Here is a 72089-nt window from a genome sequence, read left to right on the forward strand (position 1 = left end):
TTATGTTGACTTGATTATACTATGACCCCTTAGACTCCTATATATAGAAGGGAGGTTTAGTCATTTGTATCATCGAAAAATTGTTCATTTGTGTAATGTAAAGGAGGTTGCCCGCTTGAAGAGACTGAATTTTAAGGCATTGATCTATCTTTTCTATGATCTTTTTGTGAGTTGGTTTCCTAACAGTGTGGGCATGTGATTGAAAACGAGGAAAAGTATAAGCAAAGTCATGTTGTTTCTTTCTGAACAGGCACCCTAAAACATACAAATTTGCAAGGCATAGAGGTTAATTCTGAGTTGCTTATGAGTGAATATGAAAAGGGAATTTTTAGTTCAAAACTATTAATAATCATGAATTGAATCCAAAACTAATGATTTAAAAACCTCTTTTTGAGTGCAAAACTTAAATAAAGGTTTGCAGCTCAAGAGATTTGATTCTCGTTTGGTAGATCCATAGTTAATATGGATCTATGCTGGTTTTATATCAGTTTACGCATGTGAATGTCTCCTTCAACAAAATTCGACACTAAGAATATTAAGATGTCAATTATTTTAATCAAAAACTTCACAATCTTATGTTTGGTTATGAGTCATCAAGAGCTTCAGTTATGCCCCAAGTTGAAGGCTCTAGTGTAGGTGAAGGGGGCTCTTCTTGTGACATAAATATAATGAAAAACAGGGTCTTTAAATTAATAATAATAACATAAATCTATAATGTGCAAACCAAGGAAGATGTAGAGGATGTAACTAGGGTGTATCATGTGGCTAATGGCATTGCTTCCAATGCCACCCATTCTTCTTCAGGCTTATTATATTAAGATGTTTAGAAAATTAATAATTGTTGACCCCATATTTGTACCCCCAAGTGACCACAAACTAAGGACCCTGATACTTGACGGAGAGGTGTCCAAGATGGGGAAGATGGTGCAAATTTTAGGCAAACTTAAATAAGGACAAAAGGCCTCATTATGATGTGATGGACTATGATGTATGGGGATCACTGAATTTACCTAGGAAGGGTGTTGAATCATCTAACCATTTCAGAATCACCATTTTGGGATTTTTTTTAATTTTGGAACTATTTCCTTCTACAAACGAATATTTTGGAACCATTTCTAGCAGATGAAAATGGTTTGGCATGTGATGGATTTGTTTCCAAGAAGATGAAATGAATATTTTGTCAAAAAATGCCAATAAGAATGTATAAAAACAAAGCCACATGGTAAAATGAGGGGCTATGATGAAAAATAGGATGGGTGAGGGGCTCACAACCACATGAAGTGAACCTAAACTCTATAAAACCAAAACCTCCACAACATGAGTTCCCACTTGCATTTGGGAACTCTAAGAGGTTGAAACCTAAGAGCACTAAGAGTAATAGGTGATTAGAGAGCATTAGCACAACCACAGAGACAACATAGAAACATTTGAAGAACAAATTTGGCACAACAACACTCTCATTTCGTGAGTTTGGAGTGCATCATCATAAAAATCTTCCCTTTTCAGGAAGAAAACCCTCCCTTGTATGATTATGATTATTATTTATGAACCTATGATGTAATTTCCCAGTGTTAATTTTGACATATCTGAAATGAAAAACTAAAATTATAATTTGAAAAAGAGAAAATTGTTTATATAGGGACTCTATATTTATGTTAATAGTTTTAAAATTTATTATTCAGAAACCAGAAATATTAAATCAGAATTTTGTTTATGTATTATTCTATGATTGTTTACCCAAATATCAAGACCTGATTTTGAAAACAATGAAGAGGATGATAAAATATCATAATTGATGATGGTTTTGGTTTCTTCTTGATAGTGGGGGCAACATTCACTTTCTTTATAAGACCAAAAACTTCTCTTGAAGTTTCATCATCTGTTGGACTTAGAAATACTTCTTTCTCCTCCTGATTCAAATGCATAAGAGAAAAATCTGCTTTTAGTAAAATCAGACATGGAATTTGAATCGTGGAATTCTTCATCATATGATGACTCATAAACATCATCCTCCTCTATAGTTGGTTTCATAGGTTGTGCTTCCATGTTAAAGTCATCATCACCATGTTCAGACTCCTGAGAAACAAGGCTATGGCAGTCTAGCTTATCATCACATTCAACAATGTCATCTTCATCATCATCAAAAGCAACATCATCTTCCTCACCATGGAGTGTTGGCTTCCTGGCCGCTTTTTGTCTCTAACCATATCCAAGCCTTTGCAAAATATCACTAGTTTCGGCAACATCTTGTTCTTCAAGCCATTTCTGATGAATTTTATCTTGTTTCCATTGATCTACTGGTTGTTCTTCTTCAGCAGTTGCCACAAAATCCTTTAAGTCTTCATTTTCATCTTCCTCATAGTTATCATCCTCATCATGCCTCACTAGAATATCCCCATCTTCATCTTCAGCTTCATCATCAACAAATGCCTTTACAAAAACACCTTTACTATATACAGATGTTAATTTTTAGAGTTTACTCCAAAAGTGTTTATACCATGTTTGGGGGTACTTCATTAGGTTTGGGGTGGTGTTGCATGATGACATACTAGACTTTTTGAGTTCTATACCTTGTATGGATGCTTGTATGACATTCTTCCTTGGAGTGTAGGAGACCTATGGAGCTTGGTCACTTCATGTAAGCAACACATGAAGGGAGATTGCTTTCCTTGGAGGACACCTTGCATTGGAGGACTATTAGGCATTCCAAAGGAGAGCATTGAGCCTTAAAAATCTTGGGGTTGCATGGTTGCTTGCGTGGAGGATTATGTTGAAAATACAACTAGTATCGGTCTTCATAATATAAAAATAATTATTTATGTATTTATTATTATTTTATCTTTTATCAATCATGTTCTTCATGCTCAATAAGAGTCACAGAAATTTGTATTCAAGACATGTCCTGTTTGGACATTTGTAAAAGAAAGAAAATCATTTTTCTTGTTGAAATCTTAGGTATACAAGAAATTGACCAAGACATCCTTTAAGTCGACCTCAATGACAGTTGTCCAACCTCCAGCCAGGTATATATATGAAGATGGTTCGACCTCCTTGAGATTCGATTCATCCATCAAATATAGTGATCTGAAACTAGTAAAAGGAGTTGAAAATTAAAAGAAGAACGAAGCAAGAAACTACAAGTATACTCCAAAAGGTTGAGTGAATTATATTTGAAGCAAAGCTTGCATTTTTCTATGTATAAGATCGTGTAATGTTCCAAATTAAATAAGCAGTGATATGCAAAGAAAAAATGATTTACAGCACATAAATTTTAAACAATCAGCAAATGCTCATAAAAACTCCAGAATTAATAACCAGCTAAGCCATTTTATTAATCAATGCAACAAGTGCAATAGTATGGAGGAATGAACCTGCGCTTGCCTCGATGGAAAGTGTGACAGAACCCAGGTGATTATACAATGATCTCAAATGTTGGAAATGACTGCTCCTCTAATGCTTTGCACTGCTCAGAAAACTACACTGCTAACTGAAAATGGACTGCAAGAAACTCCACCTTCGATGCTAAGAAAATGCTACAAATTTAACCTCAAGCTCCTTGACCAAAACCCACAAAAACCTAGAAATGGTTTGGCCTATCTCCAAACCAAAGTCAAACCCACAAAATGGTTCGAATTCCCAAGCTAATTAGCAATTCACCCTATTATAAGAATTAGGATTTCAGGCTGGAATAACATCTGGAAAATTCTGACACTTTAACCATGGACTCCTCTCAGAAAACCCAAAAAAACCCAAGGAATTTACTTGGTTTAGAGTTCTGAAATTCGACCCCCTTGGAGCCCAACTTCAGCTGCAACTACAAAACTCAGCCTGTTGGAATTTTCCTGTAAATCCTCCCGGAAATGGACCCAAAGTGCTGGGTTGACCTGTGTTATTAATCCCTTGACTTCCTGGATGGGATTCCGGCCTATGGAACCTTCTCCTTAGCTCCACGAAATTGCTATACTAACCCTTTGCATTGTCTCCAAGCCCAGTAATTCGAACTACTGAGATGTTGGCTCTGCTGGCTCCAAAACTCACAAGAAAGGTTGGCCCTTTGCTACTCTCCCAATCCTCTAACTCTCTCAGAAAATTCTTGATCACTGATAGCTCCAAACTCCCCCTGCATATTCTCTAGCTAGCAAGAAATACGCACTCCCTATTGTGGTTGAATGGTAGTGATGTAACACAGAACTCGTAAAATACTTATGGAACTACCTCTCTAGGGTGGGCATAGATGGTCCCCCGAAGTAGAGGTTGAATCTCCCTCTTGAGAGATTCATGGCTAAACAGTTGATTGACTCATATAAACAACAGAGAAAACAGTGAAGTAATTTTGATTACAAGGTGTAAGAATGAATCCAAATGAGAGCTCCCTCCTTTTATCTTTATGGATCTTCCTTGCCTCATGTGGTCCCCTACATCCATGGCTTCGAATTCCCTCCAATTCATTCGGATTGCCTAGTTTGAATTCCCACGTGGGTGGCCCCCACCTTCCACTCGCAACCAAATTAAGTCGAATTTCCCCCTAAGTCCCTAGGTCGAAAATGTTGGGTTCATTCTCTTAGCCAAAATTGTACAAAAATGTGTGCAAACACCCTATTACAAATGTGTTTGAGAAGGGACATGACAATCCTCCCCTCCCAAATTTTTCTTGCCCTCAAGCAACCTCAAAGTTGGGTGCTCCAAAATGTGCTCACCCTTTTAGGTGGAACCGTCATCCGGCAAGCTCCTCCAATGCACCAAAAATCACTTATCCTCAAGCAATCCTTGAGCAAGCATCCTCTCTAATTGTTTCTTCCCATTGTTACTGCAAAATGTGCCAAGGTCCTAGATGTTCCACTGGATCGTCCTTGACCTATGCACTCTCTTGATATGAAAGAATCCTTCAATAGTAGGATCTCAGGCAATATCGTCGAACATGAAGCTCCCCTCACTATCTTGCCTAGTGAAAGTAAGATAAGTCCCCTGTTCCATCAGTGACTCGCTAAAGCCCAATGGAATATTTGTACGATCTCCCTCTGCAGTAGCCAACACATCCCTAAAGGTTATTGAGTTGTGAAGAGCTGTGATGTCCCAGTTCCATGCTAGTCCCAGAGTAGTGCCACCATGCTGACGTTGCACTACTCTGACTATGTCATACTCCCCATTGTGCACAGTTAGTATCCTCCTCTCCTAGAACTCAATGGTCGAATACTAAAAGAGGCGAGACACATTCTGCCTGGGAATATCCATGGGACCAAGGCCTACCCATCCAAATCTAACTCTAAACCTGTGCAGCAACAAAAATTGTTTGCCTCCCCATATGATGAAAGCCTTTGTGAAGTTGTGAACCCCCATGTGTCATCCCAAGAGAGAACTATATCACTCTCTGCCCTGGCTCCACTCATCACGAGTGATATATCGATCAACTAAATCCATGCATCCCATAGCCAGACCTATTGCGGCATAGCCCTGTCAATCGATGGAATCCCTCTGGCCCTTGTCTTTAGTCCGTGCATGTGATCACTATATAAGCTCCATATATCGTGGGCTAATCTGATGCATGCTAATCTGCCATGTGCTTGCAGGGATGGTCCCCCGAAGTAGAGGTTGAAGCTTTTGCTTGAGAGATTCGTGGCTAAACAACTGGTTGACTCAGCTAAACAACAAAGCGAACAATCAAGTAATTTTGATTGCAAGGTGTAAGAATGAATCCAAATGAGAGCTCCCTCCTCTTTTTCTCTTTGTGGGTATTCCTGGCCTCATGTGGGCCCCTCCATCCAGTACTTTGAATTTCCTCCAAGCCATTCGAATGGCCTAGTTTGAATTCCCACGTGGGTGGCCCCCAACTTCCACTAGCAACCAAATTAAGTTGAATTTCCTCCTAAGTCCCTAAGTCAAAAATGTTGGGTTCTTTCCCTTAGCCAAAATTGTGCAAAAAAGTGTGGAAACACCCTATTACAAATGTGTTTGAGAAGGGACATGATAGATCGAACTTCTGAAGTGTTGACATACATGTTTTCGACCTCCTCATCACAGAACCAAAATTTCTAAAATTTGAACAGTTTGAAGACAAATTTGTTTAGCGCTGAATTTGACTTGAATGTGTTAATTTGGACTGCTTAAGATTACTTGAAGGAAAGTTTGACTTGGTCAATTGGTGTCAGACTTGTCTTGTCTCTGGTTTGGATATCTTATTTTGACTAGATTCAATAGGAGGACTGTTGGTTTTTCTCCTTTGATGGGTTTTGCCATGGCTTGGAAGCCTAAATTTTTGTGTCTCTTGTTTCTTTGTGATCTTGGAAGACTAATATTGTGTAATTGCTTGATGAATAAGAAATAATAAGTAAAAAGAAGAAATTTAACTTTCACAAGTAATTATCAAGCAAGAGAATCAATCATCATCTGCATTATATTTGATTTTCCAACATGGGATGAGAGCTAAGGTCAGAAAGAGGAAGGTCACTTCGTGCTGGCACGTCCCTACTGCAATGATGCAAGTTCCTTGAAACCATCTTCCTGAAGTAGATTTGAGTTTCTCTGAGATAGATGCCTTTAATAGTCCGAGTATGAAGATTTGATATAAAAATAAAAGAGATGTGAAGTTCTACTGAATGATGCATAACTTTTGACACTGACTGTTATCTCCTTCAGGCGAGTTTAAGGCTACCTCAACAATGGTAATTGATACAAGTAATACGAGCTCCTGGTGGCCTATACTAATCAGAGCTTTGAAAGAAGCTATATTGCTAAATTGATACCAGTCTCTTGAGAAACTAATCTGTAATCTGTTGTGAGGTGATGAGAGAGTATATTCCTCTGTGGATCAAATATAGCTGAGAATCCTTCTTGTTAGTGATTTGAAATTCTGATGCAAGACATACCAGTGAAGAATGATATGGATTCCTTCCTGATCGTAACCATGATGCAAGTCTTTCCTAAAGGATGATGCAAGTAATGCTCAAAAATTCAAAACAAGTCAAAAATTCTACAGCAAGCCTGGTGACAACAGTAAAAACAAGTCTCCTTTTTTAGATGTATATACATACCCTTGTACCATGGACAATAAAACATCAACATATGTCAACAACATAAATCATCTGAGCAAGAGAAGCACAAGAAGAAAGTTCCTACACTCTACACTCTCTATGGAAACATGTGCGTGAATCTAAGAGACACTATAGTGAAGTTAATGGTGAAACATAGAAGCATGTCATAAAGAACATTGTGACTACTACAAGAAAAAGTTGCAGACCCTCAAGAAGCCAAGTCAGCTGGGAGAGGAAGATACGTTTAGTTTCTTTGTCTTAGGTTCTGAATGGGCAAGTTTGTAGGTCTACTGGCGGAGTCTTTTGTGGTTCTGGGCATATGGCTGTGTGTAAATCTCCATGTACAAGGCTGAAAAAGTCTGAGCTATGAAGGTCGTCTGAGACATCCACTAATACCGTGTAGGTTGTGATGAAGGCTAGAATAAGGTCCACACTTCCTCAAGTAAATTTGCAGAAGTTGGAGATCTAAAAGAAGAGGTTTACACTATTTTGTAGAGGTTGTTAGGGCCGAGTTTAGGACACACCTGTAGCTGGTACAGGAGCCCTATAAGGGGCCAAAAATATCAAGGAAAGTGCACATAAAAGTTACCTTATGACAATGAAGCAGACATCTAAGATAAGGTATGTTGAATTGGTTCTCATGTTGATTGATTTCTAGGAGATGGATGTTTGTCCAAAGGTTTTGGATAGAGGGTGGATGCCCTAGTTTGGCACTGGTTCAGTACATAGACAGTCACCAAGATTTTTCCCTAGTTTGTCCAAAAGATAGAGAAACTCACCTTGATTTCTAAGAAGGTTGTGAAGAGACGTGATCCTAGGAAAGGTGATAAAAGGATTGTTTTGTCACTGTATTGAGGGCCACAAAAGCTCAGTATTGTGATAGTTGCTTCAAGAGTCTAGAATAAGGATGAAGTATGTCTTTTGGTGTGAACTGAGGCATGATCTAGAGTAGACGTATATGGTTGTCATTAAGTACTGAAAATGATGTAATGGGATTTTTTATAGGTGATGAACAACAGTGTGTTAGATGCCCTAGTTTAGTCATCTAAGTAGAGTTAGAGGACTTATAAGAGGGAAGATTTGTCAAGACCTAGATCAGTCAAGATTTGACTGTAGTTGGGTAGATCCAGAAGCCCTAAGAAGCAGTCTTTTAGTGAAGGATGTTTAGAGGTCTGGCTGTGCAAACCCTAGGTGCAACATTCTAGAATAGTCAGATTGTTGACAAGATGGGAAGATTTGTAAACCCTATGGAGAGTGACAAGAGCAGTTGATTTGTCACAGAGTTAGGGAAGTTTTGGTAGCCATAGGAACAAACTTGTAAAGTGACAGAAGAAGTCAAATATGCTTCCATTTACTGTCAGAAAAAAGCATATGGAGGCATGTTTCTGACAAGTTACTTTTATAGCGGATTGTTAACTTTCAGAGTTTACTAAAAAAGTGTTTATACCATGTGTGGGGGTACTTCATTAGATTTGGGGTGCATGTTCTGTGGTTGATCCTTGGTGTTGCATGATGTCATACTAGAATTTTTGAGTTCTAGACCTTGTATGGATGCTTGTACGACATTCTTCCTTGGAGTGTAGGAGACCTATGGAGCTTGGTCACTTTATGTAAGCAACACATGATTTTCTTTGGAAGACACCCAGCATTGGAGGACTGTTACGCATTACAAAGGAGAGCATTGAGCCTTAAAAAGCTTGGGGTTGCATGGTTGCTTGCATGGAGGCTTATGTTGAAAATGTAACTGGTATTGGTCTTCATAATATAAAAATAATTATTTATGTATTTATTATTATTTTACTTTTTATCATGCATGTTCTTCATGCTCAATAAGAGTCATAGAAATTTGTATTCAAGACATGTGCCAGCTGGACATTTGTAAAAGAAAGAAAATCATTTTTCTTGTTGAAGTCTTAAGTATACAATAAATTGACCAAGACAACCTTCAAGTCGGCCTCAATGATAGTTGTTCAACCTCCAGTCAGGAATATATATGTAGATGGTTCGACCTCCTTGAGATTCGATTCATCCATCAAATAGAGTGATCTGAAACTAGCAAAAGGAGTTGAAAATTAAAAGAAGAACGAAGAAAAAAACTACAAGTATACTCCAAAAGGTTGATTGAATCATATCTAAAGAAAATCTTACATTTTTCTGTGTATACAATCAAACTCCTGAAGTGTTGACAGACCTGTTTTCGGCCTCCTCATCACATACCCAAAATTTCTGAAATTTGAACAGTTTGAAGGCAGATTTGTTTAGCGTTGACTTTGACTTGAAGGCATTGATTTGGACTGCTTAAGATCACTTGAAGGAAAGTTTGACTTGGTCAATTGGTGGCAGACTTGTCTTGTCTCTAGTTTTGGATATCTCATTTTGACTAGATTCAATAACATGATTTTTGGGTTTTCTCCTTTGAGGGGTTTTTCCATGGCTTGGAAGCATAAAGTTTCGTGTTTCTTGTTTCTTTGTGATCTTGGAAGACTAATATTGTGTAATTTCTTGATGAAGAAGAAATAATAAGTAAAAAGAAGAGATTTAACTTTCACGGGTAATTACCAAGCAGGAGAATCGATCATCATCTGCATTATATTTGATTTTCCAACATGGGATCAGAACTAAGGTCAGAAAGAGGAAGGTTACTTCGTGTTGGAAAGTCTCTACTGCAGTGATGCAAGTTTCCTGAAACCATCGTCCTGAAGAATATTTGAGCTCCTCTGAGATAGATGCTTTTGACAGTCCGAGTATGAAGATTTGATATAAAAATAAAAGAAATGTGAACTTCTAATGAATGATGCATAACTTTTGACACTGATTGTTATCTCCTTCATGCAAGTTTAAGGCTACCTCAATAATGATACTTAACACAGTAAGACGAGCTCCTGGTGGCCTATACTGATCAGAGCTTTGAAAGAAGCTATATTGCTAAATTGGTATGAGTGTCTTGAGAAACTAATCTGTAATCTGTTGTGAGGCGATGGGAGATTAAATTGCTCCGTGGATCAAATATAGTTGAGAGTACTTCTTGACAGTGATTTGGAATTCTGATGCAAGGCCTATCAGTGAAGAATGATACAGATTCCCTTCCCAATCATAACTATGATGTAAGTATTTTACTATTTTCTAAAGGATGATGCAAGTAATTCTTAACAATTCAAAACAAGTTGGAAATTCTGGAGCAAGCCTGGTGACAACAGTAAAAACAAGCCTCCTTTTTGAGATGTATATACATACCCTTGTACCATGGAAAGTAAGACATCAAAGTATGTCAACAACACAAATTGACTGGGCAAGAGAAGAACAAAAAGCAAGTTCCTACACTCTACACTCTCTGTGGAAACATGTGCGTGAATCTAAGAGACACTACAATGAAGTTAATGGTGAAGGATAGAAGCATGTCTTAAAGATCATTGTGACTACTACAGGAAAACGTTGCATACCCTCAAGAAGCCGAGTCAGCTGGGAGAGGAAGATACATTTAGTTTCTTTATCTCAGGTTCTGAATGGGAAAGTTTGTAGGTCTACTGGTAGAATCTTTTTTGGTTCTGGGCATATGGCTATGTGTAAAATCTCCATTTACAGGGCTGAAAAAATCTAAGCTGTGAAGACGGGCCGAGACCCTAATTTTAATGGACAGTCATAACATGTAGGTTATGATGAAGGCTGGAATAAGGTCCACACTTCCTCAAGTAAATGTGTAGAAGTTGGAGATCCAAAAGAAGAGGTTTACACTATTTTGTCGAAGTTGTTAGAGCTGAGTTTAGGACACACCTGTAGCTGGTACAAGATCCCCATAAGGGGCCAAAAATCTCAAGGAAAGTGCACATAAAAGTTACCTTATGACAATGAAGCAAACATCTAATATAAGGTATGTTGACTTGGTTCTCATGTTAATTCATTGCTAGGAGATGGAGGTCTGTCCTAAGGTTTTGGACAGAGGGTTGATATCCTAGTTTAGCACTAGTTCAGTGCATAGACAGTCACCAAGATACTGCCCTAAAGTCTGTCCAAAAGATAGAGAAACTCACCTTGATTTCTGAGCAGGTTGTGAAGAGACGTGATCCTAAGAAAGGTGATAAAAGGATCATTTTGTCACTGTATTGAGGGCCACAAAATCTCAGTATTCTGCTAGCTGCTTCAGGAGTCTAGAATAAGGCTAAAGTATGTATTTTGGTGTGAACTGATGCATGATCTAGAGTAGACGTGAATGGCTTTCATTAAGTACTGAAAATGATTTAATGGGTTTTTTTATAAGAGATGAACAATAATGTGTTGGATGCCCTAGTTCAGTCATCTAAATAGAGTTAGAGGACTGATAATAGGGCATATTTGTTGAGCTCTAGATCAGTCAAGCTTTGAATGTAGTTGAGTAGATCCAGAAGCCCTGAGAAACAATCTTTTAGTGAAGGAGGTTTAGAGGTCTGGCTGTGCAAACCCTAGATGCAACATTCTGGAAGAGTCAGATTGTTGACAAGATGGGAAGATTTGTAAAACCTATGGAGAACGATAAGAGCAGTTGATTTGTCACAGAGTTAGGGAAGTTTTGGTAGCCTTAGGAACAGACTTCTAAAGTGACAAAAGAAGTCAAATATGCTCCCATTTACTGTCAGAGAAAAGCATATAGAAGCATGTTTCTTACAAGTTACTTTTTATAGAGGATTGCTAACTTTCAGAGTTTACTCCAAAAGTGTTTATACCATGTTTTGGGGTACTTCATTAGATGTGGGCTTCATGGTGTGTGGTTGATCCTTGGTGTTGCATGATGGCCTTGCACACTGGACTTTTTGAGTTCTAGACCTTGTATGGATGCTTGTATGACATGCTTGCTTGGAGTGTAGGATACCTATGGAGCTTGGTCACTTCATGTAAGCAACACATGAAGGGAGATTTCTTTCCTTGGAGGACACCTTGCATTGACTGTTAGGCATTTCAAAGGAGAGCATTGAGCCTTAAAAAACTTAGGGTTGTAAGGTTACTTGCATGGAGGCTTATGTTGAAAGTGTAACTAGTATCGGTCTTCATAATGTAAAATAATTATTTATGTATTTATTATTATTTTATTTTTTATCATGCATGTTCTTCATGCTCAATAAGAGTCATAGAAATTTGTATTCAAGACATGTCCTATTTGGACATTTGTAAAAGAAAGAAAATCAATTTTTTTGTTGAAGTCTTAAGTATACAAGAAATTGACCAAGACAACCTTCAAGTCGGCCTCAATGGCAGTTGTTCAACCTCCAGTCAGGTATATATATGAAGATGGTTTGACCTCCTTGAGATTCAATTCATCCATCGAATAGAGTGATCTGAAACTAGTAAAAGGAGTTGAAAATTAAAAGAAGAACGGAGCAAGAAACTACAAGTATACTCCAAAAGGTTGACTGAATTATATCTAAAGAAAAGCTCACATTTTTCTGTGTATAAGATCGAACTTCTGAAGTGTTGACATACCTGTTTTCGACCTCCTCATCACAGACCCGAAATTTCTGAAATTTGAATAGTTTGAAGACAGATTTGTTTAGCTTTGACTTTGACTTGAATGCGTTGATTTGGACTGCTTAAGATCACTTGAAGGAAAGTTTTACTTGGTCAATTGGTGGCATACTTGTCTTGTCTCTCATTTTGGATATCTCATTTTGACTAGATTCAATAAGAGGATTGTTGGTTTTTCTCCTTTGAGGGGTTTTGCCATGGCTTGGAAGCCTAAATTTTGTGTCTCTTGTTTCTTTGTGATCTTGGAAGACTAATATCGTGAAATTTCTTGATGAGGAAGAAATAAAAATAAAAATAAGAAATTTAACTCTCACAAGTAATTACCAAGCAGGAGAATCAATCATCATATGCATTATATTTGATTTTCCAACATAGCATCAGAGCTAAGGTCAGAAAGAGGAAGGTTACTTTGAGTTGGAAAGTCTCTACTGCAGTAATGCAAGTTTCCTGAAACCATCGTCCTGAAGTAGATTTGAGTTTCTCTGAGATAGATTCTTTTGACAGTATGAATATGAAGATTTGATATAAAAATCAAAAGAAATGTGAATTTCTAATGAATGATGAATAACTTTTGACACTGACCGTTATCTCCTTCACACAAGTTTAAGGCTACCTCAACACTGATACTTAACACACTAAGATGAGCTCCCGGTGACCTATACTAATCAGAGATTTGAAAGAAGCTAGATTGCTAAATTGATACGAGTCTCTTGAGAAACTAATCTGTAATATGTTGTGAGGCGATGGGAGATTATATTCCTCTATGGATCAAATATAATTGAGAGTCCTTCTTGATAGTGATTTGAAATTATGATGCAAGGCCTATCAGTGAAGAATGATATAGATTCCCTTCCTAATCATAACCATGATGCAAGTCTTTCCTAAAAGATGATGCAAGTAATGCTTAACAATTCAAAACAAGTCGGAAATTTTGGAGCAAGCCTGGTGACAATAGTAAAAACAAGTCTCCTTTTACCATGGACAGTAAGACATCAAAGTATGTCAACAACATAAAGGATTTGAGCAAGAGAAGAACAAGAAGCAAGTTCCTACACTCTACACTCTCTGTGGAAACATGTGCGTGAATCTAAGAGACACTACAGTGAAGTTAATGGTGAAAGATAGAAGCATGTCATAAAGATCATTGTGACTACTACAAGAAAACGTTGCAGACCCTCAAGAAGCCAAGTCAGCTGCGAGAGGAAGATACATTTAGTTTCTTTGTCTCAGGTTCTGAATGGGCGAGTTTGTAGGTCTACTAGGGGAGTCTTTTGTGGTTCTAGGCATATGGCTGTGTGTAAATCTCCATGTACAGGGCTGAAAAAGTATGAGATGTGAAGAAGGGCCAAGACCCTAATTTTAGTGGACAGTAATAACGTGTAGGTTGTGATGAAGGTTGGAATAAGGTCCACACTTCCTCAAGTAAACGTGCAGAAGTTGGAGATCTAAAAGAAGAGGTTTACACTGTTTTGTAGAGGTTGTTAGGGTCGAGTTTAGGACACACCTATAGCTGGTACAGGAACCCTATAAGGGCCAAAAATCTCAAGGAAATTGCACATAAAAGTTACCTTATGACAATGGAGCAGACATCTAAGATAAGGTACGTTGATTTGGTTCTCATGTTGATTGATTGCTAGGAGATGGAGGTCTGTCCAAAGGTTTTGGACAGAGGGTTGATGTCCTAGTTTAGCACTGGTTCAGTACATAGACAGTCACCAACACTTTGCCCTAAAGTCTGTCCAAAAAGATAGAGAAACTCACCTTGATTTATGAGCAGGTTGTGAAGAGACGTGATCCTAAGAAAGGTGACAAAAGGACTGTCTTGTCACTGTATTGAGGGCCACAAAATCTCAGTATTGTGCTAGCTGCTTCAGGAGTCTAGAAGGCTAAAGTATGTCTTTTGGTGTGAACTGAGGGATGATCTAGAGTAGACGTGAAATTCATTAAGTACTGGAAATGATGTAATGGGTTTGTTTATAGGTGATGAACAATAGTGTGTTGGATGCCCTAGTTCAGTCATCTAAGTAGAGTTAGAGGACTGATAAGAGGGCATATTTGTCAAGCCCTAGATCAGTCAATCTTTGACTGTAGTTGGGTAGATCTGGAAGCTCTAAGAAGCAAGAAAATAACAGATACATGCAAGATGCCTATTCAACATCATCTGGATGTGAATCAAGCTTCAAATTCACATTTGATAATGTTGGAACAAAAATCTCATTCTCTTGGGTGCTATCATCAAGATTTTCCTCTTGATCATCTCTAGAACTCAATTCAGAATTGCAAAAAAGATCCTACAGGCAGTGGCAACTATATCAATGGCTGAGTATTACAAACATTCACTAGTATAACATATAAATATATTCTTAAGAAAAATATATATAAATACATTCATTCAAACCTGAGTGTCCTCAATTGGTGCTCAAAATACACCATTGGTCTTGGCATTATCTTGCCTTGTACCCTACATAGGTAATAAATAGGATCCAATTTCCAAGTAAGCTAATTCTAGTGAAAATATTTCATTTTCCACTGATCAAGTAGGAAATTAGTTGTTCTTCTAGCATAAGAAAACACTTCCTTTTGCAGATTTCCTGATTAAATGCTCAAGAGACTAGAATACCCAGCACAAAAATCCAATATTTAAGTGAAAATTGACCTACAGATTATGCTTGCTTATTTTCCCAAAATTTAACACCACACATATCTTCTTAGAGAGTGTATAACATATCCAATCATGGATACAACAAACAAGGGAAAGATTTGGTGTGACATGTATAGATGTGAGATTATAGTCAATATTGGGTACCTCCCAGGAAGAAAAGGAAAGAAGCCCTATGAACTTGGCTTAAATTATCTAGATCAAGCACTTACCTCCTCACATAGGCTTGTTTCACCATGGTTTTTTGGGATTCGAGGAATGCCACTTTCATTGGCAAGGGAATCCCTAAAATTGACATCTTCTAAATCTCCTTCTTCATTCTGAAAGCAAAGTTAATTACCAAATGCAATCATTAGACCATCCTATCAAGGTATAACCAAAGAAAAAATATCAATGGATTTAATGTTCCATTTATTGTTTTATGTGTTTTGTCCACAAACTTCACCTCCATTTGAGGCATCTCCTTCAAAAGTTCATCTTCTTCCTCATCACCATCCGAAAGGCTTTTTATGATGACTTTCCTCTGAAAGTTCCTCAAAAGATATACCATCCTCAGAAATTTGCAACACTCCATTGGATCTCTTCCCAGCCCTGATGATTCTGCTATGATTTCATCTTTGCTAACTAGGTTCTTCTTTAGCTTCTTACTTTGTTTGTCTTCTTCATGAATGTTTTTCCTGGATTTGTTTTTGGCTTTGAGTGATTCCATTTCTGTGTAGTTATTAGAAACTTGATTATCTTATGTTGTTTCCCTTGTATGCTCATTTATAGAAGCATGGAATTTCAAGTTTTCATAATCTTTTCCGCTTTTAGAAGCAGAGTATTTCATGGATGTGTTTATGGTTTCAAGAATGTTAGTTCCAATGTGGACATTATCAACTTGATGATCTTTTTTATCATCCTCCTTGTCTGCTTCACCTAGGAGATTGCAAAAACTTGTTTTGGGAAATGCATTGTTCCTCTGCATGTTGTATTTGCTCCAAACTAGCAGTAAACGCTTGACCATTACTCACGAACTCACTAGCATTCACATAGTCCATGAGATCACTATCATCAACAATATTATTTTGATAAGTAAGAGGAAATTTCCTTCTATCATTACCAAGGGCTTTCCCTGCTCTCTTCAACATTTTCAGCTTTCCCTGTGGTATTGGAGAAGCCTCTTCGGAAACCAGGAGATCTTCATCGTCAATCTCCAAATGGGTCACTCACCTTTGGCTCATTTCCACTTCCATGATAAACCTTTCAGTTATAAAGGGACCTACATTTCACAAACACCATTCAATTTACCCAATCATTGTTCCCCTTAAACTTCACACATGTTTTTACTTCAGATAAAGAGCACAAATCAAACCTTCTATAGCGGTAGATATATGAAAACCTAAATGTCGATGATCAAAGCCAGAGTTGGCACAATGGAAATACATTTAAAATTTACAGGCTTCTCTTCAGCCTCACACAAATCTACTTCAACTCAAGAGTGTAAAACAAATCCTAGACATTGATGTAGAAGAAATATTATTCAGAAACCTATGAAATAAGCATGGCCAAGCCCTCTTTTTTGACAGTGCATGTGGTACATCATAAATGCAGACAAAAAAAACAACAACAACAACCAGAGATAGTTAAGCATGTTATATCAAACTGTAGGGTCGCCAAAACTTTTGCAGAATTGGTTGTTGCTGAGTATAGGACTTGTTCTGTTATTGTTCTTCGTAGAAAATGAGACCCATTTTAGGATAAAAGGCTAGACCAACAAGTACGAAAGAGTGTGTTAAATCAGGATGCAGCCATAATGATACATATCTCCTTATGAAAGAGATGGTGTGAAGCATCCTTTTATAATCTAACAAATCCATTCATTGTTTAAATATTATAATTTTTAGATCAGAGATGGCTCAGATCTCAGGCATGATGTATATTTTTCAAGAAAGATGTACATCCTCGTGAAATCGGAGACAAAGAATACTAGAAAATTGGCTAGTGCGACAATTGTAATTGAAAATATATTTTGTAGAAGATAATATAAATCCACTAGAGAAAGATAAGATAAGATAATTATATTTATGTCCAACTAATGACCACAAAGTAGGTCAAAGGGATTGTTGAGTACAATGATGTCCATAAAATGTGGGAGAACCAAACTGTTAAAATTGGCAACTAGGGCCAAAATCCATGTGGGTCATCTAATTTATGGCAACTAGTATTTTTCTTGGATTCCTCTCTTCGAGAAGTGTAGGATTGATCTAAATATCATCCGACTCTGACATGTATTTATGGAGATATGGATTTATTTATATTATTTGACAATTTGTCAAGGTCAGCCAGCAACCAAATAACCCCCAACTCAAAGAGAGTCCTAGCTGCAGTTCGGATGTGCCCTAGCCGCAGTCTTGAAGGAAGCCCTAGCCATAGTGAAAGGAGAGCCCTAGCCACAGATTGAAGGAAGATCTAGCCATAGTCAAGTGATGCCCTAATCCGCTGTCCAAGAGGCTCTTATACGCAGCAAAAGGAGCCCTTTATCTACTGTCCAAAGATTCCCTAAGATGCAGCAAAGAGGAGGCTCAATACATAGTCAATGAAATCCCTGAATGGAGGCCCTAATCCGCACCAAAAGAATACCTAAAGCCACAATCAATGGAGCCCTAATACATAGCTAAGAAGGAGCTTCAATACGCAGCAAAGGAAGCCCCTATCCACTGTCATGAGGAGGCCTAAATCCACAGTCAAGTAGCCCTAGCCACAGTAAGACAAGGAGAAACCTAGCTGCAACAAGAGGATTCCTAGCCACAGCAAAAGGAGCCCTATAACAACGTGAAGGAGTCTAGAAAAATCAGAGTGGTAATTCTGTGGTAAAGCCACATTGTTGTAGGTGACATCGTGGTCTATTTCAGGGTTGTTTGGGCATTATAGGGTTGTTCTTGAGCTCGGTTTGCAGGGCAAAAGAAGCCGCAGAAAAGAGGAGCAAGGGATTGTTGTTTAAGCACTAATTGGGGCACTGATTGAGGGGACCGAATTTACAATCAACTACTGAGCTAGGCCGCAGGCCATAGCCAGCAGTTGGAGGCCTTTAGGACATGCGTTCAGGGAGGATAGCATCCCTACAAGGCAATGTATGCATGGAGGGTTTCTTTTAGGTTAAACCACAGTATTTGGAGGTTGTCTTGTTGAGTTGTATGGAGGTTGAGGAAAACATGGTGTGGCCAAACCAATGGTACAATATTTCCGCAATGCAACAAGGTGTAAAAGATGTCTTTGAATTCAGGGCTGCATCTTAGAACATTTATCATTAGTAGAATGATGGACTTACTGCTTCTGTCATAAATATTCATTTTGTATATTTTTACTCTCTCTCTCCACTGAACTATTGAAGATTATAAGAAGAATTGATCAAGGGTTTCCCCACACTGGGGTTTGTCCCTGGCTGGTGCCACATCTTGTGTCCTCTGATCTTGGCTTGCCTTCTACTATTTATGTTTATGTTCTATCTGCATTTTACTATCGTGCTAATGTGATTGCTAAATTGGTCATTGATATTGGGCTGACAAGAAAATTGAAGTAAATTTCTCTTAAGCATAGAAAATACCTAAAATTAACACAAACGGTCTCCTATAAAAAATACAATGTATGAATATAAAAGGTACAATGCAAGAACATAAAAGATACAATGTATGTAATTCCCTAACGGAGAATATCCAAGGGCTAATGGGTCTGAGGGTTAGACCCATCTCTCCTAACATTTGAGGCTGGTTGAAGAACATGTAAAAAAATTCCACAAAGTTTGTTGGGCTGATGAAGGGTCAGTGGGAGGTGCAGACTTTCCACTATCTCGTTGTTTGGGGGAGTTTGCGCACTGTTGAGGTCTGGAGGACCTGGTCTGTCTCTTAGGGACGGATCTGAGATGGTTTCACTGATGAGGTCTCATGTGGCGGGGTGAGGTCCCATTGATCCTCATTGGTCTAGAGTCTAGATATGAAACGGTATCAATCATTCTCTGTTTGAAGATAGTACCTTGAAAAATGTCGTGATCCTCAGTGTGGGGTTTGGTCTGATGGGAGGTTGAAGAATATGCACTTGGAACCTCAGAGCCTCCTGCATATATATGGCCAAACATCTCTGATAAGGATACCTGAAAAAGTTTGCGAAGGTCTGAGAGTCTATGAACAAGCAATGGAACCTTCCTTTGATCTCGTAATAGATAGGGCATCTAAAAATGAAGTGCACCTCGACCTCTACTTCTTGTAAATGACATACCTAGCACATTATATCTGGTCTATTAATCTGGTGGTCCATCTTTACCCGAATTCTATGAGAACCTACTCTGAACTCGCCTAGAGGAATTCGAAGAGCATGCATCCAATGGTGAAACATATACTGGGGTCAAATAATGAGCCCATCTCTTAGCTCCAAGAAGTGCTTAGCGTAGAAGGCCATATTTGGGCGCAACCCTTCTGGAGGATTGAACCAGGTGACCTAGACGAACTGCCTATAGATTTCCTCCCTAATGATCTTGTTCAACTCTTGTCTAATAGGTAGAAGATGACCAGGAGCATCCAAGGAATATCGGAAAAGAGGGAGACGATACGACTGAATGCCCACTGACTCTAAGAGATATGAAAATCCTGTAAACCAACATCTAGCCTGACCTGAGGGAGTAGAACGAGCAATAGTCTCAGAAGAGAAATATGCCAAGTAAGAGTAACGGTCCCTACTCTTTATCGAGTCTAAAAATCCCCAGACATGATGCAAGAATGAGATCAAACTGAAGATTGTCTCAAGTCGAAAGGGTTGAGCTCCAAACTTTGCAAGAATGATGTGCTGAGGTATAGTTTGTTTGCATCTAATGATGCGGCGAAGAAGAAGAGTCTGGACTCTCTCAACTGAAGCCCAATCTGACTCAAGTAAAGATGGTCCCCAAACCTCTGATCCATATAGAATAGTGGGATGGATCAAGGTGAATAGTGGGATGGATCAAGGTGTCCATGAGGCTCATCTTAGACAAGATGTCCTAGAAGTGATGTCGAAATCATTGTCTCTCGAGAAGGGATAAGGATCCATATAATTTGTTGATCCAAGGCTGAAGTGCTAGTCGCAAACTGAAGCGAGGACCTAAGAATTGCACCCCCAAGTACGTATACGTGCTAGTGATCTCAACCTCCTTCCCTCTAAATAGGAAGTGAAGGTCTGAAGTTTTATTCACCCCATTGAAGAAAATAACCTTGGTTTTACCCAGGTTGACCATCAACTCTCAAAGATCACAAAACAGAGCTAAGGCATCCAGAATCCAGATGCCTCTATAATCCTTTTGGAGATGAGGAGAGGAGGACCACGCCATCAGCAAAGAGTAGAATAGATATCATGACCTAGTGAAGAAGGCAACCATCAGTGTCATGTATATGCTCGTGTAGAAAAGCATCCAACTCATCAATATAGATCCCAAACAAGGTAGGGGACAATGGACAACCCTGTTTAACCACAATAGTGCTTCGAATGAAATCAGACATCCCATGAGCCATGCGAAGATGACCAAGAACAGACTCATATATGCACATAATAGTTGTCAATAGGGTTGTCGAGATGCCAATATCTGCGAGTCTCTCGAGTAAGGCTTCCCTCGGAACAGAGTCAAAAGTTTTTCAAAAATCTACGAAACAACAGTAGACTTTCGTAGAGTGATGTCATGCCTCCTCAATCACAGCGCAGAGGGTGAAAATGTGGTCAATGGTCTAATGAGTTGGTTGAAAATCTGCACGTCCCCTAGCTCTGATTTGTCTCTGCACAAGGTCACTGGAGAGCTTCCTATGTATAACAGTAGCATACAACTTCGAGAATGTGTGGCCCACCATGATCGTACTGTAGTTATTGGGATTTGACCTGGGGCCTAATTTGTGGATTGGATGGATGATGTGGTGTGACCATGCCGATGGAAAACCTTCATGGACTACATGGTTGAAGAGATCAGCCAAATAACTAACCAAAGCACAGAAACCGTGTTTAAAGAACTCTTCTTGGTAGCCTTCCTCATTAGCCGCTTTGTTGTTGCTCATCACCCAAATGGCCTCTCTAGTATCTTTGTCTAAGAATAGGTAACAGGAAGGGGGTGGGGAGGTAACATGAATTTGGCTCTACCCTGGAATATCTTAAAGGTTGGAAGTGTGAGAAAACATGGATGTAGGGTCAAGGTCAGATGGAAGAGGGGAGCGTCGGGGAAGGATGGTATGCTATAATTGTTTAGGGAAGTGGGCAAGGAGAGCAAAAATTTCTCATCTTCTATGAGAGACAAAGAGTCATTTCTTGCAACGAAGGAGACGATGGTAAGAAGCTTTGATGTCAAGGTAGAAGGGTTGAGAGTGGGTGAAAGCATATCAAAGTTCTTGATGTAGAGTCTTGCATTCGTCATCGTACCATTTGTTCATGGGGCAAGATCCAAATTTTCAAGATGTGGAAGTGGAACAAGTGGAGTGAGGGAAGGATTTGAGTGCTGCTTCCCAAATGAAAAATGAAAGACAGGTGTATTTAGTGGAAGCAAAATCAAGAAAGGAGAATTGGGTCTCTGATGGGAGTATATTGCGTAAGGTAGAGGAGAAGATGTCAAGGTCACCTTCGTCAAATCGAAAGGTGGTTCAAGGTGGGCCCCGTGGGGGAAGGATGGGGTGGAAGGGGAGGCTCAAATCAGAGATAGAAGGAAAGAAGTGAATGATTAGCAAGGGGGAAGGGGGAGACCGAGAGATGGCGAATCAAAGGGAGGAAGTTCTGGCTAGCGAGGAAATAATCAACTACACTTGCACCCCCACCATATGGCCGACACGTGAAAAAGCGAGAGTCTGCAAAATAGGGAAGACCAGTTAGAATTAACAACTCCTCTGATTCCCTCAACAGCAATAGATGCTTACCATAAATTGTTGAGGGCCCCAAAGCATCATCTGACATCCGCTGAAGCCCAGCTAAATCTGGATCTATCACCTCGGTACAAAACACATCCTCTGATCAATCATGGAGAGGGATGTGGAGATATCTAGTATGATCATTGAAGTCACCTAGGAGGATGGCTTCCCCAACAACAGAGTATTGGGTGATTCCGGTGTAAAAGTCTATAAAGGGGTCCCCATTTGAGCCATTATGGATGTAAAATGGTGAAGAGGCTGAGGGAAAGTAACAGAAAGCAATGTAGATGTCCCTCGGATGAGAGACTTCGACACTAATCTGAATCCACATAAACTTGGCAAAATCGTCTTTGGCTACCACAGGTAACTTGTCCCGGAGTGAGTCACTAGCCAAACAAGCAACTCCATCCGATCCTCTGACCCCTCCCGAGCTCGTCGTCTCCTACCTGTAGCTGAGAACCAATGGTAACCTACGATATATGGGAAAGGTCGAATAGGGCTTGCATGAGCCTCGGTCACGAAGACGATGTCCATTGATTCAAGAGCGCCATGCAAAAGTCTCGGTAATGACCAGAAAGATCCATTTCATTCCAAGAATGGATAGAGATGTATGTACCCTGTCATCTCCCCAAGCGGGCCCATCATTTGGAAACTCTAGTTTAGGGTTCCCACCCAGGTGGGAAGGAGTCCTGAATGACTGCCCGAAGATTCCTGATAACTTCTCATTTCCCTTCCTGCCATGCTTCCATAACCTGTTCTCTGGATTGTTTAAGTTCTGCAACCTCTGCTCGAGTGAGGTCCTCATCCAAGAAAATCCTATTGGGGAGAGAAAACAACTTCCACTTAGTCCTGAGGGCGCAGAGTCGATTGGATGCAGTCTGAAACCTAAGAGAGTGGATTCATAACCCAACCAGGCTTTGTACAGAGCTATATTAGGGAGGCTAAGGGTATCTAAAGGAACCTAGCCCCCACTTCCATAGGATCCAGAGAGGAGTGAGGTAAGGGAAAACCTCTCACCTTGAGATTCAATTCTCTCACTCGTCTAGTGCATTCTTCCACAAGTTTTTATTGCACCACCTCCTTAACTGCTGCAAGAGGGGTAGGAATTTTATCCTTTGCTCAAACCACTTGTGCCCAAGAATTGATGTGTGTCTCAGTTTCTTGTTTGAAGGTGGCATGTTGGGATCAAATTTCTTCCTGTTTGCTTTTAAGGTCGAGAATTTCTGCATGCAACGTATCATTTGGAGGATGGAGATTTCCCTGCTCTTTTCTTCCATGTAACATCTTCTTAAGGGATAAATTATCCCCTTCCACCTTCGAAACTTTGGCAGAGAGGGTGTGTATTTCATAATGGAGCTTATTGTTTTCAGTTTCCAGAAATTCCATTTTCAGTAAAATTTGTTTTACTTGGGCTGTCCAAAATGAAAAATTTGACTCCATGGTTTTTTCATGGACGCTAGTTTCAAGTTGTACCCCTTGATCTTCAACCACAATTACTGCGGATTGAGGGTAAGTTGGAGGCTCTGACAAGATTTCAAAGAATTGGTTAACGTCCATGTGTAGGTCCATCAGAAGTCCTGTAAAAATAATGCTCAACCAGGGACTATAACTTCATTTGTTATACGTTGATTCATCAAAAACTTAGTGTGCATCCTCTCTTCCTTTCTTGGTTTGTGCCTCTGTTGTTGTTGTCTGCCATTGGTGCCTAGAACTGGGCGCAGGTCGGATGTCGAGAGCCCTGATGTTATCACATACGTTATTTCAAGTTGTACCCCTTGATCTTCAACCACAATTACTGCGGATTCAGCGTAAATTGGAGGCTCTGACAAGATTTCAAAGAATTGGTTAACGTCCATGTGTAGGTCCATCAGAAGTCCTGTAAAAATAATGCACAACCAGGGACTATAACTTCATTTGTTATACGTTGATTCATCAAAAACTTAGTGTGCATCCTCTCTTCCTTTCTTGGTTTGTGCCTCTGTTGTTGTTGTCTGCCATTGGTGCCTAGAACTGGGCGCAGGTCGGATGTCGAGAGCCCTGATGTTTTCACATACGTTATTTCAAGTTGTACCCCTTAATCTTCAACCACAATTACTGCGGATTCAGGGTAAGTTGGAAGCTCTGACAAGATTTCAAAGAATTGGTTAACGTCCATGTGTAGGTCCATCAGAAGTCCTGTAAAAATAATGCACAACCAGGGACTATAACTTCATTTTTATACGTTGATTCATCAAAAACTTAATGTGCATCCTCTCTTCCTTTCTTGGTTTGTGCCTCTGTTGTTGTTGTCTGCCATTGATGCCTAGAACTGGGCGCAGGTCGGATGTCGAGAGCCCTGATGTTATCACATACGCCTCTGATCGAGACCTTTTCCTGCTATAGGACTATCCATCGTACGAATATGACTTGGGAATGGATGTGCGTGCTGTTGTTGGATTTATTCTGCTCCAGTATCAACGGAGTGAATACAGTCAGTTGCTTGTGCCGAAGCGGTTGCCATTTGTGCTTCCTTGAGCTGCCTGATGAAAAAAAAATGGCGAAACCCGGAAACAAAAACCTATAACCCTGTGAAAGAGCACTGTTGGGTAGGAAATACCAAATCAACCACCGGAAAAATTACGAATTAAAACTCACAGCAGCAGCCTGTTATACACCATTCCTGCATACCACCAAAGAGAGAAAACTGGAACCGACTTCACCGCCCTCGCATACAACCGTAAAATCATTTTCTGGTAAAGGATTCGTGCTACCTTAAAGACATTGCCGAAAATAAGGTTGCTTCTAGAGATGAATGAGAGTTTTGCCTAGTTTACAGTACTGTTTGTAGAGATATCCTCAATGAGTGTGAGGGTTTGCACTGTCTCGGAATAGAGAACTCGGCATTGAAAAATTCAAAAAATGGATTGGGAATGTTGGAAAGGAAGATGAAGAAATGGAATCAGGCTATAAAAATTGTAGTACGGGATCTTCTTGGCAGTGAAAAACACCTGTGTTCAGATATTTGAGAAACTGTGTCTATTTAGGGCACTTATTTTGTTGAGACTGCAAAAGGTGCTATCATGCATCTGCTCAATTTTGTTGAGGTGATTGTGATAAGTTACTAGCCTCTGAAAAGGCTCTTTAGGATTATCAACATGTATGAGAGCCTCTTGAATCTTCTACTAGCCATTAAGTCAATATTTTCAGATGAGTCTTTTTCCAACATCAGAGCAGAGGAAATGGAATTTTGACACGATTAGGGGAGGCTGCAAAGAGAACAAGAGCCATGTAGAAGTGGAGAGTAATTGCAAGGTCTTCCTGACATACATCTAAGCTTAATCTAAAGGTAAAAGGAGAAAACCAACGAAAAAAATGCAAGACATTCACTGCCGAAAAGGGGAACGACATCGCAGATGCATTTAAAGAACGTTGTCAATAGGGAGTGAAATAAACGACCGCCATAAGGAAAGATGGTAAAAGAATCAGAGGCACGGTCTAAAAATTGCCATGAAATTGGGGCGAGAAATAGGCACCCGTTAGGGAAACTAATGTTATGTATATCAAGGTGATATCCCCGTCAGATTTAAATAAGTTTAGCTCGAATATTCTACACCAGGACATACAGAGCATTAAAAACCCTTATTGCTCCCATTTCATTGACAGTACCGAATCTTATTGGAAATGCGGAAACTGAATGGAAAAAGCATAAAAAAGACACTGGCACTAATTAACCAGTGTAAAGAGAAAAGAGAGAAACCTAGCTGCAATCAGAAAACACGGAAGAAAGCCATCGTTGGCCACTGGCACTAATTAACCAGAAAACACGGAAGAAACCTAGCTGCAACCAGAAAACACGGAAGAAAGCCATCGTCGGGGTGGATCTACATCCAAGCAGCAAGAGAAGTTCGGAAAATAAAGATATCGTGTAGAAAGAGATAAATACAAATTTGCTGTTACCAAAACATTTTCAGTAAGAGATGATTTGAAACAATGTATTTAATAAGAAAAAGAACAAATCAAATAGCTTTGCGCCCATCATCTATATCATTATAGTACAAAAATTTGAAAGAAATAATGGAATGAAATGTCCATACATTTACAAGTTATGGGTGGACTCTATGTCTCTAGAGATGATTGACCCTAGATGGGAGTGTTGAAGAACGAGAATGGTCTCGGAGTGTTGAAGAACGAGAATGGTGGGATACAGTGATCTATATAAATTGATTTTTAGGACTGAAAGTCTTGAATGTGTTGCAGGTCCAGTAGTAGCATCTTAATAGTAGAATCCCAAGCTGATGCTATGAGCATCCAAAGATGCCTCTTGGGAAATTGTGATGCCAAAATTTTGTCTAAAGACTTTGATTTGGATTAAATGTAGAGAATTTACCACAACATGGCCAATTAAGCGGTATGTGTGGGCTCCCGCCAAAGTCTCCTTAGATGTTGTAAATGAAATTACACGTCCCATTCCAATCCCATAACTTTGTAAAGTGAAAGTTAAATTAGGAAAAAAAAACATAGCTTTATAAAGTGAGAGTTAAAGTAGGTATAAAAAATTATGGGAATTTAGAACACGAAGAATGAGTGGTATCCCTCAAATAGCCTACATGTTATGTGAGCTTATCTCGGAGGATCCAACGGTTATTTGCCTGGTTATTTGCCTCATTAATGGTGTAGAAACCATTGAACTAACAAAATGTTTATATTCATGACTTTTTGGAAATGGCACTAGATGATTATGTTTATATTCATGGCCTTTTGGAAATCACATTAGATGATTAGGATGGTGATGGTGGTAATTCGTTTTAAATAAAAAGTATATTAATTATATGAATATAAGTGTTAATATAATTATTTGTTTGGTTTATTGAATATGTGATTTTTGCATTAAGGGTTGTTTCCCAATCTTGTAGGACAAAGATGTTGTAATGTAATGTTCTGTAAAGATTTTGGCTTAGTCAAATTACATAAAAATAAAATAATAAACATAAAATTTATAATTATAATTATTAATAAAACATTTTGACTATGTTAAATTACATAAAAATATGCAAAACCATTTTAGAGTGAAAAGAGATTCGATCCCTCTGTGTCCCAGGTAGATCCAGAGTTAAGATGGCTCTAGGTTGGTTATATAAGGTATGATATTTTTTATTTGAATAATTTAGTATGATTATGATAAGTTTATGTTTCAATTTGAATGTTGTGCACTTTTTAAAATAGTGGTATTGTGTTTTCTAACTCAAAACATGAAGAGGTAGTGAGCTTTCTTTTTTTCTCCTTCTTTTAAATGTGTTTCCATTCAACCTAGTGATCTATGACTTTTGGAGAAGACACTAGCTCTAGATGCCTTACTACTTCCTTGTTGAATGGAGACCTTAGATACTATTTTATGATATGTCTATTATTGATGTCAAAAATGTGGATCTGAGGGATGTCAGAACACAGTAGATAAACACAAAAATATATGAAGAAATGTAAAAATGCATGAAGATAGGAAATATATAAACCCAACTAACCTGCGATGTCAACTCCAAAGTTGCAGACTTCAACTAGGAATTAGTTGGTGCCTGCCTCTTCAAGCTTTGTCTCTAAATTTAACATTACAGATGAATTCATAGAATGTGGTCTTTGAATCCATCTATAGTGTTAAACTTAATTTAAAGACAAAAGGGTATTCATAATTTTAACACTATGGATGGATTCAAAGACCCTTTTGTCTCTAAATTTTAACACTACAGATGGATTCAAAGACCCCTGTAGTGAAATGTAACACTTCGGTATCAAAATTGCAATTTTTCATTTGTGGAGTGAGACAATTAAAAATTACTAACACAAATAACTAATTCATATACTTGTTGTACTTGTTATTTGATCATATTTTTATTCTTGGACTATAATAGTCATTTACATTAATCATTATTAATTTTGTCACTTGTTATCTAATCATATATTTTAATCCTTGACTAAATTAGTCATTTAAGTTAATAGCTTCTAGTTTAGTCACTCTTTATCTAGTCGTATATTTTATCCCTAGACTAAATTAGTCATTTAAGTTAGTCATTTTTAGTTCGGTCACTTAAAATTGCTCAAATTTAGTAGTAATTCACTTGAAATAATTGGGGTGACTAACGTTTTTAGTCACCTAGTCATTAATTTCATCATTTTGTACTAGTGTCATGGCTATTAGTAACTTTGTCTCTATATTTAGTACTTTAAAGTTTGATGATTTTGTTGGTGTTATCCTCTGTAAGGCAATGCGACGTAAATTCTCAGGTAAGACAACAGGTAACACTTTGGCTACATATAATAGAGGAAGAAAACTTGAAAGAGGAAAGAGCCTAGAACATCACACTAATTCAAGGAAAGGAAAATCCAAATCCATATTAGGGATAGTGTGCTAGAAATGTGGGAAGAAATGACACCTAAAGAAAGATTGTAAATCTTGGAAGGGAAAAGAAGGAAATGGAAAATAAGAAAACAATCATGAAGCGAATGTAACAGGTGATGTGTTGCAAGATGCTCTAATTCTTTCATTAGAAAATATTATTGATGTATAAGTTGTAGATTCAGAGGCTTTATTCTATGCCACACTTGGTACGAAACATTTTCATGACTATGTTCGAGGAGATTTTGGACAGGTTCGTTTAAGTGATGATAAACCCTGTAAAATCGATGGAATGGGTAAGGTTTTTATAAAACAATAGAATGACAACCAACGGCTATAAAAGGTGGTAAGGCTTGTTCCATATATGAAGAAAATTATAATTTCAATAAGGAAGTTTAAAGGTGAAGTTTGTGTAATTACATTTGCAAACAAAACCTGAAAGGTCACTAAAGGAGCCCTGGGAATAGAAAAAGGAGAAAAGGTTGGTACATTGGATTTATGCAATGTTATTTCTAATTATGTTAATGCCTTAACCTCCACATGAATATATACAAAACTCTAACATCATAGGCTTGAGCACATGAGTGAGAAGGGGATGCAGATTCTTCACTCAAGAAATTTGTTGTCATGTTTGAAGCATATTGATTTGGAATTCTATGAGAATTGTGTTTATGGAAAATAGAAGAGAGTCGGATTTCTCAGAGTTGGGAAAGAAAGCAACAACAAAAAATTAGAGCTTGATTATACAGATGTATGGAGACATACTTAGGTATCATCACTTGCTGGATCTTGCTATTATGTTACTTTTATTGATGATGCAACTATGGAAATTTTTATTTATTGTATTCAGAATAAATCTAATTTTTTTGATAATTTTAAGAAATGGAAATCTTTGGTTGAGAATGAGACAGGAAAGAAGTTGAAGTGTCTTAGATCAGATAATGGAGGTGACCACTGCAATAAGGAGTTTCATAATTACTGTTCAGAGCATGGAATTTGTAGAGAGAAGACAGTTCTAGGAACACCACAAGAAAATGGCGTGTCAGAAAAGATGAACATGACAATAATGGAGCATGCAAGGTGGATGAGATTACATGCAAGATTACCCTTACAATTTTGCGTAGATGTTATAGATAATGTTGTTTATCTAATAAACAGAGGGCCTTCAAATTCCTTGGATGGTGGTATTCCATAGGAGGCATGGACAGGTAAAAAGGTAAGCTACTGTTAGATTTTAGGCTTCTGTGGGAGTTTTTTGATTCCTGATCCGGATTAACCACAGTCTTCACTTCATTCTGCCAACGTTTCAAACCCCAAAGGGGGTCCATCATCAGGACAAATAAGAAAGAATAAGAATGAGAGATTATTGAGAGAGAATAGAATTGCGACCTGAGAATAAATACAAGAAACCTAAATTCACAAATAGAGGCCGACATATGATTCTTAATTATTATTTTATTTATTATTTTCTTATTCATTGAAACAGGATTTTATTATTATTTACAATTTTTAATATTTTTTATTGAAATATATTAATTATTAAAATTATTAAATATTAAAACCTTTACTATAATTGAATTGAATTAATTAATATGACTAAATTATATTAATTATATTATTATAATTAATATATAAATAATATGTATAATATAATATATATAAATTATAATTGATTTATATAATTATTCTAATTATTTTAATTAATTTATATTTTTAATTTACTATAATTTAATATAAATTAATTAATATAATTTATAAGATTTTATAGGATTATAAAATAATTAATATATTTAAAAATATTTAATATAAATTAATTAATATGTTTTATTAATATAAAAATAATCAATATAAATTTATGAATAAAATTTTTACCACAATTAAAATATATTCATTATTAAATTATAAACAATTATTAAAATCTATACTATAATTTATTTATATTAATTAATATAACTAACTTACTCATATTAATTATATTATTATAATTAATATATGTAAATAATATATCTGATTATATAAAAAAAAAAATTAATTAATTTATATAATCATTTTAATATAAATTAATTAATTTCATTAAAATAATTTGATATAAATTAATTAATATAATTTATAAGATTTTTAATATAATAAATAATATAATTAATATTAATTAAAATGATTTATATAATTAATATAAATTATATTAATTTACCTTAATATAATTAATATAAATTAATTAATATAATTAATATAATTTAATATAAATTAATTAATTAATACAATTTATAAGATTTTTCAAGATTTTAATATAATAAGTAATATAATTAATATAAATTAATTAATATAATTAATAAAATTAATATAAATTAATTTATATTAATTTTATATTTTATATATTAATATAATTATATACTTATATAAATTTGCTTTAATTGCTTTAAGTAAACTCCCTGAATGCAAGACCCTTTATTTCCGATCGTGAGCTTCCAAGGGTCCGGGGGGGTTCATTTGCTTTATCAGAGGAAGCCAATTTCCACTGATTTCACTTCCATTGTCCCTGTTGAGGTTCTGAGGGTATTTCATAATTTCAATGGCCTCCCTGGTTTTTCTTTTATGATAGTTGTCTTCCCTTGCAATAATCCTGGCGCTTTCCAAACACACATGATGTTTGGTTTTGGATGAGTGCTCAGCAAGGGCTGATGTGCGGGATCTTTCATTCTTTATGTCAGCGGTATGTTCTTTAAGCCTTATTTTCAGAGATCGACCTGTTTCCCCAATATAACTCTTGCCACAAGAACAATCGATCTTATACACCCCCTTGAGCTGCTGACGATCAATGTTATCCTTAACCGACCTCATTATTTGCCTTATTGTTCCACATGTTGTAAATTGAGTGTGAATGTTCTTCCTCCTTAGAATTTTTGCAATCTTATCTGTAATCCCTTCGATGAATGGAAGGTAAACTTTCCCTTGATTTTCTTCCTTGTCTACAGGGGGACGCTCAGAGAGGGCCCTATCCTGAGCCCTTCTTATAGCTTTCTTGATACTCCATTCCCTGTATCCAATGTTTTTGAAGACAGAGGTCAAGTGCTCTAATTCCTCCTTTATGTGATCAGAGCCAGAGATCCTAAAAGCCCTCACAGCTAGGGTGTTTAGGACGCCGGATTTTTGGGAAGGATGATGATAAGAGTCAGCGTGAAGATAGCTATCAGTATGCGTTTTCTTTCTGTAGACCTGGTGACCCAAAGTACCATCCTCCTTCCTACTGATCAGAACGTCTAGAAAGGGGATCTTGCCATTCTCCTCAAGCTCCATCGTAAATTTGATTTCGGAAGATATAGAGTTAAGATGATTGAAGAACCTCTCAAGCTCAGCCCTACCATGAGTCCAATTCAGGTTGGTGTCATCTACGAATCTTTTCCACCATGCTGGCTTCAAGTGGAAGGAGTCAAGGGCTTTCCTTTCAAAGTACTCCATGTATAGGTTAGCGACAATAGGTGAGAGCGGGGAACCCATGGCAACTCCAGAAATTTGCTCATAATAGTGATCTTGAAAACTAAAAAATGTGGACTGTAAACAGATTTCTGCAAGCTTTGATGTTTCAGGATCGGTGGCCATCTTTATGACATGAACAGCTTCATCAAGAGGAATCTTAGTAAACAATGATACGACATCGAAGCTTACAAGAATATCATCCTTATGCACCCTTTTATTCTTAATAAGCTTTACAAAATCACTGGAGTCTTTTATGAAAGAGTCTGTGTTACCAACCAGAGGTTTTAGGATTTTAGCCACATATTTTGCTAATTCATAGGTAGGGGAACCAATGGTGTTAACAATTGGTCTAAGGGGAACCCCTTCCTTATGGATTTTTGGTAACCCATAAATTCTAGGAATAACCTCACAGGAGGGAATTAGCTTCTTCTTAATTTTATCTTCCAGGTTGGTTTCCATGATGGCTTTCTTGACCTGCTTTATCACATTTGGAATAGGGTTGGAGTTAACTCTTCTATAACTTCCACAGCTCAAATGCTCATTCATTTTTTGAATGTAATCTTCTTTGCTTAACACAACGGTGGCACCACCTTTATCAGCTTTAAGAACAACTATCTTATCATTATTTCAGATAGATCTGAGAGCCTCTCTTTCTTCCTTATTCAAGTTACTTTTTGGCCGTTTGGACTTCAGCATAGCTAGGGAACATTCTTGTTTTATTATTTCTCTTTCGTTTGATGAAAGACTTTGAGTCCCATTCTCAATGTTGCAAATGATGCTTTCAAAGGGAATGTTCTTAGGTGAGACAGCAAATCCCAATCCCTTGCTCAGGATTTTAATTTCTTCAGGGTTGAGAATTGAGGATGAGAGATTCACAACTCTATTATCATGTTTATTAGGAACAATGGGGTTCTCCATAACAAACTTATCATTGTTACCATTATCACTTGAAGCATTACCGTTCTTAATAGTTCCAAAGTTTGAATTCGCTTCAGCTTCCCTATCTTTTCCTTTTTCTTCAACGCTGCTTTTATTCTTATGAATGTTATAATTGCTTCTGTTCTCATATATATTATAATCCTTTATGATCCTATTACCATCCTTAATGTCGACCTGTTTACCAATCTCCCCATCCTTACTAACAAGTTTAGAGGGATTTTCCACGCAATTATTCTTACAGTTGTTGTAATCACCAGAAGGGACAGAATTCATAGGTTGGACAGCGCCGTGTTCCTTTGTCTGCGTGCTCCATAGATTCATGCTGCAACCGATATTATTTACATTTAGAACCTCATGATTGCAACCATAAGGGACCCCTTGGACAACGTCTTGCCCCAAATGTGTCTGCGTGCAACTAATATTATTTACATTCAGAACCGTGTGATTGCAACCAGACTTCGTTCGTTGGACAGCGTAGTGCTCCGAATTTTCCTGCGTGCTCAGGTTCATGTCGCAACTAATCTTGTTTATTCTCTTAACCGCTTGATTGCAGCTTATATCCACAGCGTGATTGCAAATAACTATTTCGTTGCCGTTGTCTTCTGGTCCGATGCCGCTGTTTCCTGATCTGTTGCCAATTCCTGGTTGAACAACGTTAATGGTCTTCTCAGCAATACTGATTCCTGGCTGAGCAGCGATAGCCAGATCAGTGTTCTTGCGTATTCCAGCGTGTTCCACATCAGATCCCCTTCTAATATCAGTGCTGCCAGTATTAGTTCCTTCTTCTGTGCCGTCTTGATGAACATCACAAGGGATAACAACGCAGGAAGTTTTAACTGTGCATGGAATTGGCATGCTCAACCCCTTATTAAAACCCACGCCTTCCTCCAACCTGGCAAGCTTCCTGGACTGCCTCTCCCTGGCGATTCTACCCTCTGACTGGGCTTTTAATGCAGCCTTTGCATCAATTATTTTCCAAAGATCCGAGCTTATTGTCTTAGTTAGTTTCAGATGGGAAGAGAGGGCCAGGCGATTGAGCTTATCTAAGGATGCCCTGGTTCTTCTGATTTCGCTTCGAATTAGGGACAAACTTAACCTTAAAAATGACTTATTATTGTAATGATTAAATAGTCTATGATTAACCTTGGCAAAGGGAGGAATGATTTCCTTGTTCCTACATTGTTTTAGAAATTGCACGTCCGCAATTCTCCTCTCAATTTTCGTCCTCAGGATTTCTAGAAGACAGATCTCCTTCCATGTTTCCCCTCCGTACAGGGAAGTAATGTTAGATTTTAGGCTTCTGTGGGAGTTTTTTGATTCCTGATCCGGATTAACCACAGTCTTCACTTCATTCTGCCAACGTTTCAAACCCCAAAGGGGGTCCATCATCAGGACAAATAAGAAAGAAAAAGAATGAGAGATTATTGAGAGAGAATAGAATTGCGACCTGAGAATAAATACAAGAACCCTAAATTCACAAATAGAGGCCGACATATGATTCTTAATTATTATTTTATTTATTATTTTCTTATTCATTGAAATAGGATTTTATTATTATTTACAATTTTTAATATTTTTTATTGAAATATATTAATTATTAAAATTATTAAATATTAAAACCTTTACTATAATTGAATTGAATTAATTAATATGACTAAATTATATTAATTATATTATTATAATTAATATATAAATAATATGTATAATATAATATATATAAATTATAATTGATTTATATAATTATTCTAATTATTTTAATTAATTTATATTTTTAACTTACTATAATTTAATATAAATTAATTAATATAATTTATAAGATTTTTAATATAATTAATATTAATTAAAATGATTTACATAATTAATATAAATTATATTAATTTACCTTAATATAATTAATATAATTTAATATAAATTAATTAATATAATTTAATATAAATTAATTAATTAATACAATTTATAAGATTTTTCAAGATTTTAATATAATAAGTAATATAATTAATATAAATTAATTAATGTAATTAACAAAATTAATATAAATTAATTTATATTAATTTTATATTTTATATATTAATATAATTATATACTTATATAAATTTGCTTTAATTGCTTTAAGTAAACTCCCTGAATGCAAGACCCTTATTTCCGATCGTGAGCTTCCAAGGGTCCGGGGGGGTTCATTTGCTTTATCAGAGGAAGCCAATTTCCACTGATTTCACTTCCATTGTCCCTGTTGAGGTTCTAAGGGTATTTCATAATTTCAATGGCCTCCCTGATTTTTCTTTTATGATAGTTGTCTTCCCTTGCAATAATCCTGGCGCTTTCCAAACACACATGATGTTTGGTTTTGGATGAGTGCTCAGCAAGGGCTGATGTGCGGGATCTTTCATTCTTTATGTCAGCGGTATGTTCTTTAAGCCTTATTTTCAGAGATCGACCTGTTTCCCCAATATAACCCTTGCCACAAGAACAATCGATCTTATACACCCCCTTGAGCTGCTGACGATCAATGTTATCCTTAACCGACCTCATTATTTGCCTTATTGTTCCACATGTTGTAAATTGAGTGTGAATGTTCTTCCTCCTTAGAATTTTTGCAATCTTATCTGTAATCCCTTCGATGAATGGAAGGTAAACTTTCCCTTGATTTTCTTCCTTGTCTCCAGGGGGACGCTCAGAGAGGGCCCTATCCTGAGCCCTTCTTATAGCTTTCTTGATACTCCATTCCTTGTATCCAATGTTTTTGAAGACAGAGGTCAAGTGCTCTAATTCCTCCTTTATGTGATCAGAGTCAGAGATCCTAAAAGCCCTCACAGCTAGGGTGTTTAGGACGCCGGATTTTTGGGAAGGATGATGATAAGAGTCAACGTGAAGATAGCTATCAGTATGCGTTTTCTTTCTGTAGACCTGGTGACCCAAAGTACCATCCTCCTTCCTACTGATCAGAACGTCTAGAAAGGGGATCTTGCCATTCTCCTCAAGCTCCATCGTAAATTTGATTTCGGAAGATATAGAGTTAAGATGATTGAAGAACCTCTCAAGCTCAACCCTACCATGAGTCCAATTCAGGTTGGTGTCATCTACGAATCTTTTCCACCATGTTGGCTTCAAGTGGAAGGAGTCAAGGGCTTTCCTTTCAAAGTACTCCATGTATAGGTTAGCGACAATAGGTGAGAGCGGGGAACCCATGGCAACTCCAGAAATTTGCTCATAATAGTGATCTTGAAAACTAAAAAATGTGGACCGTAAACAGATTTCTGCAAGCTTTGCTGTTTCAGGATCGGTGGCCATCTTTATGACATGAACAGCTTCATTAAGAGGAATCTTAGTAAACAATGATACGACATCGAAGCTTACAAGAATATCATCCTTATGCACCCTTTTATTCTTAATAAGCTTTACAAAATCACTGGAGTCTTTTATGAAAGAGTCTGTGTTACCAACTAGAGGTTTTAGGATTTTAGCCACATATTTTGCTAATTCATAGGTAGGGGAACCAATGGTGTTAACAATTGGTCTGAGGGGAACCCCTTCCTTATGGATTTTTGGTAACCCATAAATTCTAGGAATAACCTCACAGGAGGGAATTAGCTTCTTCTTAATTTTATCTTCCAGGTTGGTTTCCATGATGGCTTTCTTGACCTGCTTTATCACATTTGGAATAGGGTTGGAGTTAACTCTTCTATAACTTCCACAGCTCAAATGCTCATTCATTTTTTGAATGTAATCTTCTTTGCTTAACACAACGGTGGCACCACCTTTATCAGCTTTAAGAACAACTATCTTATCATTATTTCGAATAGATCTGAGAGCCTCTCTTTCTTCCTTATTCAAGTTACTTTTTGGCCGTTTGGACTTCAGCATAGCTAGGGAACATTCTTGTCTTATTATTTCTCTGTCGTTTGATGAAAGACTTTGAGTCCCATTCTCAATGTTGCAAATGATGCTTTCAAAGGGAATGTTCTTAGGTGAGACAGCAAATCCCAATCCCTTGCTCAAGATTTTAATTTCTTCAGGGTTGAGAATTGAGGATGAGAGATTCACAACTCTATTATCATGTTTATTAGGAACAATGGGGTTCTCCATAACAAACTTATCATTGTTACCATTATCACTTGAAACATTACCGTTCTTAATAGTTCCAAAGTTTGAATTCGCTTCAGCTTCCCTATCTTTTCCTTTTTCTTCAACGCTACTTTTATTCTTATGAATATTATAATTGCTTCTGTTCTCATATATATTATAATCCTTTATGATCCTATTACCATCCTTAATGTCGACCTGTTTACCAATCTCCCCATCCTTACTAACAAGTTTAGAGGGATTTTCCACGCAATTATTTTACAGTTGCTGTAATCACCAGAAGGGACAGAATTCATAGGTTGGACAGCGCTGTGTTCCTTTGTCTGCGTGCTCCATAGATTCATGCTGCAACCGATATTATTTACATTTAGAACCTCATGATTGCAACCATAAGGGACCCCTTGGACATCGTCTTGCCCCAAATGTGTCTGCGTGCAACTAATATTATTTACATTCAGAACCGTGTGATTGCAACCAGACTTCGTTCGTTGGACATCGTAGTGCTCCAATTATTCTAATTAAAATAATTAGAATAATTATATAAATCAATTATAATTTATATATATTATATTATACATATTATTTATATATTAATTATAATAATATAATTAATATAATTTAGTCATATTAATTAATTCAATTCAATTATAGTAAAGGTTTTAATATTTAATAATTTTAATAATTAATATATTTCAATAAAAAATATTAAAAATTGTAAATAATAATAAAATCCTGTTTCAATGAATAAGAAAATAATAAATAAAATAATAATTAAGAATCATATGTCGGCCTCTATTTGTGAATTTAGGGTTCTTGTATTTATTCTCAGGTCGCAATTCTATTCTCTCTCAATAATCTCTCATTCTTATTCTTTCTTATTTGTCCTGATGATGGACCCCCTTTGGGGTTTGAAACGTTGGCAGAATGAAGTGAAGACTGTGGTTAATCCGGATCAGGAATCAAAGGTAAGCTACTCATTTCTAAAGACTTTTGGATGTGAATCCTTTTTCTACATTAATCAAGAAAATAGAACAAATATTGAGGCAAAATCAAAGAAATGTACCTTTATTGGATATGGTGTTAATGATTTTGGTTATCACATATATGATTACGAAAATCACAAAAACATTAGGAGCAGAGATGCCATGTTCAATGAAAAGGTCTTATATAAGGATCAAATGCAAGGAAATAAATGGGAAAAGGAAAACAAAGAATACACAGTGCTTGATGAGATCATAGAAAAAGTAAAGGTTCCTGAAAAAAAATAATGATTAGAAAACACAACAACACCACCAACAACAACAACAACATGAACCTCAATCACCTGAAACTGGTGTTAGAAGATCTACCAAGATAAGTAGACCCCCTGAATGATACTCTCCTTCATTATATTATGTATTGTTGATTGATTCTGGTGAACCAAAATGTTATGAAGAAGCAATGTAGGTAGAAACTAGGAAGAAGTGGAAGCAAGCCATAAAAGAAGAAATGGACTCCTCGGTACATAACCAGACTTGGGACTTAGTTAGGTTACCTGCAAGTAAAACAACATTGCATAATAAATGGGTTTACATGTTAAAGAAAAAATATGGAAGAAAACATAGGTATAAAGGTAGACTTGTGGTTAAGGGGTTTGCACAAAAGAAAGGTATAGACTTTGATTTAAAAAAAATCTCTTGTTGTTAAAATGACTTCAATAATAACCATTTTAAGTTTAGTGGCGACATAAGATTTTCATCTTGAATAGTTAGATGTAAAGACAACCTTTCTCCATGGGGATTTGGAGGAATAGATTTATATGAATTATCCACAAGGGTATGGTGATAGGTCCCTATACTACTAGTGTAACCCCTTATTGTTATTAGTGCAACCCCTTTATTATATTTTTGTGCCCATGTAGTCCCCATATTGTTATTATTGTGCCCCCATAGAAGCCCACTATTGTTACTGTTGTTCCCTTACATTATTATTGTCATGTTGCCTTTGATTACATTATGACCCCTTAGACTCCTATATATATAAAGGAGGTCTTGTCATTTGAATCATCCAAGAATTATTCGTTTATGTAATGTAAATGAGGTTTCCCCCTCAAAGAGGCTTATTTTGAAGGTGTTGATCTCTCTTTTCTATCTTTTTGTGAGCTATTTTCATAACATTTGGTATAAGAGCTTTGGATTCTAGGGTTTTCAGCTCCAAACAGGTCTTCGTGGCATTGTTGCTATAACTTTTTTTTGCAATGTTTCAAAAGTTAAAAAAAAAAAACCCATTTGAGCCGAAATCGTTCTGAACCTCGGGTCCGAATTTCAAATCTTGTATCGCTATATTTTCGGAGATATGATTGAGGAAGTTATGGTTTTTGCAAGCTCCAGAATTCCATCTCAAACAGGACATCGTCGAATTTTCACTATAATTTGTTTTATACTCTGAAATTAAAACCCATTTGAGAAGAAATCATGGTGAAGCTTGGGCCCGAATTTCTGATCTTTTTTCGCTATATTTTCGGAGGTACAGTCCAAGACATTTAGGGTTTCGGTAGGCTCCCAAATTAAATCCCAAACAGGTGACTTGGGGAAAATCATCATAACTTTCTCTCTGAGCATCAAATTGAAATTTCATAAGAAGCTATAGAAAGAGGACATACTCAAATTTTTTGTGTATTGTTTTCAGGTCTGAAGATCGAAGCCATAGCACGTGGCACTTCGTACAAGTTCGCTCTATTGAAAAAAATATATAAGCAAGTCATCTTGGGAGATTGGGCATAACTCTTTCTTAGAGAATCCAATTTCTATCACACTGGTGGCATTGGAAAGAGGACTCAAAGGGCTACTACATCTCATAAGTTCAGACCTTGAAGATCCAAAATTACATAGTTACAGTTGTTTCAAGATCGAGCTCCCAAAATAAAATAAAAAAGGCGATATGAGGAAGTTTGATGGCAAGGATGCGGTGAATTGGATACTCCAGATGGAACAATATTTTGATCTACATGATGTAAAACTATTACAAAAGGTACATATTGCATCTTTATATTTAGAATCGAATCAATTTTTATGGTATAAAGGGCTTTGTTCTCATAAGCCACTTGTCACTTGGTCAATTTTCATGGAGGAAATGATAACACATTATGAGGATATAGAGAGCAACACCTTCTTTATCCAATTGATAAATCTTAAACAAAAGGGTTCAATGGCAGAGCACATTGAGGACTTTTAGAAATTGAATATAAGGGTAAATGATATTCCATAGAAGGAAAGTATTGATGTCTTCATAGGGACTTTAAAGGATAACATTCAACATGAGGTTCGTCTTTGGGAACCTGATTCATTGGAGAAGGCATTCAGGTTGGCAAGAAAAATTGAAAGAAGAATTATGGAAACAAGGAATCCTACCACTCACAACTATAAATATGGAAGTGTTTTTTCTCCTAATCTTCCACAACCTACAAGGTTTACAACACAACAATTGGAAGAAAAAAGAGAAAAAGGGTTTTGTTACATTTGTGATAGCAAATACACTAAAGGTCATAAGTGTGCTAAGAAGAAATTATTTTACATATATTGTGAAGAGGAGGAAGAAAAGGGTCAAGAAACATCAAAAGAAGAGGATATACACCAGGAACCAACCCCAGAGAAAGAAGAAATGAATTTGATCATATCTTGTAAAGCATTGGCAAGAATTACCACTCCTAAAACTCTCAAGATAGAAGGACATATGAAGAAAAAAAGGTTCAAGAAGTGAAAGATCACATCGAGCATCAAGCAATGAATCCAACCATATATTGTAATGCATTGGCAGGAATTACCACTCCTCAAACTATCAAGATAGAAGTACATATCAAGAAGAAAAAGGTTCAAGAAGTGAAAGTTCACATCGAGCATCAAGAAATGAATCTAACCATATATTGTAATGCATTGGCAGGAATTACCACTTCTCAAACTATCAAGATAGAAGGACATATCAAGAAGAAAAGGTAATAGTGTTAATTGATTCAAGCAGTACCCATAATTTTATTCATTGTAAGATAGCAAAAGATATGAATTTCTTCCTATATCCAGCACCAAAGTGTCAAGTGATGGTTGCAAATGGAAGAACCATAAATTTCTCTGGAAAGTGCCATAACATCAAGCTATCCATCGGAGAATATGTTTTGAATAGTCCAATGCTTTCCATTCCAATGGGTGGTGTTGATGTTGTACTAGGAATCCAATGGCTACAATCTTTGGGTACGATAACTTTTAGTTTTCAAGAACTCTTCTTGAATTTTTTCAGAAGGGAAGGAAGTTGAATTAAGGGGTATCGTAGGGAAACCGGGAAAGATAATCATCTCTAACGGCATGACAAATCTTCTAAAGAAAGAACAATGTGGTGTAATTGCACAATTGTGTTCGCTAGAGGTTTCCATGTCGAAATCATCTATTTCTCCACATCTCCAAAAAGTCTTGGACAATCATTCCAAGGTATTTGAGACTCCCAAAGGCCTCCCACCTATTTGTGATCATGATCATGTTATTCATTTTCCAGGATGTGTTCCTCCAAACATCAGACCTTACAGATATCCCTTTGCACAAAAGAGTGAAATTGAACATATGGTTGCAAAAATGCTAGAGGCTGGTATAATTCAACCTAATCAAAGTTCTTTCTCTACTCCAATAGTATTGGTGCACAAGAAGGATGGATCCTGACGCATGTGTCTGGATTATAGAGAGCTCAAGAAGCTCACTATTAAAGATAAATTTACCAGTCCTCTCTTTGATGAATTATTGGATGAATTGCAAGGAGAAATTTACTTCAGCAAGTTGGACCTTCATGCAAGATATCATCAAATCAGAATGAAGACTGAAGAAATTCTGAAAAAACATTTAGAACTCATGAGGGTCATTATGAACTTTTGGTCATGCCTTTTGGCCTTACCAATGCACCTTCTACACTCCAAGGTTTGATGAATTCCGTTTTCAAACCCTCCTTAGAAAATTGGTGTTAGTATTTTTTGATGATATACTAATCTACAACAAGTCTTGGAAGGATCATGTTCAACCTGTCGATAGAGTGATCAGACTATTGTACAAGAAACAATTACATGCAAAAACTTCCAAATGTTTCTTTGGAGTATAAGAGGTGGAATACTTGGGTCATATTGTATCTCATGACGGTGTTAAGGTAGACCCTCAACAACAATGAGTTCTCCAAGTCTTAAAGGATAACGTCACTTTGGCATACAATCGAATGAAACAACAGGCAGAATAAAATCGCAGCGAAAGAAGTTTTAATATAGGTTACTAGGTATTTTTACGAATACAACCATACAAACAAATGTCCCTTAAGCAAGCTAAGAAGGATAATAAATTATTGCCAAAGTACTATGGTCCTTACAAGGCACTGCAAAAGATTGGTACTATGGCACACAAATTGGAGCTTCATGCATCTTCCCAAGTGCCCCCATTTTTCCATGTTTCATGCTTAAAGAAATTTATAAGTGACAATATCCCAGTTCAAATAATATTGTCAGAACTTGACGAGGAAGGAAAAATCATATTGGAACCTAAAGTAGTCATGGAAAAAAGAACTCGACAGCTATGAAATCGATCAATTTCAAAGTATCTCATCAAGTGGAAGAACTTACCCATTGAAGATTCCGCATGGGAGGATGAGAATTTTATACAGAAGCATCCAGAATTACTCAAGCGTTGAGGACAACACTTTTTGAAGGAGAGGGGCATGTTAGGTCCCTATACTACTAGTGTAACCGCTTATTGTTATTAGTGCAACCCATTTATTATATTGTTGTGCTCATGTAGTCCCCATATTGTTATTATTGTGCCCCATAGAAGCCCACTATTGTTATTGTTGAGCCCTCACATTATTATTGTTATGTCATCTATGATTACATTATGACCCCTTAGACACCTATATATATAGAAAGGAGGTCTTGTCATTTGTATCATCCAAGAATTATTCATTTGTGTAATGTAAAGCAGGTTGCCCCCTCGAAGAGGCTTATTTTGAAGGCATTGATCTCTTTTCTATGTTTTTGTGAGCTGGTTTCATAACATATGGGGCCAAAGGGAAGGAGAAACTTAGTAGTATGTAGGTTGAAGAAGAGCTTATATGGCTTAAAACAAGCTCCAGGTAGTGGTATTTGAAATTTGATAGGATTATGTATGAACAAGGTTATACTACATGTCATTCTGACCACTGTGTTTTTCAAACAAAATGATGGTAACTATATTATATTGTTATTTTATGTAGATGACATGTTTGTTGCAGGGTCTAACATGTAGGAAATAAATGTGCTCAAAATAAAATTGGCAAATTCATTTGCAATGAAGGATTTGGGTGTTGCAACACAAATCCTTGGTATGAGAATAACTAGAGATCAAAAAAATTGCAAATTAACATTGTCTTAGAGTGAGTACATTGAAAAGGTGTTAGAAAGATTTAATATGCATAATGCAAAACCAATTAGTACACCTTTGGCTAGGAATTCAAAACTAAGTAAGGAGATGTATCCCAAGACCCAAGAAAAGATGGATTATATGTCTAAAGTTCCATATACATCAGTAGTTGGAAGCTTAATGTATGCAATGGTATGCACAATGCCTGATATTGCATATGCAGTGGGAGTTGTGGGAAGGTTTATGAAAAATCTAGGAAAAGAGAAATAGATGACAGTGAAGTGTATTCCCATGTATTTGAGAGATACCACAAATCAAGCGTTATGTTTTGGAGGATCAAACACTATTTTATAGGGATGTGTTGATGAAAATATGACAGGTGATAGAGACGACAAGATAAGAAGCACATAGTATGTTTTTATTTTAGGTGGAACAATTGTTAGTTGGGTTTCAAAAATGAAAAGTGTTGCTTCACTTTCAACAACAGAAGCAGAGTATGTTGCTACTACAGAGGCCAGTAAAGAAATTATTTGGTTACAAAGGTTTATGGATGAATTAGGCAAGAAGAAGGAGATGGGCAGGTTATACAGTGATGTCCAGAGTGCCATTCAACTTGCAAATAACTCAACATTTCATTCTTATACTAAAAATATACATCTCAAGTACCATTTCATACAGTCAGTGTTGGAAGATGGACAATTGAAGCTGGAAAATATACACATTAGCTAGAATCTTGTACATATGTTAAAAAAATTGTAACCAAGGAGAAAATGAGATTCTGATAAGTTTCAAGTGGTCTTCAAGTATGATGGTGAATATGAGAAACAATCAAGTCCAAGTGGGAGTATCGTCTAGCTAGTGAAGCATTGGTGGAGTTGTTATAATCAATCTCCAAGTCGAAGATTATTGTGTATGGAACCTGATTATATTCTTCATTCAGACGTCTCATTTTAGTTGCATTGGATCCCAGTTTCTAATGGGGCACTACAAGAAAAAAGGCCATTAGTGAGGGTCATGCTTGTGACGGACCTTTAAGGTCCGCCACTAATGTTGCATATCGTGACGGTCTTTAAAAAAACATTGTTGTAAGTGTATATAGTGATGGTCCTTTAAGGTTTGTCACCAAAGCCATTTTCAATACACTTTTGGTGAGGGTCGTTAAAGGCCCGTCACTAATTCTCTCTTTGGTGACACTTCTAGTGACGATTTTTTATTGACCGTCACCAATGATATTTTTGGTTACTTTTGGTGACGATCAATAAATGTTCGTCATCATTGATCATTCCAAGGAGTTTTTTATGACGCTTCATGCCTCTGACGGACCTTTAAGGTCCATCACCAATGTCACATATGGTGACAGTCTTTAAAAAATCGTTGTTGTAAGTGTATATAGTGATGGTCCTTTAAGGTTTGTCACCAAAGCCATTTTTAATGACACTTTTGGTGAGGGTCGTTAAAGGCCTGTCACTAATTCTCTCTTTGGTTACACTTTTGGTGAGGGTCGTTAAAGGTCCATCACTAATTCTCTCTTTGGTGACACTTTTAATGACGATCTTTTATTGACCATCACCAATGCTCTTTTTGGTTACTTTTGGTGATGGTCAAAAAATGTTCGTCATCATTGATCATTCCAACGAGTTTTTGATTATGTTATGTACCTGTTACTATATTTTTTGTCAAAAGATAACGATTTAAGACCATTGTTTTTTATTCTTTTTCATTATGTGTCCAAGATCATAGTGGTTATAATAGTTAGTCAATTTGTTAAGAAGTAATTAGTGTGTGTCACTTCCCTCAAGTCATAAGAATATAGTTTTCCAATGAGTCAACACATGATTCATCTCTATTAGGTTTATTATCTAGCAAATTTCCTTTAAATAAAGTTCCATTAGTGTGTGTAGGAACTATATTATTTAATACATAATAAAGCTATGTCAATTCTATTAATGAGACAGACCTAGCACTCCTCAACACTCATGGCACACCTTAACATGCTTTGGAACAATACACTGACAATCCTTGGCATCTCGCATGTCTTGGAAAATCTTTGTACATGGAACATCTTTGTACCTCGAACATATTTGTACCTAGAACATCTTTGTACCTAGAACTTCTTTGCACCTAGAACATATTGCCATGAGTAGGATGCCCAAGCACATGTTGGCATGCCCTGTAGTCCCTAGCATTCCCTGGAACACCTTGGCATAATATTGCATTGACAAACATTAGCACTTGGCACACATTGGCACTTGGCATGTATTGGAACATAGTATTAGTGTGCCTAACCTGCCCCTTTTGAAAATGATAAAGTTCCGACTTATTAACCCTCTTATGTGTTCATTTTCTTGCATTTTAGCTTGGTTATTCCTTTTTTTGCCTTGAAACTCCTTGACGAATATTGGCATACTCTGGCACCATGCACATCCTAGCATGTCTTAGCACCTGACATGCCTTGGCACTATTTTGCACATGTTAGCACACCCCGGAACTACCTAGCACACTCTAGCACTTCTTGACATTCCCTGATATTCCCCGGCATGCGTTACCTGTGCTTAGCATACCTTGTCACTCCCTCCTTGGCATGAAAGATAGCACTCATTGGCACTCCCTGACACACCCTCACATTCATTCACTTCCATGCATTGTGACCTAGTGTTCCCTTGTGTTGTCCTAGTACTACCTAACACTCCTCAACATGCACTGACACTTTCTAGCACAACTTAGCACTCTTTGATATGTTCTTCCACTTCATAGCATGCATCACACTCCCTATTGGAACTTGGCACGTGTTGGCACTTGGAAAGTCTTAGCATGTTTGGCATGCGCTGAGATGACTTGGTATGCTTTGGAATGGTTTAATATTAAATTTATTTGAGATAAATTATTGGAAACTAGATGAGAAGAAAAAAAGGAATATTTGGCACTTAGAATGCATTGACCCTTGCCACTTGGCACCTATTGGAACCTAGTGTTGGTGTGCCTAGCATGCCCCTCATGTAAAATGTAAATTGATGACTTATTAACCCTTTTATGTGCTCATTTCCTTGTAGTTTAACTTGTTCCTCCCTTTTGTTGTCTTGATAGTCCCTGGCATGCATTGTCACACCCTTGTACATCTTGGCATGCCTTAGCACTTGGCACATCTTAGCTTGTTTGATATGTCTTTGTATTATCCGACACATGTTAGCATGCCCTAGCATTTCCTAACACAGCTTGGTAGTCATGACTTCACAACTAGCATTACGTTTTCCATGACTTGGAAACCTTACATTCACTAGAACACCTTGGCACTCCCTAGTTGTCATGCCTTCTGCTATCCTCCACAATGTCCCAGGCTGATGACAAGATTGACAAAGGTAACCACAGACCAAGATTTTATTTTGGTAGCTAGCCCTACCAAACTAGAGAGGGATTTCTCTATGAAATCACAACCAAGAGATGACTGGAATGTAAAGTATTTTAGGCTAGATAGCTAGGCTCGGGTGGGTTTTGGAAAATTTAGGGTTTTGTTGTTGGATATGGAAGAAAAACCAGGTAGCTAGGTCAAAGGATCAAAGAGTTACAACAACAAAGATATAAAGGAGAAAGGTAGCATTACTTTTGTGATGGATCTTAGGGTTTATTCAGTGTAGTGTAGTGTTTAGAAGAAGAAAAAGGTCTTAATGAGCATGAAACATGAATTCATTAAGCAAGAAAGAAAGTAACACATAATGATTTTTCCATTAAAACAGAGCTTTATGCAAAGAATTTGTTTACAAACTATAAGGAAAACCATTGAAGAATTGATGAATGGAAAGAGAAGATGAATATCTTTCATATAAAGCTATAACAGAGAAAAAATAACATCACAAACTTACTGCACATGAATTCCTAGATAATAGTTGCAAACTGTGTCCTTTGATTTCCAGAAAATGTCCAAGTACAAGCTACAATAGTTCTCTCCTATGAAATCCAACCCGTTCTATCATTGAGAAACTGATACATAAATACCAAAACAACATATCCCCACTCTCAAGGGTCGAATCCATGACTCTAGGAACTATTCCATGAGGTGTTCTAACCCTAATGTCTACGGAAATTAAAAACAACTTGTACAATTAACTTTGACTCCAACCTCTCTCATAAATGAGGTCAAAATTACATCAAAACAGCTTACAAAGACTAACCACCCATTATTTACATTTACTTTTATCCCTCACATTCATCTACTTCACCCTTTTGACTTTTATCAAAGTCAAACTAGGAATTACAAAAAATTACACAGTGAACATTTTACAAAAATCTCAGAAATTTCCAGGTGTGTAGCGAGCTGTTGGATGCCATTTGTGAGTGCCTTTCTGAAGTCCAAATCCAGATCTGAAGCCTTTTCTGGAAATATGGGAGAGTTTAGATGTCTTTAGAGTATTTTTTCACTCAAAAGGACCCATTTTTGGCTGAGATATGGCCATTATCCCAAGGTGTCTCCAGGTACATAGTGAAATGGGAAAAGAGGGGCAAAAATGTGATTTTTGGCCTCTTTTTTGCAAATTTCTCAGAAACTGAGCCCTAGACTAGGAAAGTGGGCAAATGGGTTTTCATAGGGGGTCATAATATTTCCAAAAATTCCTATTTTCCATCATTTGGAGCCCTGAGGAAGAATCACAGCGTGAGCTCACTGCACTCCTAGACAGAAAATTGCCAAAAAATTGCAAGTCTACACCAAAACACAAAAAATTCTCCAAATCCTCCCAAAATTTGTCCAGAGATGCCTGATGAGGTATGTTATGAAATCATGGATGCATCAGCAAGCAAATCTAACTTACCCTTCTCCTCTTGGCTGATTAGGATTTCCTTGAGTTTTTCCTTCAACTCCTTGATTTTGACCTTGGCAAGCTAATTCCTTGTGTAATAATGGATGTCCATTTTCTTTTCCAACTTGTTATCCCTTTTGGACTTGTCAAGGAGCTTCTCAAGGTGTCAAATGACTTTTTCAAGCCAAAACTCTCTGTCTTCATTTATTTCCATGGCAATCCTCTCTTCAAAGGTAAATTCTTCCATTGGTGACTTTTGTTCTCTTTCCCTCTGAAATGCCTTCCTAAGACCCATTGTCCTTGGCCTCTTCCTTGCCACATGTCCTTCATGCTGCTTAGTGTCCTCATGGTCCACCACTACCTTACCCTTCATCTCTTGTTTCTTGGCTTTGAATTTCTCTTTCTCCATGACTAGTTATTTTGCCTTAAGTTGACTGCTTTCTTGCTCAAGGAATGAAATGATGAATTTGGCCCTTTTCAAATTGTCCTTGAGCTCCATGATATGATAATCCTTCTTTTTGATGACTTGTTGCGGGTTTTGATTCTCATCATGTGCCTCCAAGTCAACTAGGTCAAAGTCACACTCAATGGGCTCCTCATCATGCAAAGAAGCCTCGTGATGTGATGGCAATCCATGTTTTGTTGATGTAGTAGGCTTGGCCCCTTCCTCAATTTGAGGAGCAAACAAAAGGCTTCTACCTCTTTGATATGTCTTGGTCACCTTAGGCCTAGGTGCCTTGGAAACCTCATCATGTTTACTTGATGACTCCACCTCCATGGGTTGTATTGACATGGTTTGGTGGTGGCTCATTTAAGTGGTTATATGCGTTTTCAAGGCTACCTAAATGAAGGTGTCCCATGTCACGTTCTTATCTTTCAACTGTCGCAATACTATAACCTTTATCAGGCTATGGTGAAAGAGGTTGGGATAATTCACTTTGCCTTTCAATTTCATCTTTTCAAACATTTTGGTTAGGCTCCTATACAAGTAGCTGGAAAAATTTAGAGACTTGGCAGCTATAAAGTGCATGAGCAGTATTATGTGGTATTGATATAGCCTAGAAAATCTGCCCTCACATGTGAAGAACTTCATGACAACCTTCATCAATGGTGCATATCTCTCCAACAAGTATCTGAATGCGAAAACATGTGAGTGAGCTCCTTTGTATTGTGATTTCAAATAGGGTTTGTACTCTTCTAGGTCTAGGTTCACGCCTTTTAACCAGTTTTCACCATGGTTTGGTATGCCTGTAGCTTGAGAGATGGCATCCACTGAAAACATGAAATTAGTCCCTGCAATGGTGATCTTGTCTTCCTTCAAGGTGAGGGAAAATATACCTGTGAGATGCTCATGGTAACCTACTTCTTGCACTCTTTGACAAAACCCTAAACAATTGACATCTTCAAATCATTTAATGAAAAATGGGGAAGAGGTGATTTCATTGCAATTAGAGGGATCAAACCTCAGTATATTTCCCCCCTTTTTTTACTTCCTCTTCTCTGATGGTGATGAGTGAGGTTCCATAATTCAAACCCTAGGTGAAAGGCAAGCAAAAACAGTGAAATTTGTTACTGTGAGGGAATGAGGTGGTATGATGGACTTAGGAGTTGCTTAAATTTGTAAGGAAATTTAGGAGGGTAGGGGATGATGTCAGTGAGTAAGGGAAAAAGGAATTTTGGGAAATGGGTGAGGGGAGGGGGTGGAAAATGCCAAAACACAAGCCTATCCTAGAAAGAGATAAGGTAGATTAGGGTTTAGAGGAAAATGATAGAAAATGAAAGGATAAGGCTTTGTGATGGATGGAAATAGTGTATTAGTTGAAAACAGAGGTGTAGGGACAAGGAATCTAGGCTTTATGGAAACAACTCATCATTTGAGGATCAAAACCATGAAAATCATGTAAACCCTAGAAGAAGAAGTATTTGATCATTTTCTTGACATATGAGGCAAAGGAGGGCATGAAAATGATTAAACTTACTTGTTATAGAGCCTAGAGGATGAAATGACTAAAGAGGAGCTTTGAAAGAAAGAAATTGGTGGTCAAACAACAATTTTGGACAACTCTGCCCCGTGCGTAGCGAAGGCTTCCTGTGCGCAGTGTGATGTCTAGGTGCGCAGTGAAGGCTCTTTGTGCACAGCGAGAGTCAATTTTTGCCAGTGAGGGCTATGGAATCACAATTTTTTGCAAAGGAGAGGGAGGAGCTCGATGATAGGATGGTAGAAAAGTGAAAATGAGTGTGAATGAGCTCCTCCATGTGCTTTTATAATTTGCTTTTGGCGTCGAAGTGATTAATGAGGTAGGATGGCCCACCTCACCAATTCACTTTTTTTTTTTTTAGTTTTGTAGCCTTAGGACCTCTTATTGTAACTTTGTAACCTTAGGAACATCATTACATCTAAAAACATAAAATACATTTAAAATCAAGTGTTATTGAACAAATTTGCCTATTGCTACTCCTCATTTGTATGATTTATACATGAAATCACTGATTTTGTGACCTTAACCCTAATGACCTAATGGTGACACTCAGCTGAATGGAGACCATGATGATGTGACTAAAGTTATATTAATGGTGTTTTCATGATGGTAGACTCAACTGAGTGATGAAAGTGACCGGTATATGAAATTCTTGAGAGAGTGGACATAGCCCTAGACACACTAGCCAGTGACCAAATTTTTATTTGAAGACTCACTGAAATGAAAAAAAATTGACTTGACACCCTAAAAAAGCCTTGTAAGAGCATATTTGATCACTGGTGACAGCTGAAATGACTGACACTAACACCCTCACAGATAACCTTACTTTTTTTGCGACTTGGGAACCCAACCAATTCATTAGAAAAACAATATTGTGCCAAACCCATAGTCTCCCTTTCTCTGAAATTTCTTTTTCCATGCCTTATCACAACCATAGGCTTGCCTCCTATAAGTCCTATTATGAACTTCTCCTAAAACAATTCATCCTTGGGATACCTGGAATTCACTAACACTCCTTGGCACACACTCTTATTTGTTCATTTCCAAGCATTTTGACCTAGTTCATCCTTGTGTTCCCCTGACTCTCCCTAACACTCCTGACCATCTATTGACACTGTCTCCCATGTGTTAGCACACCTTTTCAATCGTTGGCATGCCCTGCCACTCCTTAGCTATCATGCCCTCACAACTACCCTTACTTTTTTTAGACTTGGTCGGAACCCAACCAAGTCCTGTCTCGACTACAACAACTTAACCAAGTTATAGTTACTACAACTAGACTATGCCTTGTTCACCTAAGAACTGTCTATAACACATCTTAGGCTACTCATGTCCAATCTCAACTCATCCCACTTAACAAGTTATCAATTCAAGTCTCGCATCCAACCATGGCCATAAAACAACAAAGAAACACAATTTACATCTTGACATGCCATAGCACATGCCACGTCTAACAATCCCTTAGCCCTATGTGGCGTGTGTTAGCATCCCCTACATTTCTTGGCATGCTTTTCACTCCCTAGCACACCCTAGAACTCTCTGACATGCCCTGTCACTACCTAGTATATAACCTTTCACTCCCTCCTTAGAACACTTGGAACTCGTTGACACTCCCTATCACACACTCTTATCTCTTCATTTCCATGCATTTTGAACTAGTTCTCCCTTATTTTTTTGTGGCACTCCCTAACATCCATTGGCATGCATTGACACACCCTAGCACATGGCACATCTTGGTATGTTGCCTTGGCACTCTAGCATTTCTTGGCACTACCTAACATATCTTGTCGCTCCCTCCTTAACACACCGAGAACTCACTAACACTCTTTGTCACACACTCTTATTCATTCATTTCCATGTATTTGAAACTCTTGATCCTTTTTGTTTCCTTGGCACTCCATAGCACTCCCTGGCATGCATTGGCACACCCTAACACTTGGCACATATTGGCATGTTGCCCTAGCCTCTAGCATGCCTTAGCACTGCCTACCATACCTTGTTACTCCCTCAGCACACCTGTATCTCACTGACACTTCCTGTCACAAACTCTTATTTGTTCATTTGCATGCACTAATTTGACCTAGTTCTCCCTTGTGTTTCCCTGGCACTCCCTAACACGTCCTAACACATGTTGACACACCCTAGCACTTGGCACATCTTGGCTGCATGTTTCCCTATCAATCTAGTATGACTTAGTGCAACCTAGCATACCATGTCACTCTCTCCTCAGCACACTTGGAACTCATTGACACTCCCTGTCATACACTCTTATTCATTCATTTCCATGCATTTTGCCCTAGCTCTCCCTTATGTTTCTCTGGTACTCCCTAACACTCCTTAGCATGCATTGGCACACCTTGGCGCTTGGCAAATCTTGGTATGCTTCCCTAGCACTCTAGCATGCCTTTGCATCAATGCATAACATACCTTATCACTCCCTGCTAAGCACACTTGGAACTCGTTGATTGTAATGTTCTGAACTAGGAAAAATAGTGTTATGCAAAGTGGACAATAAAAATAACACCATAAAATTAAATCAAACCATGAGACCACAAAATTGTCTGGCATGTACTGTTAGCATGCCTTTTCATTCCTTAGCATGCCCTAACACTCCTTAGCTATCATGCCCCCACAACTACCCTTACAATTTTTGCAACATGGGAACCCAACGAAATCCTACCTCAACTATAACAACAACTTAACTATAAAAACAACTTGACCAAGTTACAATTACTACAACTAGACTATGCCTTGTTCACCTAAGAACTTCCTATAACTCATCTTAGGCTACTCGTGTATAATTTCAACTTATCCAACTTAACAAGTTATGAATACAAGGCTCACATCCAACCGTGGTCATAAAATTGAACATTAACTAAGCAATATATTTTACATCTTGACATGCCATAACATCTGGCATGCCTAATAATCCCTTGGCACTATGTAGCACATGTTAAAATCCCCTACATTTCTTGGCATGCTTTGGCACTCCCTAGCACTCCCTGACGCTTAGCACACCTCGTAATCACTATATAACACTCTCTGTCACACTCTTATTCATTAATTTCCATGCATTTGAAACTACTGCTCCCTTGTGTTTCCCTGGAACTTGGCCCTAACACTCCCTAGCATGTGTTGGTGCCACACCCTGGTGCTTGGAACTTCTTGGCATGCCTTAGCACTTGCATGCCTAAAATGCCTTAAAACTTTCTAGGAGGTGTTAAGGCTTCCTGGAATTCCCTAGAACACCTTGGCATCCCCTATGTCATGCCCCCAACTTGGCGGTAGTCTTTCAACCACGCTTGGCGAGGTGCGGCACCACCGAACACTTTCTTTTCACCAATACTTATGTTCGTGGACTATGCCTACTTCACTTTTCCTACTTAGTTTGTGTTTCGCAACCAAGTATTAGTAATGTTTCCTTTATTCCAATGAACACTCATACACATTCATTATCATCAACAATTATAAATGAAGAACACAATTGCACAATATAAAGGGAGGGGCAACTCCCTCAACAATGAGTCTGCCCGAATAATATATTATACAATCTTCAATGTTACAAGCTTTACAAGTATACTAGGGAAACACCAAGTTTCATACTTAGCCAAATTTACAATCTTCGACAAACTCAGTTGCCTATCTTGTCGGCACCTCTGCACAGTCGCCGCACAACTCACCAACCCTTCGTTCACCTCGTCGCACGATCGTGTTGTTTTCCCAATTCGGCATGCCTCCAAGTCGCCACACACAGGTGCCTCTGCCCGAGACACACCTTCATTCACAATCTCAACACTTCACCAAGTCACCGTGCACACTTGCACGACGGGCGGGCACTCACCCGAGCCACCCAAGAACCCGTGCCAAGTCGTCGCACAAACCGGGCGCCCACATACACCGTGCACTCCTTTCTCCAACCGGCGGGCGACCCTGCCTGCGCCCTTCACCCAAAACCAAGACATGCGTTTCACCTTTGTGCGACCTTGCCCAAGAACGGGCACATCACCAAGCTATGCGCCTTCTTGCTGCGTCCACCTCTAATCTGCGCACTTCTCTTTGTTTGTTGAGCGAAGTTCCATGCTCCAAATGACTCAACGCATCACCAATATATACCAAAGTCAGGGCGAAGTCTTGGCTGCCCAGCCGACTTGCCCAACGCCCACAATCCATCACAATCTCATCCAAAACGCATGTCGGCTTGCCCATGTTTGTAGGTCGGCCGTGGGTTGAGCGTTCATGCTCCCCACGCCTTATAAACTCGTCGCTCTCCCTTCCCTTGTGCGCATTATAACATAACGCCATCGCACATGAAACCGGAGCTCGCACTTCCATCGTTCGTTCATCGTTCCAACCGGTCGCTCATCGTTTGAACGCGGTCGCACTTCGGGCGGAACCGCAGGTCCTTACATCCTCCTCCACCTGAAGTCGTTGTCGTCCTCGACAACATACCATCCTGGTAGCCATCCACCAAGATCATCATCAATATCTGTCTCATCCTTGGTCCATGATGTCAACTTCTCCACATACTGCAAACATCCCTGCAACATATGTAGAACTCCATCTCCACCATGTGTCATTCTTATCCTGTGAACTGTCATCCTTCCTGCCTGCCTGATGCCAACATCTCTCCTTGCACTTCCAGACCCCATGTCTAAACTAGTTGGGTAGCTAATCCAACTCTCACGCTCAAGCCATGAGAGTGAACATCCTTATGCCTTCACCAGTCTATCTCGGATATCTGCCACATCCCGGACTCACCAAGAATCTCGCCCATGCTCAGGTCCATGGAAACTCCATCCCATCTGCAACATGTCATGATGCTTGATGCCAAGCCATCCCTGCACCATTTGCCATACCTGCTCAACCTGTTTTAAGGACTCACTTCCATGAGTAGCTAACAATGAGCCCCATCTTCTCTTGTCATCTAAGAATATGTGGAGGGAGTAGAGCCTGAAGGCTCACCCTCACTAATCATCTCAATCCATCTGTCAGGATATTCTATCTCCATCCTCTATAGATAAGTGACCCGATCCTCCTCCCAGACATTCGGCCTCACATATGCCTCATCATCATCATCATCATCATCCTCAACCACTTCTAGCCTTCTTGACAAATCTAAGATACGATCTGAAAGTGTCCTGATGACCAGTGACTGCTCAGTAAGCTTTGTCTCGACCGTAGACAACCGCTTACTCATGTCTTCCATCCGCTTCTCATCCTCCATTTGCATCACTGCCAACTTACAATCAGGCCTTGTCACTCCAATGGTTGGAACACCAATGGGTACATCTTCCCTTCCATCGTAAATGTACAACTTCTTCAAATTTGGAACAATCATAACATCGAATTGTTTCATGAATTCCATTCCCAGCACAGCTTCATAGTCATCTATCCGCACTATAGTGAAGTCGACCTTCCCTATCCACTCACCTAGTGTTGTGTCCACTTTTTCAGCTACACCAAGAACATTATCAGGAGGAGAATTCACTGTCTTCATCTGTGGCTTCACCGGTACAAATTTCAGCCCAATTCTTCTCGTAGTATCTTCTCCCATGAAGTTGTGAGAAGCCCCACTATCCACCATAGTGAGTATATCAGCACCTCCAACCTTCATCCAAACATACTCCAAACTGTTCCTCTCAGGATCTCTCCGAGAGACCACTTCCGTAGCAGCGGCAGCTCCAAGAATCTGCATCATCCTCATAGAAGGTTCTTCTTTCTTCACAGTAGATTGTGTAATCGCAACGACTTTCGGTTTAGAAGGATAGTTCTTCACCGTATGTGGTCCAGCACATATCCAACACTTCAAGGCTTTCTTCATCTTCGAATTATCATCCGATTTTGAAGCATCATCCTTCTTCTTCTCTTTTAGTTTATCAGACTTCTACTTCCTATCATCAGAAGTCTCATCATAGTGCTCCACCAACTTGTCCACAACAACAAAAGCTTCCTCAAGTGTTCTAATCCCCTGCCTCTTCACTTCATTGCGTGGCCAAGGTTTCAATCCAATAATGAAATTGAACACCTTGTCCCTCTCCGCCATGTCAGGAAGTTCCAGAACCGCACTTGCAAACTCCCGCTGATATGTCTGAAGATTCTCGGTCTGCTTTATGAACTTAATTTTCATCCTTGATTCCCACGTTTCATCCTGAGGACTGGAATGGGTCTGCAAAGATTTCTTCATCGCATCCCACGAAGTAATGTCACCAGCACTGCCATTGGCAATCTGATCCATTCTCCTTCGCCACCACATCTTAGCATCCTTTGTCAAGAACTAAGCAGCCACTTTCACCTTTGTCTCATCATCTGATAGACCCAAGCGTTCCAAGTATTGCTCCATGTCCCATAGAAAGTTGCCAAGAGTCATTACACTCCTTGTACCGTCGTAAGATTCTGGTTCCTTGACTTTCACATGAGGCACTCCTCCACCTGAGTTATGCCTCACGGCCTTCTTCAACACCGCGATCTCATCTCTGGCTTCATCAAGAGATTTTTGCAAGTTCACGATCTCTGCAAGACCTTGGTCTCTTGCCTCTTCAATCTCCTTGACCTTCACTTCAAGTTGTGTACACATAAGATCAGTGTACTCGTGTTGAGTCTGGAGTTCATCAAGCTCTTCCATCATCTTCGAATTGGCCTCTTGCTCCTTATCGAACAAGTCCATCTTCTTAGTCCAGTAAGTCTCTAAGTCCTCCATCTTCTCCAACACCTTTTCCATGAATGCCATAGTAGCATCCTTGGCATTGTGACTAGACCTAACTTGAGATTCACCTGCCATTGCTAACAACTTCCTTCTCTTTTGAAATCTAGTTTCGACCATCCAATAGCTTCACCAAGATGCCTGCAACCCAAGTCCTTGATGCAACACTTATCAAGAAGTGTTCACCAACTTCTTTCACCTGCAAGTACCTGCTTCACTGTCACCATCAACCAGGATATCAGCTCTGATACCACCTCTCAAGGTGTGTATTAGCTCTTCGTCAAGCTTCTTCAACCCTGAATCAGCTTTGATACCACTTGTCAAGGTGTGTATTAGCTCTTCGTCAAGCTTCTTCAACCCTGAATCAGCTTTGATACCACCTGTCACGCCCCCAACCTGGTGGTAGTCTTTCAACCACGCTTGGTGAGGTGCGGCACCACCGAACACTTTCTTTTCACCAATACTTATGTTCGTGGACTACGCCTACTTCAATTTTCCTACTTAGTTTGTGTTTCACAACCAAGTATTATTAATGTTTCCTTTATACCAATGAACACCCATACACATTCATTATCATCAAAAATTATAAATGAAGAACACAATTGCATAGTATAAAGGGAGGGGCAGCTCCCTGAACAATGAGTCTGCCCGAATAATATATTATACAATCTTCAATGTTACAAGCTTTACAAGTATACTTGGGAAACACCAAGTTTCATACTTAGCCAAATTTACAATCTTCGGCAAACTCGGTTGCCTAGCTCGTCGGTGCCTTTGCACGGTTGCCGCACAACTCACCAACCCTTCGTTCACCTCGTCGGATGATCGTGTTGTTTGCCCAACTCGGCATGCCTCCAAGTCGCCACACACGGGCGCCTCTGCCCGAGACACACCTCCGTTCACAATCTCAACACTTCACCAAGTCACCATGCACACTTGCACGATGGGCGGGCGCTCACCCGAGCCACCCAAGAACCCGTGCCAAGTCGTCGCACAAACCGGGCACCCACATACACCGTGCACGCCTTTCTCCAACCGGCGGGCGCCCTTGCCCGCACCCTTCACCCAAAACCAAGACGTGCATTTCACCTTTGTGCGGCCTTGCCCAAGAACGGGCGCATCACCAAGCTATGTGCCTTTCTTGCTGCGTCCACATCTAATCTGCGCACTTCTCTTTGTTTGTTGAGCGAAGTTCCATGCTCCAAATGACTCAACGCATCACCAATATATACCAAAGTCAGGGCGAAGTCTTGGCTACCCAGCTGACTTGTCCAACGCCCACAATCCATCGCAATCTCATCCAAAATGCATGTCGGCTTGCCCATGTTTGTAGGTCGGCCGTGGGTTGAGCGTTCATGCTCCCCACGCCTTATAAACTTGTTGCTCTCCCTTCCCTTGTGCGCATTATAACATAATGCCATTACACATGAAACTGGAGCTCGCACTTCCATCGTTCGTTCATCGTTCCAACCGGTCGCTCATCGTTTGAACGCGGTCGCACTTCGGGCGGAACCGCAGGTCCTTACACCCTAGCTGTCATGCCCTCATAGATAGCCTTACTTTTTTTGCAACTTGGGAACCCAACCAAGTCATTGACAAAACAATGTTGTTCCCAACCCAAATTCTCCCTTTGTCTGAAACTACTTTGTACACGCCTTATCACAACCATATGATTGCCTCCTGCAAGTCCTATTCTGAACTTATCCTAACACACTTCGTCCTTGGGGCACCTGGAATTCGTTGACACTCCTTGTCACACTGCACTCTTATTTGTTCATTTCCAAGAATTTTGACGTAGTTCTCCCTTGTGATGCCTTGGCATTGGCTAGTATAACTTTTCACTCCCTCCTTAGCACACCTGGAACTCGCTGAAAATTCATTTCCATGCATTTGAAATGAGTGCTCCCTTGTGTGTCCCTGGAACTTGGCTTTCACACTCCCTAGCATGCATGGATAAAATATTTACAAAATTTGCCCATATCCTATTATCTAGGGTTTGGTTTTTGACTAACTAAAAATGTGATAACTGAAGAGATAATCATGGGATATGATATAAAAATCCTCAAACTTAATTATCCAAATATATTTTAGGTCAACCATGCCAAGTTGGAGGTCCACCAAGTCGAATTTCAAAAAGTTCTAGAACCTTGTCAGCAATTCTGGCCTAGCGAAATTGTGAACAATGGGTCTCAAAGTGCCACCTATAACTCCAAGAAAATAATTGCTTTGTAACAAATGAGAGAGGCTTTTTTTTTGGGTATGCTATGAACAAAAACCTCCTCCCGGTTTCACAAATAATTTCCCATTTGTAACATCCAAGCTTAAAGTTGGTCACACAAAAACACAACAAATCCTGGCAGAAGCGCAACAAATAGTTGACTTGACATTTTGATGATTTAATGAGGTTTTGAGTGTTTTTTAATACCTTTGAAGAAACTTGGAGATGTCCACTACACCCTAGAGCCTTTGAACCATTCAAAAACATCATTTTAGCCTCTTCAAACTTGATTCCAAAACTGACATCTAGAAGCACAACGAAAAGAGCAGGAAGGAAGACAAACTCATATCTCTTTAACCATAAAACTTGTGCAAAAACGGAAGGAGGTTATTGTTCTTGGTTCTATGGTTAACAAAAACCTCCTTTGGTTTTCCAAAATTCATCTCCATTTGTTCATAACTATCTTTTGAAAATGATGATAAAAACATAGTCAAAAGTGCAACAACTCTCCTATAGAAATTGTATTTTGGGCATATCTCTTAAACAATAAATCCAAATGGGCTGAAATTTTTACAGAAAGTTAATATCATCCTAATTCATCTCCAAAAACAAATTCAGCCCAATTAGAGTCACAAATAGTGAGAAAATCCCAAAATGGTTGTAGATGATGATGGCTCATTTCTCGAAAACTGTGCATCATTTTGAGCTGAAATTGAGTGGGTGTTTTCATTTCATCCCCATTCATCTCCTGTAACAACTTTATGAAAAACATGTCTGAGGTTTAAGAGATATGACGAGAACATGGTGACTAGGTAAAAGCACAATGCAAAAGAGCAACAACTTAGGGAAAGGGAATGAGAGGGAAGGGAGTTAGGAAAAATTATGGGAAAAATATGGGGGATAGGTATCGGTGTTAGGAAAATAATAGAAGTGGAATTTCTCAAAAATAGTGAGAAAAAGAGGGGGAAGTTCAAAACACAGACCTAGGGTAAAAGCACATCAAATTTCTAGGGTTTTTGGTAAAATAAGGAAATGAAAGAATTTTGATGAGGGGAATGATGGAGAATGGTCAATGAAGGATTACGAAGGAGGTATAAGCTTAAAACAAATGCCTTTGACTCCTGAATGAAGCTATGAACCATGGAAAAGGGAAAGTGCAACAAAAGCCCTAGTAGCAAAATTTTGACTCAATCTCTGAGGAAAGAAGGTGCAAGTATGATTGATAGGGTTTGACTGACCATGATTAATCAAAAGACTCATGAAATATGGAGATGACCTACCATGATGAAATGATATCTTCATTTTTGGAGTGGGAGTAGAAATGACACCTATACAGTGACTCATACTCTTTGCTTTATAACTTGGCAAATTTTGCTAGTATAGACCAAAATTTGGCTTTTGACCTTGATTGACTTGAAAGATTAACAAATCCGGATTACTATGGAACATAGGACCCTAACAGAGACCATATCGGATGTTGATCAATATCACCAAGTTTTATGCACAACCGTCATGCTTCTATACATCGAGTACCAATATGGAAGAGTCGACCTTATTTCATCTAGTATTTAACCAAGACATACCATGCACATGATTTCAAATATATTTCTGCATCTAACTCTTCCTACCATATCTCTGAATACATGAATTCTACTTTCTAAAGAAGAGCTCTTATATAAAGATGTGGATACCTCTTTCCTTCATTTTGTCATGTAGTCAACTTCTTTCACGAACTACCTCTTTCTTTGAAGAAAATGTCTATGATGAGGATCCTTTATCAAGATGATAAAATACTTCAATTATGCCTTCATGTTGCACCTAAACTAGTAAACTTCTTTGATGCTTGCTTCCATAATATGTCAAACTGCATCCACAAACTTCTAGTGGAATATACTCTTTCCAAGATTCTTCCATATATTAAAGAACCTTCTCATCAAGGATCCTTGTGATCCTTTCCTGCTAGAAGACTATTTCTAGAACATGCCATGCCTGCAAGAGGACAACATTGAGGTAAAAAATATTTGTCAATGTATCATCAGTGAGCGATTCGGCTTGTTGCAAACAAGGCAATGTCCTTGTCACCACTACAGTGATATGAAAAATAAATAAGCATCCTTTAAAAGGGAAGAAGGGTGGTTGTTATAATCTCCCATGGATATGCACGAATTTGCTTGTCAAGGAACTTGGGTCATTGCTTTATAACTTGGCATCAATGGGACTATTTACTCCTGGCTCCTTAAGCTTCAAAAAGAAGAAACATGCCCAGTCAAGACTTAGGAGTCAGGACCTCAGAATGTTGACCATTCATCACATGTTCTGGGCATATCTCTTTTCTAGTTGCTGGTGTAAAAGGCAGTAGCATGGCAACACCATACCAACATGTCTTCAATGAACATGTTTGCAGTATTTTCCAGACTATTCACAACCCAAGTATGAATTAATTTGCAGCAAGCCTTTAGGCTAAAATAGAGGTTGTTAAAGCAGCTAAAAAACCTCTTTCCAAATCTGTAATTTTATTACCATTCTGAAAAATCCTTTACTCTAAAGCAAGGGAACAAGTCCTTGCAGCTTTCCTTGTCATAATACTAACAACCTTCAATCGCATTGGAATGACTTGGAGGTCAATGATCCATGTGTGGGGTGCCTTCTAAGACTAATATGGTCTCTTTTCCATTATCAAAACTTTCATTAATTATTTTAAACACCATATTAGCTACTTATGCATCCACAATTATTTTTCTTTTATTTACCTTAGTGTGGGTTGTAACATACATCTACAATATAACTACTTCTTCTATAAAGAATTTTCTTGATTTTGGTTTTGGATATATTATGTTAATTTAGTTGTAGGATGAATCCCATGATTCAAATTCTGATAAACATGCAACACTGGCTGCCTTAGAATACATAAAGTTAAGCCATTGTACTAGTCTATAATCAGCTATAAGAGAATATAAGATAATAGTTATTGAGAGATTATCCAAAATGTGAAACATGCCTATTGTAGATAATTCTATAAGAAGGTTTGTTTACTAGCTTCATTAAGATTTTTTCTTCCTACACCTTGTATTGGCATAGAGAATATTAATTTCATTTTCCATGTAAAAGCTACATTGTATCAAAGATTCTAAGACCAAACCCAAATTATCATTTGTCATGGAAATTCAACACATGCCTTGTTCACCTAAGACCTACATGTAACTCATCTAAGGCTACTCATGTCCAATATCAACTCATCCCACTTAACAAGTTACCTAGACAAGGCTCACATCCAACCATGGTAGTAAAACAACTAAGCAACAAAGTTTACATCTTGACATGCCATATCACCTGACACGTCTTAGAATGTCTTGGCAATATGTGGCACGTGTTAGAATCCCCTGCATTCCTTGGCATGATTTGGCACTCCCTAGCACACACTACCACTCCTTGATATGCCCTGGCACTCTAGCATGCCTTAGCACTGCCTAGCATATAACCTTGTCACTCCCACCTTAGCACACCTGAAACTCACTAACACTCCCTATCACACACTCTTTTTCATTCATTTCCATGGATTTTGAACTAGTTCTCCCTTGTGTTTCCATGACACTCCCTAACACTCCTTGGCACACATTGACACACCCTAGCACATGGCACATCTTGGCATGCCGCCCTGGCACTCTAGCATTCCTTGTCACTCCCTCATTAGCACACCTTGAACTCAATGACACTCCCTGTTACACACTCTTATTCATTCATTTCCATGCATTTGAAACTAGTGCTCCCTCATGTTTCCCTGGCACTCCCAAACACTCCCTAGTCTGCTTTGTCACACCTTGGCACTTGGCACATCTTGGCATGTTGCCCTGGCCTCTAGCAAGCCTTAGCACCACCTAGCATACCTTGTCACTCCCTCCTTAGCACACTTGGAACTTAGTGACACTTCTTGTCACAAACTATTATTCATTCATTTCCATGCATTAATTTGACCTAGTTCTCCCTTTTGTTTCCCTGACACTCCCTAACACTTCCTAGCATGTGTTGGCACACCCTGGCACCTAACTATTGGATGTATGTCTTACACTAACATGGCAACTCAATTTTGTGTCTTACCCCTTCGATTAGACTCCAATAGTAACCAAAGGATCATGTCTTAGGAGTCTTCAATGCCTAAAAAAATGCTCGACATAATACTCAAGAATTTGTTGTTATTCACTAAAGAAGGAGGCTAGTTGTGTTTGTGTCTCTTCCTTTAACAAATATGTCCACTAACCATGTGACATGACCTATTATCACCACATTAAGAATTGTTTGACTAGGTGGTGAAAGGGCCAAGGGGCTCCTTACTCATGTTGCAAGGGGAAACACCCTATAATTCTAGTAGTTGCTAAAAAGACACCCCTTTTATCTAAATCCTTTGCACTTGCATTATAATCTGCAAGTGTAGTTTCATACAAATTAGTGTGCTATCATACCACGAGAAATTTTATGAAGGCTCTTTATCATAAAATAAGATTTCATTGCATTTCTTTCACAAAAAGAAAAACACTTCAACATGAACAAGAATCCAAGAAGAATGAAACTTTGTGGCCTCAGGAAGATGTTTTCCTAACAAGATTGCATTCCATATAATATTAGCAAGGGTCACTAGCAACCCAAAGACTTTGCCAAGGCCCATGTAGATTTGGCCAAGGGATAAAACTAGAACACATGTTTTAGGGTTTTAATTCATCTACAATGGGAGCACCATGAGTTATAAACTCTCAAGTATATTAATATTTTATTTACAAGTATGCCCCCCATCATTAGTGATTATACAAAAAAGACTCTCTATGGCCTTACCATCGATTTTCATAGTTTTCACCACAAGGAGACCTAGGTTTTTCTTTTGACAAAATAGTTTGTTCAAATAACGATCAAGGATAAGATTAAAATAAAGCCACATGCAATACATATTAGGCTCATGTTTCATGAACATTAAAGAACAACCCCATTTTCAATCTCACCACCAATATTTAGGTGATTGAATTATTAACATAAAAATGAGACCAATTGAATCAATTTATAAACTTGTTCCAAAATAATATTATTAGGGTTTAGCTAACATGTATGTAAGCTTGAACCACCACTATGGAAACTAAACCCTTAGATGCTAGTTTAGGTACATAATAACATTTATTTAAAATGAACAATGGTCAATAATTGGTTTCTAGAAAAATTTAGTAGAAATAAAATAATATTGATTTAAATTAAGTTGAAGTCATAGTAACAATTGATTTCTCCAAAATTCTAGGGATCAAAGTTCCAATAAAATTTTGAAGTAAATCCAAAGTATCTCAATTTTTATGGGATAATATTTATTTCAAACTATTATTTTAACCCATTTATATAAGTAGGATAAAAAGCTATTGAAATGCCTCTTTTTCGATAAATTTTAATCCAGTTTTACATTATTGGAGTGATGAATTTTGTTTGTGTGTTATAGTAGCGGATTCATTATTTGTGCAACATCGTTTTGGGTTTAACTAAAGGCTGGGTAACTAATACCTTAGGGTCACACCAAAAACCCAAGTGATGAAGGGAAAACAAAAGATTAAATCTTCATCCTCAATTCGGTCATTAATTTCATCTCTTAGAAAAATGTAGTCACTGGAAAAATGTCGACAGAGGTTCCTGTTCATCACCAGAGCTCGGCATCATCAAGCTTCCTTATAGTGCTCCTAGAGTACCTCGCATGTGCCTGAAGGTGCCCTCCTTTTCGCTGCCCTCAACGATGACTGTCTTCTCCCTCATCTTGGCCACCTATTTCTTGGTGATCTTCAACTTCATCTACGATGTCATCGTCCAGCCACTGGGCATTGGGAGCGTGCAGGGTCCTGTCACATGAACATAAAACTGGTTATCTTCCTATCTGGAAGAGTGAAAGGGCAATATATTATCGAAGGGCTCTCGTCGGGGTTTATGTTCTTGCTTCGTAGGGTGGGGATAATTTTGCTGGACTTTTCCCTGGACAAACACAAAGCGAGGAGCGTCAAGGTCTCTTTTGGGGTGGCCAGGGTTTCTTCTTTGGCGATCGCTTATATCATGAGTAAGTTATTCGTTCGCATCAAAATTCCATCTTATTTATGTTAATCGGGGTTATGAATAGCGAATCTAGATGTTTTAGGTCCATTGCTAGTTTAGTAGAACATTTGTACTGTTTTTTTGATTTTATGTTTAGTGTAATAGTTTGCACGGCCATTTCTGTTTCTGATACACCTCCCATGAAATTAAGTGGAACTAGCAAGGTGATCTCTATAGGATTGTAGACTCAAGCATTGAAAAACAGATGAATGAGATCACGTTTCCTCAGCAGCTCGTAATCTGAATGAAAAATGAAAAAGAAATAGATATTTCCCTTTACAACAAGCCACTATTCCATTATGTCTCCTCTTACTTCAGACTTTATCTCACAGTAATCTGATTTGGAAGGCCAAGTCAGAGATGGACAGATGCAAGCATTCTGAGCAAGACAGGTACAAATACATTAAACTCAACAGATTGGCAGTTGCCTGGAAAGTACAGAGAACATTTTTTTCGATTCTGCATGGACAGGCAGTGATTTCAACCATATTTAACCATACAATAACTGCTATTTTAAATTCGATAGAACCAAATTGAGATAAATGAGAGCTTGATACGTATTTATGTAAAATAGAGAAACCAAACAGCTAATCAGGATAGAAGCTTGGGGTTTTGTTGTATGCTGTCTGAGTTAACTATGTATTACATGCCCAAGAAATGATGAATGGCAAGCAACAATTTAAAATAGGGCCCATTGAGACAATGTTTGGTCAAGCATGCACTCTCTCCGGTTGCTTTCCTTCGTCTTTTAACTGCTCATCCTCGATGTAGATGCACGAAACCTATGAATTTGCTTTCCCCATCAAGGCCAACCTATGATTAATTTTAAATATATTCCTCTTGTATGGGCTTAATCTCAAACAGCAAGAACAAATGACAGCGGAATTGGCCAAATAGATATACCAAGCTAGAACAGACCTTTTTAATTCTACAAACTGATGTGGTCAGATTAATGACAGCAGTTAACATGCTATTTCAAGGAAACAGTTTTAAATTACTTTAGAATAGAAAGTGTGCATTTCCATTCACAAAAGAAGGAAGTATTCCACTTGCAAATATAACCTTAACCAGCATGCAAGCAAGATCACAGAATTTATCAGAGTCATGAGACATTGCATTCAGCCATTTCAACAAACAGTCAGCTTACAACTTATATTTCCTGGGTACATAGCATGTTATAGTATTTTTAGTGTTGTATCCTCATATATCCTTCTCTGAAAACAGCATACAATTGCTAGTGTTGAAGGTTATTATCTAGATGAGCATTTTCATCAACCACGTGAAATATTTCATAGACTAATTTTTTGATTTCTTTATATATCTTGACAAAATAATCATACATAAATCAGCAACCAGAATAAAGGCCCAACACTCGAAGAAACTTGCAGTTAGGACAGAAGGGCACACTTTGTCACACAAAATAGAGGTAAACTTTTCCGTGTGAGGGTGAAAGGCCCCAACACTTCAGATGTACAACAATGTCAAGGTGCATGCTGTGCTGAAGAACAAATGATTTTATTTTGAAGATTTGGCAACTGAGACAAGTTCCAGATCTGTTGTCCAGGAAAAATTGAGTCAAAGAGTGAAATTGATGGCTGAAGAAGTGACCAGTGCTGTGTACCAATGAGAAAATGGGGTTTAGGGTGCCCAATGAGGGAAATCGCCCTGCTGAAAAGGGATAGGCACACTAGTTGAGGAGTTCTAATGTAGCACAATCCTACCTTTGATAGTTAAGTGAACACAGAAATCTCCTTCACGTTCCCTTGCCATAATGGATAAGAAAACAGATCACGGAAGCTACGAGCTATGAGAAAACATTTCAAAATGAAATTTCACCATGCATACAGAGAAAAGACAAAAAATAAATAGTTTCTAATGATAGTTTTGAGAAATAATAGAACAGTTTTACCAAAATAAAGAATCTCCATAACCAATATCGCAGAGCTTTCAGATCAGAAAATGGACAAATTGTAGCAACATGTCAGCCTCCACGGCACCCTTCAAAGACCAGTGACACAGCTTTATCAGCTCTGGTTTTTAGATTCTTCAACAACCATTACTTGAATAAGGGGGCTGCCTAAATAGCCCAATGGAGCCCCAATGGCTAGGTCTGTATGGGAGAGGGTAGGGAGCCAAGCTTGTTCTAGAAGCTAGACCCACCTAATGAATAATCACAGAAATTACATGAAAAAACAAATGCACCCTCTCTAGCTTGCTTACAAAGACTCAAAATTATTATTTTGATAGGGCCCAAATGAGATGTGCACCCTTTCTTAGCTTAGCTGGAATACATTACACTGAAAACATTTCATGTGGGGTCCATAAAAGTGTGCCCAACCCCTTGCTTCTAATGTTGAAGCTTATTAGATTTGCATGAAAATGGTGGGGTCCCCAAAAATACACCTCTCAACCTTAAGATAAAATGCATCACATTGCATAATTTTTGTGGGTCCCAGGATTTGTGCACCCTCTCCTTGGCTAGTATGGTTGAAATATATTTTACAGTATGCATCATCTAAGGTCTATGAGGGGTGCCCCCTTCTTTGACTTAGTGAACTAATCACATATCTGAAGAAATGCCCTTGTGAACCCAATCCCAAGTGTGTGGAAACAGAGTCAAGTCTCATTTCATTGGAGCATTAAGGTTTTATAGTTTCATTTGATGCTTTGAGTTTGGTTGATGAGTGTGAGATGCTATATGACTGGTGGGTGATTTGTTCATGGTTAGCCTAGCCTAACACTCATATATCACATAGTCTCCTTTTTATTGTGATGGGGTTTACTAGGGGATACCACTTTTATTTTCACGGTACAAAATTCTTATGTGGTATACTCCTCATTGGCACACATGTGGAGGCAAGTTATTATTATTTTTAAAAATTTTGGTGGGGCCATCACCTCATATAAGTATGGAGATTGAAATACCATATGCGCATATTAATGATTATATGCAGCCATCCTCATGAGATGAACTCAACGAGGTTTTTTAGCCTAAGGAGGGCCCATTGATAAAGGCATTAGTTAATTAGTTTATGAAGCTGTCCCCTTCATACATATCATTTCCAACTACTTTCCTATGTGCTTGGGAAAGGCACATATGTTGAGGAAAGAGAAGTATATTTTATTGTGGTCGACCCGATTCACATGAAGCCTCTTTGTATTATGGTCTTCTTCTTCACATGCATGATGGGGTATGATGAAGCCAACCATGTGCAAAGCATTGTTTGACAAAGTCATGGGTCCTCAAAACCAATGTTATTAGAACCAATTGAACCAACCAATCTGACTTTTTTCAAGCCCTCACTTGTCCAACTAGTGACACAGAACTAGAAAATGCCGATTTAGTATCAAACCAACCTTTTTCACTTAACCAACTGATTCTATACGAAATCATCTGGTCCCATACAATGCAACTAAGGACTCTCAAAACACAATTTTTTATTTAAAAAAAAAATAATTTATGAGTGGGGAAATCTAATATTCAACCCTAGATCCCTACTAATGCTATCTAATTAATGGTTGTTCGCCAATTCAATTGTAATAGAATTTCGCTACATTAAATTATCAATCCAGAATTGTAAACTTGTAAAGTGTAATGCAAAATATATGTTGGGATTTGGCTTCTAATCTAATCTAATAAAATTGATATTGAAAATGGATGGTATCTATTAAAAGCAATTGACAACTAGATATCTCAATATAATCATGGTTCTAAAGCACTTATAGATCTCCATAACCATGTAGAGAATTTTGATAATTTTAACAACAAACTTCTTCAAAATTCTGGATTATGATTGTTTGTGGCTTCAAAGAATAATTTCTATTCACTCAGAAGATCTGTGTGATTAGCCTTCATTATGTTGACACACATAGATAATTTTGATAATTTTAACAACAAACTTCTTCAAAATTCTGGATTATGATTGTTTGTGGCTTCAAAGAATAATTTCTATTCACTCGGAAGATCTGTGTGATTAGCCTTCATTATGTTGACACACATAGGCAAATCAAATTCACAATGCTAAGTCAATTCAAAACACACTGCAAGCAATAAATTGTAAACCTAAGAAAAGAGTATTATCTCTATGAACATAGTATTATTTAAAAATATTCTCTAGTTGTAAAAGCTATTGAAACTACTTGTAAAACAAAGTATTATCTCTATGAACATAGCAGATTGGAAACTAAAAAAAAAAGCTCATTTAAATAAGAGGCGGCATGCATCCCGACATAGGGGGCCCTCCTAGTTGGGTCGCAAGCACTAGAGAAACTTCAGAACCTGTGACTGTTAATTTAAATCGTGCCACAAACACACATTTATGCAGAGAGAAGATCTAACTCCAATGGATCAAGACTATAAAAATGGCATAAAATACATTCAACAAAAACTTAACTTGTTCCTACTCAGAGGAACTGCAATATTTATAGAGTTTAATAATAGCAACAGACTCAAAGTTTCATTGTTGTGATTCAAAACAGAGTAACTATGACTCAGAAATTCATGGATCTTGGAGATTGAAAATTGATCACCACGAGCATGAATTTGTCATCTTATCAATTTTTTTCCATAATACTTTGCCCTCAATCATTTTCTATGATTCCACAACGCTCTGCAACGATGCCACGCAAACTTGTTATGCGATTTGTCACCTCTTGCCTTGTTGACTGAGGCACTGAATAAATTGTGGTGGTGACACGATTTCCTTCTGGCTGCGCCTAATAGGTGGATAACCTTCTCAGGACATTTTGCCATGTCCTCCATCCTTTGATTTCGTTGGATTGTTTCTCGAAGTATGCCAACATGTGATTTTGCTACAGAACTAGAGAGCAGCTACGGAATATGTCAATTTCTACAACTTTACATTTTAACTTTCTTTTACGGAGAAACATACAAAACAATAGAAAAATGGACATATTACATTTATAAATCCTTGCTTGTAACCTTTGTAGCTCAGGTAGAATTTGCATGCATAGATGATATCATGAAAGTATGAAAAAGGATAGTTATGATGGCTTTCTAAAGATAAAATGGTCAAAACTAGGTCAGCAAAGTGACAAAAAGAGCTAATTCTTTGACCTCATCATTCTCCCACGTTGAAGATCTTGCATGTCATCATGCATTAGAAAAATTGCAAAATTTTGTACTTCTCCTTGTCACAACATTGTTTCAGAGGCCTGGATAAGGATATCCAGGTTTCTTTGAGTTCTCCTCTTCCTCATGGAAATTGACCACCTTGGCTTCTTCATGAGGATTTTAGCCTTCAAATCCTTGATCTTAGAATGTAGTTTCCTGATGGATTTCTTAAGTTTTGAATTATTGTTATACCAATAATATATTATTTTCAACATCTTTTGATTTTGCACTTTGAGAACTTCATTCTCATTCTTTATGTGTCTTTCAAGTCTTCTAGTTCTATGATCTCTTGTTTCAATGCTTCTATTATGTCTTTTTCCTCAAAGACATCAAATGGTGGATTATATATGGTGTTGATTGATGTAGCTCAGACAATTGTTCTAGCCTCAAATGGTGTCAGTGAGGCTAGGAACACAAGAGCAGAAAATATCTCCAAGCCAAAATAAATTACTTATCACTGCTTCTGTCCTGAATCTACAGACAGGTACTCAAAACTCCTCAGTGAATCCTCAGGCGTGCCCTTCATTGATGCATTTCGAATACCAAATATCTTTGACACAACAATGACAACATCATCACCAAACTCAGTAACCCTTTCATAGGAATCATTGTCTCCAGCAGCACATAATGAAGCCTGGTCGAAAGAAAATAATGATCGATGTTAAACATATTCTCTTGCTATAATTTGATGCGTTTAAATTCCCCAAGAGAGGCACGACCATTTCTGTTTTTCTAATACACCTCCCATGAAATTAAGTGGAACTAGCAAGGTGATCTCTATAGGATTGTAGACTCAAGCATTGAAAAACAGATCAATGAGATCATGTTTCCTCAGCAGCTCGTAATATGAATGACAAATGAAAAAGAAATAGATATTTCCCTTTACAACAAGCCACTATTCCATTCTGTCTCCTCTTACTTCAGACTTTATCTCACAGTAATCTGATTTGGAAGGCCAAGTCAGAGATGGACATATGCAAGCATTCTGAGCAAGACAGGTACAAATACATTAAACTCAACAGATTGGCAGTTGCTTGGAAAGTACAGAGAACATTTTTTTCAATTCTACATGGACATGTAGTGATTTCAACCATATTTAACCATACAATAACTTCTATTTTAAATTCGATAGAACCAAATTGAGATAAATGAGAGCTCGATACGTATTTATGTAAAATAGAGAAACCAAATAGCTAATCAAGATAGAAGCTTGGGGTTTTTGTTGTATGGTTCATTTTTATTTTGGTTATGGATTATTACTTATCTTTTTGTATGCCTATTCTAACATTACAATTCATAAATTTTGGAATTTTTAATTCTATAAGTCATCTTTTTCTCATGAGTTTTTGGGCTTGTGGATGTGCATACATGTGTGCATGATTTTACTTGGATAGCTAAGTTAAAAAATAGTGCTAAATTGCCAATTAACTTATAAGTGGTCTCAAGAATCTTTTCCTCTATTTGATCCTTTCCTAAGTATCATTTTTGTCGTAGTTCAAACCTCTACTTTTACAACAACAATTTTTCAAACATGAGACCAAACATTAATGTTTGTTTTGAATACATTTTCCCAAAAACTTGAAGTATAATATTATAATGCACCAGTCTCAGAAATTGAAATGTTGTGGCTGAAATTCATTCTCGGAGCAAAATACCCCCTTTTTAGATCTTAGGAAAAATGACCACGTAAGAAAGAAAATATCATAAAGGAGAAATGCAATAAAATATATTTCAACCCTTAAGCTTCAAATGCCAGTATTTATCCCCAAAAGGGTGAGAATGCAACGTGAAAGCCAATAACGAGAGATGGATGTCAAAGCAAGTGTCCTCCATCGCTCAGAACGTTA

The 72089-nt window shown here is 37.9% G+C and overlaps 1 long non-coding RNA gene across 1 annotated transcript; it reads right to left on the minus strand.

Moving 5' to 3' along the window:
• Positions 1-8795: 8795 nt before the first annotated feature.
• Positions 8796-26026, minus strand: LOC149251876 (uncharacterized). The gene is made up of 2 exons (XR_016266932.1): positions 25801-26026; positions 8796-9080 (listed from the first exon to the last, which is right to left on the minus strand). It is a non-coding gene; the product is annotated as an uncharacterized LOC149251876 (long non-coding RNA).
• Positions 26027-72089: the final 46063 nt, after the last annotated feature.

Source organism: Pinus tabuliformis, chromosome 7 (assembly GCF_031772625.1).
Source record: "Pinus tabuliformis cultivar Carrire ecotype Pingquan chromosome 7, CPIR1, whole genome shotgun sequence".
Taxonomy (NCBI): Eukaryota; Viridiplantae; Streptophyta; class Pinopsida; order Pinales; family Pinaceae; genus Pinus; species Pinus tabuliformis.